At 38.1% G+C, this 72,089-nt stretch overlaps 1 protein-coding gene across 1 annotated transcript; it reads left to right on the top strand.

Annotated features, from left to right (window-relative positions):
- Positions 1-11,488: 11,488 nt before the first annotated feature.
- RAB11FIP2 (RAB11 family interacting protein 2) lies at positions 11,489-53,637 on the top strand. The gene is made up of 5 exons (XM_058544097.1): positions 11,489-12,237; positions 17,569-18,011; positions 18,745-19,213; positions 43,154-43,199; positions 49,335-53,637. Exons 1-5 carry the CDS (start codon positions 11,885-11,887, stop codon positions 49,560-49,562), a joined length of 1,539 nt encoding a protein of 512 aa, XP_058400080.1. The 5' UTR covers positions 11,489-11,884; the 3' UTR covers positions 49,563-53,637.
- The last annotated feature ends 18,452 nt before the right edge of the window (positions 53,638-72,089 follow it).

Here is a 72,089-nt window from a genome sequence, read left to right as displayed (position 1 = left end):
GATGAGGACTGAAAACTGACCCTGGCAATATGTAGGTGCAGAGTGGCAAAGACAAAAATCTGACTGGAGCATGTTCAAGAGAAAATGGGAGAAAGAGAGAGCAAGTGTGGGCAAATGTTTCAAGAAGTTTTTCTCCAAAAAGATAAAGAAGTAGGGTGGTAGCTGGAGGGGATCTAGGGTCAAAAGAGTTGTTCTTGTTGTTTTAATATGAGAAATATTAGAGAATACTTATATGTTGATGAGATTCAATCCAGTAGAGAAGAAAACAACTGAGGATGCAGGAAGGAGAAGGGATAATGGCAGAAGCAAAATCTTAAGAAGACAAGAAGGGATGAGACCCACTGCCTGTGCAGAGGAACTGTCCTCAGATGGGATCACAGATAGGCAAGCCACTGTAATAGGAGAGGCGAGGGAAGCAGAGTATTGGAGCACCTTCATTAACTATATTTCTATTAATGCATCCCAAATTTGCATTAACTTTGCAAGAAGCCACACCACAATATCAATTTCCACTGCAGTCAGAATTAACCAAGACCCTATGTCTTTTCCCTGTAAACTGTTGGTAGGTCATCCAATCCACACACAGGTGATTTTTAGGACCAAGTTCACTAGAGACATCACTTCAGGTTAACAGATTTATAATATATGTTACATATGTTAGTACATTTTAAAATTCAGTCCTCACGTACCACCATAAACTGATAAAATAGGGGATCTAACACCATCTCATAACATCGTGGAGGGGCCCCTCAAATCCATGGCCTCTGGAAATCATCCCACTCTGTTTACAATGGATTATCCTTGTACAAAGTATAGTATATCAGGCCACATACTCAGGTGATTTGCAAGAAATGTAACTCTTTTCCTATTATTCAACTTTATTTTGATTCCCCCACTTCTACTCTGTCAAAATTCATCCAGAAAACATCATAACTGAATAAATTCAGTCATTTCAGGCATTAAACTCAATTAGGTAAGAGTTTCTGCCCCCCTCTCCTTCTCCTGGGGCAGAACTGAAGTTCTAAGGGCTGAACTGAAGTTGAGGCTCCAGGGAAAAGCCAGGGCAAGTCCATGGCTGTCAGCATCTATTCCCACTAGCCTCTCCTTTTGTACAGAAATATGTGTAGGTCCATCATGGTCAGTCCCATGGACTCCAAATCTTCCCTATCCCATCCTGGAGGATCATTTAGGTCTACCTGAGCTTTCTTAGTCATTTTCACACCTATCCAGGGAAGATGAAATTCTCAGAGTTTTTCTGGTGCCTCTGATGACAGGAGGCTCAGGAGGGTGCCTCAGACCTTCTCTGCTTATAGTCCCCCTGTCCTGCTCTTTTACAGCTACTGTTGCTGCTCCAAGTCAGCATGGTGCAAGGGATGGGGCAGCTCTAGGACCTTGCTCACTTTCCAGGACCCTCCTGGGAGACAAGATACAAGTGATAACCACTTTTGGATGCCCAAATTGGTCTGGAGCTTCTATTAACAATTTGCCCAATTCCCATGCTCAACAAGGGGGGAAGGGAGTAGAAAGGTCTTAGAGACATTCAAAAATATCCAGCAAGCTTGGTCTTCTCTACCAGTCTCCTTTTTTTTTTTGTCTTCTCCCTGATCAGTGAAATCTTGGTCAAGTCTAGCTCTTTCATCAGTTGCCGTCTTCCAAAATTCTTTGTTTACTGCATAAACTTTGGCTTTTGTCACTTCTTCCCCTACTGTCCACTTCAAAGTGGCAAAGCTGAGAATGGACCCTGGAGCAGTAAGTCTGGCTCTCCTAGCTGCTGCCTGAAACTAAGAGGAAAGTCACAAGGGGACCAGAGATTACTAGGAATGAGAAACGAAAGTTATTATCAACCTTACAACCACACGAGCTTGTTAAGGCGTGTTTTTCCAAGAAGGCACTGCGTTTTTCATTCCGCAATAAATTTAAATTTAGTCTGTCTTAATAGAGTATACCCTGTCTGTTCTGCAATAGTCAATCAGTTTTGACCTATCGTGTATATTTATGTACTTAGCTACCAAGTTCTTGTTTATCCTTTACATATTCATTATCTTATAAAGTTGAATTGGATTTAACATAGTTTGAATGATAGTAAACTAGAATTTTCTTGCTTTTAAATCTGTTCAACTCATCATTTTAAGCAAACATTGATGCTAGAAGAAAAAGCATGAATGCTAATAGGTATGCGTTTAATAGACACAAGCCTAAAAACTATGATAAAATTTCATACTGTAAAATCCTCTACAGTTTACAAAATGCTTTTACATACATTATTGTGTTTTCCTCTTCAGCAAATGTCTAATGTAAGTTGAGGTGGTATGTGAGCCTTGCTCTCCTGAATGGAAACCTAACATTTTTCCACAGGAGACAGACGATAAGCATTTTGTCCTTTGCTTATGAAAGCAGAAGAATTCGGTGCTGTCAAAGGTGACTTTTTGCACTAGATAGGGTTCACTAATACATGTCAATCCCTCTACAGTTTATGGATGCCAAATGCCACAGTACAGGCTGCTACTTCACTGAATACGCCCTGAGTTGCAAAATAGATCAATTGTCTTTTTTTTTTTTTGTGAGATCAGCCCTGAGCTAACATCCGCCAATCCTCCTCTTTTTTTTTTTTTTTTTTTTTTTTGCTGAGGAAGACGGCCCTGGGCTAACATTGGTGCCCATCTTCCTCCACTCTATATGGGACGCCGCCACAGCATGGCTTACCAAGCAGTGCGTCGGTGCGCGCCTGGGATCCGAACCAGCGAACCCCGGGCCGCCGCAGCGGAGCGCGTGCACTTAACCGCTTGCGCCACCGGGCCGGCCCCTAGATCAATTGTCTTTTGCTTGTCTCTGCACTTTCACTAAAGCAGTGTTAGGCTCTGGGCTTGTGTCAAGGATGTGATGATAATGCTTAAAGCCAATTGAAGTACAAGAGTTGTTCAAAGGATATGAAGGATTTGGTTTCCAAGTTTCCTGCCTCATCCTGATGTGAGCAATGCTTGAAGAGGAGAGTCCACCACATAGCCTTTCTTCATTCTTTCTGATGGGATAGGAAAAAAACAACAGTAATGTTTGTGCTGTTGGCTGTAGCTTTAATTCTTTTAAATCAAATGAAATTATGATGTTAAAGAATTTAGCGTAAGGTAAGCAATCAGCAAGTGTTAGCTATTATTATTATTAAAATAGAGATAACATGCTTAAAATTAGAGTGATATATGGGAGTTAGAAAACATTGATTAGTCACCGAATGTTGATGTTACTAGATATACCAAAGGATGTCATACCTTTGTTTTTAAATTCATCACAGTTCTCTCCTAAGTGAACATCTAGTATATTAAAATATTATCTGGTATATGATCTATTACTTAAGTTGCTCCTTCAGTTACTTGTAGAGATAGAAGGTATATAATTTAGGGAGTATTCATAATTTTTCTGCAACTCAGGATCTGATTAATTCTTATGGAGTTGTTAAAATAATATTTTAAAAAGTCATTATTAAATTTTAAAGGAAGATTTGAAATATTATTAAGGGGTTATTTTAATTTTAATTTTTGTTCAGAAAAACTGTCTAATAAGGGGCTGGCCCTGTGGCGTAGCGGGTTAAGTGCACGCGTTCTGCTGCTGGCGGCCCAGGTTCGGATCCCGGGCGCAAAACAACACACCTCTTGTCAGGCCATGCTGTGGTGGCATCCCACATAAAGTGGAGGAAGATCGGCACAGATGTTAGCTCAGAGCCAGTCTTCCTCAGCAAAAAGAGGAGGATTGGCATGGATGTTATCTCAGGGCTGATCTTTCTGGCAAAAAAAAAAAAAGTATCTAATAATCTTGGGTTTGGCTTGAAACAAAAATAACTCAGGGTCTCAATTTGCTGGCTCTCAGCCACTGGGCTAGAGAGGCATCTACTGCAGCCCCAGATCCTTAATTACTTGGCAAAGAACAGCCCAGAACAACTGAGCTGTTCAGCCTTTGCCTTCAGATATGAAGAAAGCAGTTGCAAAGAGAAGTGGAATTGCACCATCAACCCAAGAGCAACAAACATCTTTCGAGCATTTCCTACATGCTGGCCCTCCCTGAGCTTTACCTGACCCTTCATTTAATCCTTTCAACAACCCATTTTGCAGATGAGCAAACCTAAATTTAGAGAGTTTACATAATTTGCCCAAGGTCACACTGCTAGTTAGTGCGCAAGGGACAAAACCTATCCTGGGATGGGCACTCAACGACAGTCCAGTGAGTGTCTCTATCCAAGGAACTGTGGCGAAAATCTTGTTTTGGAAAATGTTGCAAGCCCTTGATTCCTGAGGCGCCTAATGCACCAGATTTCACTTTTACAAAGCTGGTTTGCTCGATTCCTTTCCAAAGTCCAGGTGTATGTAGAAAAGGAAAAGAAAAACTCTGGAAATTACAAAGGTGATTTAGGCAAAACTCTAACTCAGAAGTTCATACAATGCACTTCACACTTTGGACAGGAGTTTTCAAAAAACTTCCTTAATTTTTTTTAAGACCTCAGGTTACAAGAGCACAGTTACAGGCACAAGTTACACAATTTACACCTTATCCTCCTGCATGAGCCTGATAAACAACCACAGTACAACACAGCTGCTCATTGATGTGAGTCTACTGAGAAGTCATCCTGGGTAATCTGAGATCCACGTTTGGAGACAGAAGAATTTAAAAGTCGCTGTTTTGCCAAGGAAGAACTTAAGTTGCTCAAGGTCATACACGACATCAGTTGGTTGAGTCAGATGACTTTTCTCAGTTCAATGCTCCGTCCACTACACTACTTAACTTCCCAGAAGCAGGTATTTCTTTTAGGTCTACATTACCAAGCTAAATCCTATGCTTAGGGCCGGCCCTGTGGCTTAGCGGTTAAGTGCGTGCGCTCCGCTGCTGGCGGCCTGGGTTCGGATCCCGGGCGCGCACCGACGCACCGCTTCTCCGGCCATGCTGAGGCCGCGTCCCACATACATCAACTAGAAGGATGTGCAGCTATGACATACAACTATCTACTGGGGCTTTGGGGGGAAAAATAAATAAATAAACAAATAAAATCTTTAAATCCTATGCTTAATAGTGGCTATGTAGATCATCAGCAATTACTCCAATAACTAGAAAATGATTATAATACAGATTTGCAACATTTTCCCTATATCGTAACCTGTAAGTGCTCTGAAGGTGACCTAGTCCAGACTGCGTAAAAGATAAGCACCCAGCTCTAAGCTAAAAATATTTTTATTATCAGATGTTCAGATGGACTAAAACATTGTTCAGGCTAGTTGATAACTGCTTAGCAGAAATGGTTTAAAATCTGACAAAATCTGGAACAAGAAGAGTTGGATCTATCCCTCAACACGCCATTTTTCCCCACTGGGCTTTGTATCAAATACATAAAATATAACCAATACTGTTAAAGTCTTTTACTTTGTTTAGCATAGATTAAGTAAGTAAAAAGAGAGAGAGCACTAGATCTCATGCAGGGGGAAGAAATACCACTACCAAATGTTTTTGCCAGCTGCTCACTAGTTTAATGCTCTCCAAATGAACATATATATTACTTCCAGAAATATAATTCTAATCCCTTATTATTTGTTAAAAAAATCTTCCATCTTGGATTTTAACTGAATATGAAAAAATACTAACAGATACTTATAAAGTACAAGGATGATAAGTTTATGTAACCCTTATAAACATTTCTTTCAGCAGAAATCAAAAATTTCCAGTCCTTGTTATTCTCCAATGTTCTGGAAGGTTTCAGAAAGACTCATGATGATGAGACAATTAAAACTTGAAGACAAATACCTAAGTATTCGCAAAACTTTTCTCTAAGAACAATAATCTGTGTTTTTCAGTAATTGTCTAAGTTTATTTTATTGTATATATATCTATATAAATTAATATATTATTATATATTATAATATACATATATGTATTATTTATATGTATGATTATATTGTATATTATGTTTATTACATATGTAATATATACTATATATTATACACAATATTATATGTATATATATCTGAAGGACTTTGAGAATTCTGGAGGTGGAAGGGGCCTCAGAGGCACAGAAATATTATGACTTGTCAGGTCTACAACTCCTTAGTTGCAGAGCCAGGATTATCACTTAGGTCTTCTGATGCTTAGGCCCATGGGTTTTCACACTATCATCACAAACTCCCAATAATTTCACTGTCAGTTGTCAAAAAGAGACATGATTACCAAAAAAAAAAAAAAAAATTCCCTGCAAACATGCATAGGACACATATATAGATATCTCTGCAGCATTGCTTATTATAGTGAAAAACTGGAAACAATTTAAATGTCCTTTGGAAGGACAAAAGATCAAATGGGGCTTATTCATCTGACCCAATACCATAGAACAGTTAAAGTAAATCAGTTCACATTCTATGCATCAACATGCATTGATTTTGTAGGGAACAAAAATTGCACAACATAATACCATGAAACCATGAAGAGGAAATCAAAAGACAGCTACACAAAACATTCTTACGTGCAAATGTGTATTCTGCTCCATAAATTCTTATGCTCCTCAACATGTCTTCATGGTCTGAAAGAGCTACAAATAATATGAATAGAAGTCATATGTATTAATTACTACAAGTGAAAAGTTTAAGGCTTTTCAAAACCACTTGCACTTCTATGTAATTTCTTCCTAATATTGAGCTGTTAGTGTCATTATCCTCATGCAGGGCCTATTAATCAAAGTTATATTTACTTCCTTTCTGTGATAATCATTTTCATTTGGGAGAGAGAGCTCTCAGGATGTCTTGAAGATTTTTTTTCCTCCTGAATTAGAGGATCCTGCATTAATAAATTACAAAAAAAGGGAATCTGCTTTAGTATCTTGACCAAATTCAATGAGATAATTGTACTGCAATTTGCTTCTTTGTACAGTGGATGTACTACTTAGAATTATTAAATGTTAGAGAATGCTTTAGTCGTTCCTATTATAGACTCTTATTTTACAGATGAGGAGACAGAGGACCAGAGAAGGAAAACTACTTCCCTAAAGATGCGTAGCTGTGATGGGCAGACCTGGGATGAAGACCTAGGCTGCTGACTAGAGCTCCTTACACTACACACCACACTGCTTCGCGCATCGCAACCGTGTCCACACGCTGCCCCATCCCAGAAGACAAACGAACCAGCTCAGTGATGAAAACAAAACAATTGTCAAAAACCCCCAATCACTAGTTTATTGCTATTATAATTTCAAATCAACTTGCCAAATACTTTCTTACTTTTTGACTGATTATGTGGAGATTAACCTATGTAAGTATCTCCAACATAACTCTGGAGTTTTGCCACATGTATACACGTATAAATTTTATATACATTTCAGCTGTCTATATATTTCAAGTATATGTATATGTGTGTGTGTGGGTGTGGGTGTGGGGGTGTGTATGTGTGTGTATCTGAAGTCCAAAGATTGTAATGATATTTTGGGAAGGCTTCTTGTTGCCCTCAGGTCTCTGAACCTCCATCAGATAACTAATTAATACCTGTTACACATTTATATGAGAGCGTTAACACTCTTGACCCAGCAGGCCATTTAAACACTAAGAGCATTATAATCATCCTACAATAGATTTGCAAGTTGTGATCTTAGAGATACTGATGCCTAAAGGGAAAAAATCTTTCACAATGCTTGAATAAGTCTGCTTATGGGACTTTACTTAAAGATGCAGCACTTAGTAAATATTTTCATCTGCGAAATCTTCCACTATTGCATAATAAATATTGACTATGTTTGCTTTTTGGCCAAATGGTTCATTCTGGTCAAATCGTTAAATTATTCATTGCGGCAGGCTTGTAACAGTTTAAAATTAGAGATTTCAGTGTTTTCCTCCCTAGGATGTATTATTTTTCCAAGCCCTTGATTTTGGAATTATATCAAACATTTCTGAAAAAATCATTAGTCATGCGATAATAAAAAAAATGACTCTCTGATTCTGGTATGTTGTCCTTATGCATGCAATTCTTCTTCCCTTTTTAAATTACTGTCCATGTATATCTTAAAATAAGTAAAGAGAATTTTTAAAACTTTAAGACAATAAACATTTTTGCAGAACCACTTTGATCCCAGATCTTATGTAAATGCCATTATTTTTCACCATGAGCCAACCACTTATTTGACCCAACTGACATGTTTTTACTCTCTTGATACAAAGATAAAAAAAGAGAAAAACACTTTCTTATAGGTAATCACTTCACTTTTACAATGCAAATCCAGATTCTATTTAGCTCATTTTTAAAATTTGTTTGTTTATTTTCTTCCTTAGGGCAAAAATATGCTATTTTCTTACTCTGGCTTACAAACACTAAGTCATAACTTCTGATCTTGCCAGATAGTAAAACTAAACAATTTTGGCTCTAGCCAGGTTCTGGGAAAACTCAAAAGAAATTTAGGTGCTACAGGAAGAGATGTTAGTAATTTCAGTCTTTCAGCTCTTGCCTTTAGAGTACTCCCTGAATTGTGTTGGAGTATGTTATTGCGTTGCTGTGAACTATTGCTGCCAATTTCCACCCTAGAGATGGCTATATTTCAGAGATGAGTGAAATGACATTTGTAAACAAGTTTATAATCATTAATAAAGCTTACCAAACTATTTAAGCTCTTTAGAAACACACATCCACTACTATAATTAACTGCCTATTGTTTATTTAATTACAATCTTTAATAGAGACTTTAAAAAATGTAATTTATAAAAATTCTAAACTTAATTAAATTTGTTCTCATGATGCTTATTTTCTTTTTGTAAGTTTCAGGTGTTAAATTATTTCTCCCCGTAGATCCTGGTGAAATTCCACCACTGACTATGTCAAGGTACTCTTTAAAAATCCCTAAGAATATTTTTCTTTACAGTTGACAACTGCCCACTCTGGGGTCCAGGTGCTATATTCACAGTATGATGATTTTGTTCTGTTTTACACACATGGCTTTTCATACACTGTCTCTCAGAGATGAAAATTCTGCCTCTTTCTTTTACATTTTACAGCAAACTTTCATCAGAATGACCTAAGACCAGGTCTTCTCATTTTAGATGGTATCTAGCTCAAGACTATTCAAGATTCGTCTGTAGTTTGGTTCCCTGAAGATCTTGGTGGTAAATTAATCCGATGTCTCTTTTTGGAATGCCTACTTCATGCAGAATTCACACCAGCCATTGTGTGTAAGCAGCACTAAAAAACTAGAGTGTCTAACAAACGAAAGGAAATCTATGGACACTACCAAGTGTCAGTGGGTCCCTGAAAAAATGTGCTGGAATCTGGGTGGTCTTCAAGGTTTGTGGTGTTGTCCTTTAGGGTCAGGGAAGCATCTTCCTTCCACAAGATTAAAATAATGTATAATGTTCTCTTCCTCCTACTAAGGTTTTTCAACTCTATGGTTGTTCTTCTGACTCAAATATATTGGGCTCTCAATGTAATGGGAAAAGATCCTTGTTTTTTAGAGTTCTCAGTGCTGCAGCTTGTATCCTGTGAACATGGGCACACTGAGAAAACACGGAGAACATAATGTCTTCCTCAAATGAAAGAGTTTTAAATTTTGCTTGAAAATAATAAACACAATACCTTACCCTTTTATGGCCATTTTATGTTGGAAAAGTGTATGCACATCTATCATATTGTTTTATTCTCAAAATTAGTCTTGTAAAGGGAGAGAAGGTATTAAGTCATTCAGTAAATTGAGTGCCTACTGCATGCTAGGCACTGTGAAGGGATGATTCATGACACACAGGCAGTCCAAAGAGTTTAGAATTTCCTTGGGAAGATAAGACATGAACAGAAATAAACACAATAGAGGAGTATATAAATAGAGGAGAATGAGAAATAGAGGGGCAGAGAGAGACTTAGAATTTTGTGCAATACTACGTTAGGAAGTGTACGTGTATTACCTCACAATACTCCTCCCAACTCCATAACAGATATTTTATCTATAATTTATGGACAAGGAAATCAAGGCTCCCAGAATGGAAGTTTCTTGCCTCATGAAGCTAAGTGCCCATCAGGAGCTTTGTACTGATTCTCTGGCAGAGCTAGGACATCAAGCAAGGTTCCTGACTCACCAGCCATTACCCATATTTTTCCCACAAAATCAAGCTATCTTCAGAAAAAGCAGAGTATTAACATATCCCCATTTTCTTCTGTTAACAAAGCCTCTCCCATTCCAACAGCTCTGGCGTCCATCAGACCTTGACCTCAGGCGCAGGTAGGACAAACGTCTGTTGCCCTTGGTGAAGGAGGCTGTTTGTTTTTCTTAGCTGACAGAATATGACCAGAGTCATCTCTGGGGCTGGCTTCCGAAGCTGGATAGTCTACTAGACTGTGAGTGCCCAGGGGGGTCCTTTTGACGCTGAGCCCATCAATCTACGATGGGGTCTTAGACACAACCGAGACCTGTTTTACCCGTGAAGAATCTGAGGCTCAGGGAGGGGAAATGACTTGACCAAGGTCACACAAACATGGTGGCAGACCTGGGGTCGGAACCAGGTCTTCAGACTCCAGTCCAGTGCCACCTGCGATCTTTATTAATCCCCGTGTTCGTTTTGGAATCTTTTATCAGCTTCCCTCTCTCCCTTGGCTTGAGTGGAGGATGTCCTTCCAGCCTATTAACAGCCTTCTCTCTTTTCAAAAAGAGAAGAGTGGATAAGGGGTTGGGGAAAGTGTGTTTTCAGTTAACGAAGGGGACTGATTCATTCCACCGCCATTCGTCCAACGCCCGCTCCGTGCCAGGCACTGGGCATCCAGAGTACAGCAGACAGCTTCCGAAGATTGAAACTGGGTCTCTCCCTAGACGGGGCAGGCCCCGGGCCTTCACTGCCTCCTCTCGGGAGCGGTCCCCCGATCTCCCCAGAGCTCCCTGCCGGCCCGTGCAGACCTCCACGTCCCCAGAGCCCAGCGCTGCGCCAGGCCGGAGCAGCGGGCGCGAAGCCACCCGAGGAGCACCAAGCACTGGGCGGGGAGCTCCCGCCGCGCGCCCTCGGTCGCCAGGGCAACCAGGGAGGTGCTGACCCCTGACCCCGCGGGCCCCGCCCCGTCGCGTTCCCGAGAGCAAGATGGAGAAAGCCAACCCGGAAGTGCCGCTGCCGCCGCCCGCCCGGTGCTAGGAACCGCCGGCCCGGCGAGGCCGGGCCCGTGCCCGCCGCCCTGCAGTCCGCGGCCCGGCCCGCGGCCCGCCGGCGCCGGGGCGGCCGCGTCCCCCGCCCCCCGTCCCACTCCACGCCCAGGCGACCCGCCCCGCCAGAGAGGAGGAGCCGAGGCGAAGGGGAGGAGGAGGAGGGAGAGGTTTGCGAGAGGGAGCGAGGCCGCGCGAGCCGCCGGCGGTTCGTATTACCGGGGTCGGGAGGAGGAGCCGGGCCGGGCCCGCGGACCCGCGCGGGGCGGGCGGGAGGCGCGGCGGGGGCGGCCCGGCCGCGAGGAGGCGGGCGCGAGGCCGGGGGCTGCGGATCTGGGCGGGCGGGCCCTAGTCTGCAGGGCGGGGGCACCCTCCCTCCTCCGCCGCCCTCCGCCCGGCCCTGGAGGCCAGGCCTCACCTGCCCGCAGGCCCGGGAGCCGCCCGCCGCCGCCGAGGGCCCGTCCCCGGGGCCGCGGAGCCTGAAGGTGCAGACGCGAGGCGCGGGCGTCCGCGCGGAGGCCGGGACGGCGCGGCCAGGTGATGCTGGGCCCCTGTGCTTCTCCAGAGGAAAGGGGACCCCCAGAGCAGCCGTGCCCCCGGGCTGCCCCGGTGAGGCCATTTGACATCGGCCCTCGGGAAGTTGGGCAGCTGTGAGTTTGCCGGTCTCTGTTAAGTGCCCTTAGGATGCAGGGTTTAAGGAATTAGGCTCCCCCCACCGGGAGGGGCACTGCCTGCGCTTGTGAACTCGCTGCGGAGAAGCAGCACAGCATGATGCTGTCCGAGCAAGCCCAGAAGTGGTTTCCAACCCACGTGCAGGTCACAGTGCTCCAAGCCAAAGATCTTAAGCCAAAAGGCAAAAGTGGCACCAATGACACATACACTATAATTCAGCTGGGCAAGGAAAAGTACTCCACCTCAGTAGCTGAGAAAACCCTTGAGCCGGTCTGGAAGGAGGAGGCCTCTTTTGAGCTACCTGGCTTGCTAATGCAGGGGAATCCAGAGAAATACATTCTTTTCCTCATAGTTATGCACAGGTCCCTGGTGGGTCTGGATAAGTTTTTAGGGCAGGTGGCAATCAATCTCAATGACATCTTTGAGGACAAACAAAGAAGGAAAACAGAGTAAGTTATGTAATTTATTTTGAATTTTGGGGGAGCTTAACTCTGTCTTATTTATGGATTTTCTGTTCTTGGAAATTATTTGTATACCTGGGGCGTTGGTTTTTGGACTGAAATATGACCCAGTTTTAAGCACCATATTTGCATGAATCTGAAGTAAAAATAGCCCTTGTGAAGAAACATTTTATAAATGGAGTCATTAATGCTCCATTACTCTATTTGTTTGAGTAAACATATTAAATAATTGAATTTTTTGCACTGGATTTTAAGTAAATTAACATCGTTTCACTACTTATAAGGGGACTGGATCACAGTGTTGACCAACGAAAACAACATACATGTAAATTATCATCTTTAAACATACAGTTTTCCGGGAAATGGAACATCAGAAAATTAAATCTGCCAATATAACATCATATATATATGTGGAACTCTGAAGCTGTCGAAAGATAAATTACCAAATTTGGAACTCTGTGTTCCATTTCATCCTTATAAACATACTTGGGTTTTATTTTAGCTCAGCCATTTTTCAGGGGCAGTACATCTTGATGGAGTCCAAAGCTGTTAAAAGAAAGTAAGTTTTAAAAGTATGTACAAACATCCTTAGCCTTGAACACACTAACATTTTCCTTTGAATTTACAATATATTGGAGCTACTATGTGACTTCAGAATTAGGTCTAGTGTGTTTAGACCATATTAAATGCTGTCAGATTGGAGACAATGGTTAATTTGTGATGAAATGATTTAATAACATCTTCAATGAAAACATGGCTTTTTAAATATGACTTTAAGCTTAGGATAGATAGATATATGCTAATTTTAAAAAACTATAATATAAATGAACACTAGAATATTATATCTTAAATTGAAAAATAGTGTGTTTTCAGAGATGGGTATACTTGCAACTTCCTTAAACTTATAATTTTTCTAGTCTGAGAGATCATTAAGATTGATGGAATTAATGAGAGAGAAAAATAGGGTTGAATTTATAAGAGGACTTGAAATTTCCAAAATAGCTTTGGTATTTCAGTCATAACTAAAATTTATGTAACCTTTTAAAAACTTGTTCATAATGATAATTTTCTTGAAGTTCATCTTAATGTCTTTTATTTTAAAACAACCATCTCTTGTTCTTTTCTCCACATAGCTTCCAGCAAGCTTCTCTTGATTGGAGTTTTTATTAAAAAATTTTTTTAAATCAGATCTTTACCTAAGGCTTAATATATATATGATAGTTGGGTAGAAAAATAAGAAATAGCAGGAATGCAAGAGGAAAAATGATAAATATTTAAGGTAATTGAGGAGATGAAAATATTTTTTAAAAAAGGAGAGGAAAAGTTTTTAAAAACGTAAAGTCGACTATGTATCGATGATTTTAATAAAACTGGTACCTACAAAGTGGCATCCAGTTTCCTCTGAGGAGTTCTTCATCAACTTTAAAATGAAAAATGGATAATTACCAAATAATTTGTTTCAAATTGCCAATGTTAGATGACACTTCCTATATAATAAAGTGTTTTGAATGTAAACTTTATATTGTAACTTCAGATTTCACACTGCATTCACAGTACTTTTCATGTTAATGAATGATATATTACAAGACTTCTCTGAAATATAAATTTTCCAAGTGAAAGTAGGCCCAACTGCGAACCCAAAGATTCTGATGAAATAAATAAGTTTTTAATGTTTCTTCTTGTTTTACTCCTTATCTTTGGTAGCATCACAGTTACAATAAATTTGGCTGTAAGCAATGCTCTAATATCGTAGTCTCCCTACAGAAATTCTCTATGGGCTCCTATATAAAATTGGTTAGAACTTTTGGGGGGAAAATGCTTTTAAATGTTATCAACAGAGCTTTTATTGCATTCAAAGTGGTTTTCATATGTTATTAAATCCCTAACATTTTCTTTCTTTGTGGATAAATGGGGACCACGTATTTGATGAGATATCTTTATTGGTAATATTCCTAGTTTTTTAATATATTTAATAGCTTCCTTTTCCAGCACAGCTGTACATGTGGCACAGTAAGAGACAGACTTGAGCCGGCAGTGTATTGCAAGAAAGATATTTAATATTCTCCACATAGCTGAACCTTGTCAGCATATTCCCAAGTGCTTTTTAGAAACTGGTATGAGTGATGAAGGCTACCAGCTGATTGAGAAGTCCCATGAAACTGCTGGGAGTGACACTTTTTACTCTTGACACTGAAGACAAGTATTTACGGCTTGTCTTCCAGCTGTGTCATGATAGGCAAAGACGTGTGACGGCTAAAGCTATTATTTTACTTATTTTTATACCTTGAAATTAATTCCCTTTTTTTTTTTTCCTTTTAAGGAGAGAGGAAAAAGGGCCTGAGCCAGAACGCTTTGAGTGGGGCCAGAAAGAGAACTTCTGTATCTCTCTTGAATGGGTGTCTGGGTTGGTTCTGGCAGGAGATTTAAGGAAATAATACAGTGTTTAATAAGAGAATGGTAAAATCGTTCATGCTGTTAGGTAATATCTATTGATTTTTTTTACAACAGAAGTGGGTGATGTTGATTTTTTTTTTAATGCTCATGAAAAGTAATAACAGAGTCCCTAGAGTTAGGTATGACTCACACACATGCAGGTTTTAGGACTTTTGTGTGCGTCTCTGCAGTACACCTGCGTCCTGGCCTCTGGCACCCTCGCTGCCAATCTTGTCCCATTTCTGACCACACAGCACCAATTGCTTGGGAATAGTTCCCACATGTGTGGTGGTTTTGAACATGGACCTGTGCCCACGAAAAGTTGAACAGAGGCCATATACAGTTTAAATCCAGCACTCAAGAAGTGAAAAAAATCAGCATTAATCCACTAAGCCCTAAATGCTATGTCTTCATTTTATCTTTTCGAAGCCTGGGAAAACAAGTACTATCTCTGGAATGATTCTTGAAGGTCTCGTTAAGACTTCCCTATTATATCGCTTTCTGTTAAAGCAGCTATAAGTTATTTGTCATGTCCAAATTTTAAATTAGTATATTTGTTAAAGTTCTTTGCAGTTTTTTTTTTTTTGGAGGGGGTAGGATGGAAAATATACTGTATTTACAGTTTGCATTTAAACACTGACTTGCTTTATTCTTTAAAGCTTACCTAAGTCCTTAGCATTCCCTACCAAAAACCAAAACAACGCAGCACACCCAGAGTTGTAGCTTGGTGGTTTTAAGAATATAGTTTTAGAAATAAAAATTCAATAAACGTTTATTTAGTGCAAGGCAAACCTTCAAGGAGCTTACACTCCAGCAGGGGAAAGCCTACATTGCCTTCCTCTTTTGCTGTCATGTCTCAATGAAATACAGTGTCCTGTAATGTAGGACCAGCTGTACGGTTAACCTTATTAACATGTGGTTCATCAAATACGAAAGAACTTCTGTTTTCTTGCAGATATTATTCATTAACTTTGGATATTTTCCTTATTGACTTTAATCTGACATTGAGAAGTTACTTATTCTCTGTGCCTCGGTTTCCTCATCTATGAAATAAGGATGTTAAAGTAGATGATTTATTTGGTCTTATTTGTAAAATTCTGTGAGTTTTGATTACCCTTACCCCTGTCCATTTATTGGGTTATTGGTTTATTTTTTTTATCAGATTTGCTTTGATTTATTGTATACGTGGAAATCCTACATGCTTGGGTTTTTTGTTTCGTTTTTGGCACATTTCTTGGAAAGTGTATTCACCTGTGTTCTGTAAGCCTGAGATGTTGCCGAGTTTCTCACGTACCGTCCATCAGAAGTATTTCTCCCCCATTGAAAGTGATTCTCTTTTCCAAAACTGTTAATAACTGGGTATATAACCTTGTTTTATTTCCAGGCTGTTTGAATGCTTAATTTTTTGTTCAAGGTTCTCTCTTGCACAGAGTTTATTGCTGTCATCATCTTATTGCTAGTCCCTGTGTCTTCAGCTTTCACCATTTGCCTCAGATAAGAACTTTTCTCATTTAGGGTCTCAGGTTAATGCTTTCTATTATAAAATATTTTATTTTTTAAAAATTGCTTATTTTGATGCAATTAGATCTTAATTGATTGAATTGCTCCAAATTAGTCAAGAAAATATTTCTCTTATGTATTACTTGCTAAGATGTAGCTGGTAGATACATTATGTGCTAGTTTTCTCTCCTGCCTGGAAAGACCTGTGAACCAGTTTTCTGCTTGATGTATATAGTGAATGTAAGCTCTTCCAGCGTTACTCTGCTGGTAACAATGAGAGAAAGAACTAATGTAAAATTAGATCAGAGTTCTTTTGTAGCTAAGAATATTTGTTACACTTGATTAGAGCTGTATTTAAGTAATAACCTGTCCACAGGAATGGATATTATGCTTCATTGTTAAGTAATGTGAAAACATTGTAGAAACTCTCTTCTAGGTTAGTTTTTTGGCTGTTTGCCCTGTAGAATGACCACTTTTGTGACTCCTACAACTGGAGAATTTCTCATGGATAAAAATACTATAAACAAAACCAAAATAAACTTTGCTTCTTATATATCATTTAAAAACGGGCATTGTAATTCATTGTACTGACTAAAAGCATAAGATTTGGCTACAGTTAAAATAATTTTTATTCGGTATGATCACAGTAGAAATAGTAAATGAAGCAAATAGATTCTAACAGGAAGCATTTAAGCTTTCTGTTTTCTTCAAAAACTCTTTACAAGATTTATTACTGTTTGTCACTTCCTGTATTTTACTCATTTTGCATATTTTACTCATGAAAAGGCTTTGACCCATTTTATATGAATCTAAATTACATCATATGCAATTTTCATGATTAGCCCACTATGTGTAATAGTCTCCAATATTAACAAAATTCGTTTAGTAGTTTTTACAGAAGAAATATTTTGGTATAGGAACTAAATATTTTATTAAAAATGTGGTCATTATTTATCATTTTATAGTGCTCAAAAATAGTTTGTATTGATGAATTCTTTCAGTCTCTACCTCAGTGTCTTTTAAAGTTAAGAAATGTTCTTAGGCCGTTAGCAACACTTAGCCCAGATGGAAACATAATAGCTAATGTTGGTAAGAATTTTTGATGATGAATGCTTTCGAATCATGAAAGAAAATGTTATCTAAAAACCTTTTCAAACTTACTGAAGACCTGTTCCTTCAGTACATGTCACATCACAGAGCCAGGGATCGGTTTTTTTAAAATTGAACGATGAGTAAAACCAGAAGCACTCTGGCTGACAGATTCTTGTCCAGTGCTTGGAGTGCCTTGATGGGTAGCAACTTTACCTGAAAAACTATTTGTATGTAACAAAGCTCCGTTTCCTCTCTTCATTACGTGTTACAACCCAGTTTTTCCTTCTCTTTAAGGTGGTTTAGATTAGAATCCAAACAAGGAAAAAGAGCCAAAAAGAGGGGTGAGATAAAGGTCAATATTCAATTCATGAGGAACAATATGACAGCAAGTATGTTTGACTTATCAATGAAGGACAAAACAAGATCTCCTTTTGCAAAATTAAAAGATAAGATGAAAGGTAGAAAAAGTGATGGGACATTTTCTGATACATCTTCTGCAATCATTCCAAGTTCTCACATGCCTGATGCCAATACTGAATTTTCAAGTGGTGAAACACAGATGAAATCCAAACCAAAAAAGCCTTTCCTTTTGGGTCCTCAGCGACTCTCTTCAGCACACTCAATGTCTGATTTAACTGGGGCCCACATGTCTTCTGAGAAACTGAAGTCTGGCACTGTTGGTCAAACACATCTTCTCGGACGCCAGATAGAGTCCTTTGGAGCAGTTCCGGAAAGTGGTAAGTGACACATTCTTTCTGATTGTATGCTCAGTGGTCTGAACTACCCTTTTAAGTTTTAAAGTTTAACTTCTAAAATTAGAAAATAAAAATTGCAGTTTCTTAGTAGTATTTTCTAAATTTAGTCATCAAATATTTATTGATGATACTATATTCAAAATTGATACTATACTCAAAATTGATAGTTTTATTAAAGAGAGAACTTATCTGTATTCCGTATTGTATTTATATTATTAGATGATAATAAAAACGAGTCCCAGTTGCTTTTCCTGGCCTGATTTCTGTTTTTACTGCTGTATCTTCCTGTCTTGAAAGCCTAAAGCATAAATGAATATTCCATTTAATCAGAAAGTTCCTAGAAAAAACCTTTTATGTTCAGAAGTAAGAAAGTAAATTTAATGCTAGTGATGCATAAAAGTCTTTGAGAATTTATAGCACTATCATGCCAAGTAGAACCTCTGGTTTTGACATTATAGTTTGTGTATGTGGTTGTTCCTTTCTGAGCTTAGTAAATTCCTGATCATCTAGCCATATACTAATTGTTATTACCCCACATACTTTAAACTGCCATACCTTAGTGTTTTAAGATTGTTTTCCTTGATTATTTTAAAGGTTAATATCTTGAAATAGCTAATTGCTCTCATTCTAAAAGCAGCAGTGTGCACAGAGAATGTGTCAAATAGTGTGATGTAATGTGTCACTGATTATGTTCTAACTACGAAATTGTTTGCAGGAAGTCTCAAATCTCCACACAGAAGAACATTAAGCTTTGATACTTCTAAAATGAACCAACCTGACAGCAGTGTGGATGAAGGTGAATCGTCTTTCGGAAGACAAAATGACCCATTTACAAATGTGACTGCTTCATTACCCCAAAAATTTGCAACACTGCCAAGGAAGAAAAATCCATTTGAAGAAAGCAATGAGTCATGGGACAGCAGCATGAATTTATTTTCAAAATCAGTTGAAGTAAGAAAAGAAAATAAAAGAGAGAAAAGGGAGAAAGTTAGCCTATTTGAAAGAGTGACTGGAAAAAAGGATAGCAGAAGATCTGATAAACTTAACAATGGGGGATCCGATAGCCCTTGTGACTTGAAATCACCTAATGCATTTAGTGAAAATCGTCAGGACTATTTTGATTATGAGTCAACTAATCCGTTTACAACAAAATTCAGGGCTTCAAATATAATGCCATCTACAAGGTAAGCTTAACATGGGGGAAGTTGTGCTATTTTGAAAAATATTGTACTTGAAAGTATGAAATATCCCTTTTAAATACTTGAATATTTTAAATTCCTTTTCTTTTACTTGAAAAAATTCTTATTTTTATAATTAATTATGGAACCAGGCAACATCACATATATCTTTGGGATTAAACTTTTTATCTTAGAAGGATAAAAGATTCTTAATCCATACCCTAGTGGATTTCTACTTGTGTAAGCCAGAAACTCACCGAAATTTATGGAGAGAGTGGCATAGCTTTTGATGAGACATGGTGAGCGTGACTCACCAGTGAGTGTTAATTCAAGCCAGAAATTTAGGTGATGTGTCATGTTTCTACATATTGTTTTCGAGGGATTAGTTCATGGGTTATCTGGAGAGGATTAGTGGACCAATAGCAGCCCATGGGCTATTCTTTAAGTAATACTGGCTTAAGTTAAGTATTATTGGTTTTCATAGGTGTTAACTATCCTCGTTAAATGGCTAATTAGAGGTAGTTTTTATTTGTGAATGTTTATTGGAATTCAGTGACCCTTGTGGGTACTATAGATACATCAAAGAGTATCTATATGATGATTCATAGTCGTAGAAATAATCACTATCATGATAAAGATTAGATTTTTCAAAGTCTGAGATCTCAATTGTGTATTAGTGGTACTTTTCTTATTCCTTAATACAAGTTGGAAATATATGCATTTAAATAAGATTATGGATTTTGCAGAAGTGAATGGTGGAATAGCTGATTAAGGAAACCTCAAACAAAGAATAAGATGAATTTATTGGAATATTAAACAATTATCACAGCAGAGCATGGTAGAATGTTTGCCATGTGACATAGAAGTTTTTCCTCAGGGCAATGGTGTATAATATAGAGACCTGAGTGGGGATCCTGGCTTAGAATCTCTGTGACCTCTATAAACCTCAGCATCTCCATCTTTGAAACAAGGAAAATTATACCTACTTGGTAGGATTGGGTGACAATAATGATAAAGTACATGGTACAATGCCAGGCCCCAAATAAGGAATTCGTAAATGGTAGCTGCTATTATATTTTATATATTGTCATGTTATATTTTATTCAAAAACAATGCTTTGTTTTGTCCCACTATGCACAGAAAATCTGGTATTAACAGTCAGCCTTTTAGGCTGTGCTCTCCCACCTCTCTAATCTTCTAATGACTGTTAAAACACGCATCTAAAATTCTCAAAGGGAAGTGTGTATTTCTTTTGTTTTGTTTTAGCAATAGATGGGTATTTGCTGTGGCCTTAGAAAGTATTGTTCAGTTTTCTTTATAGACTATACGCCAAAGAAATGCATTTTTATCATATGGTATTAATATTTTATTGAAGAGTCTACAGTTTTGATATGCTATTCTCACATATTTTATTTTGTTATTTTACCTAATGTACTCCACATATTACATTAAGTCCTAAATTACAGGGGTAAATATAAATATATTTGCTTTTTTCCCCTGGTGCTGAACTTTTTTTGAAGAAGATTGTTGAAAACGACTGTCTGAGGTAACTTAGAGGTTGGATAATTTATGTAATTTTAGAGTAAAAGAAAAGCAAGCAACGTGGGAAATGGTAAGAAATAATGTTTTAAATTTTGGGAGCATATGGAAAAATAAATGCCATCAAATCTTTGATTGCCTGTGCTTGGGCTATTTACGTGGACGGCCAGGAGTTTCCGAAGTGAGTGTGGCATTTTGCCAGGTTTAGTCTTTGTTTTGGGTTACTTCAGTATTAATGCTGCTTCTATCAAAATTAGTGCTGTTTCATGATATACGTGTAAAATGAGTGCAAACGTTAAAAACAATAGATTTTTACATGTTAAGACTTTCTCTTCTTCATGTTCTTTCATCTTGATATTCTCTGAGGTGCCAGATGTGAGGACAGAAACGCCGCAGTTACTCTTCCTTTTGGTGTCACAAACCATCTTTGTGGTAAATGTAAAATATTTGTAATAACGGAGTAGCTCTTTAATTAATAACATAAAAAAGGATTGACTATAAATAGATCTAGGAAAAGAGTGCAGTTTAAATTTTTGGAAAGCAGCTTTGTCTTGAGTGGGATTTGGGAGGATGTAGTCGAGGTGGTTTTGTCTTGACGTAACCATATATTCCTATTTATCCTCCCAATATCATCCCTCCGTTGTATGGGACATTTTAGATTTCTCACGTTAACATCTAAACCAAGTGCACTTTTGAAGCTGTAGACTCACATCCACTAAGACACATGCTATGAATTACTTTTTTTCAAGTCGTGCTAAATCTATTTGCAGAGTCTCCTGGACTCTTTTTTGTTTTTTTTTTTAATTTTTTTTAATTTTTTTTAATTTTTTTTATTTATTTTTTCCCCCAAAGCCCCAGTAGGTAGTTGTGTGTCATAGCTGCACATCCTTCTAGCTGCTGTATGTGGGACGCGGCCTCAGCATGGCCGGAGAAGCGGTGCGTCAGTGCGCGCCCGGGATCCGAACCCGGGCCACCAGCAGCGGAGCGCGCACACTTAACCGCTAAGCCACGGGCCCGGCCCTGAGTCTCCTGGACTCTTGACCGATGTTTGTGAGAATGCTGAACGAAGTTAAGGGTAAAATATGTAACTGTGGGACTGGATTTTGTTCTTTGTGAGTGAACTGGCTCACTGTGGTTGCAGGTGCGTGGGAACCGTATTATTACCCTCCAGGTGAATAATGTGGATGATTAAAACTGGAGAATTTTCTTTATGCCAAAAATTTTAAAGTACTAAGGAACGCTTTCTTAGAAGTTCGAGTTTTTATTTCTTAGTGTAAGTCAGCCCACCTGAAGAAATCACCTTGTAACTCACAAAAAATAGTGCATTTTGCTTCTGTTCTTGGCATAGATCCCACAGTCTTACATAAAACTGATAGAGGAAATGAGTTAGGCTTTTTGTTGGGTTATTTCAACAAAGAGCAGAGCTCTTTGAAACACTTTTCCCTGCAGTTACTAAATCTCCGTCTCTTTCCTCTTCCATGCTCCTTCTTCTCTGAAGCCTTTCCTACTCCTGTAGGGAGAGGTAGTTGTTCCTGTGCTGCAGCATTTTCTTACCTAAGTCTTATTTATATGGGTATCACACTGTTCACTAATAGACCAGTAACTTTTTTCCCTCCCACCACCATGAACAACTTGAGGGCAGAGCCTGCATTTCATTCATTTTTCAGCCCTTAATCTGCTTGGTAGGTAGTAGGTGTTAGAAAAGCATTTTTTGAATAAATCGACACAGTATAGCAGATCGGTTTCCTAAAATGCTATGTTCATTCCCTTAGTCGCATGCTTCCAGCCCAGTGTAGGCTGTGAAAGTCTTTCTCATAGACTGAAAACAGATCCATGAAGGCAAATATATGCATTTTTACGTACAACTAAACATTAGAAATCTAAGTGAGTTTTAAAGGACTAGTAAAATTTGATATTCATACCCTAAATAGCACATTTCTGGAGTTTATTAAAGAATCTGTATTCGTTTGGATAGGTTATCAACTGTGGTAAACAACCCCAGATCTCAGTGGCTTGTCGCAGTAAAAGGTGATTGCTCCTTCTTGTCACAACGTAGTTCACTGAGATGGGGATGGGAGAAGGGGGTGTTTTGCTCCAAGCTGTCATTCAGCTCCACACAGTCACTCAGGAACCAGGCTCCTTCCTTTTTGTGATCCACCATTTAACATGGCCTCCAGGGTCATGCAGCAGGGAAAGAGAGTGGAGGGATCACATGTGCTGGACCTGGCAGTGGTGTGTGTTACATCCACGTATGTGCGGTAGGCCGGAGTTCAGTCATGTCCCAACCTCAGTGCAGCCAGTTGAGAAATATGGTTTAGCTGTGGACCCAGAGGAAACTGAATTGGGTGTGGTGAATACACAGTGCTGTGTGTGCTGTCCATGCCAGTTCTGAGACATTTGGATGCTGTCTAACACTTGGCATGCTGCAAAACTCCTACACATGTACATGAAAGTGTAGTTGGAATTCTTATAATTTTCAGGAAAATATTTGATCACTTTATTATTGGTTTTGAGTTGTTTGTGTTTTAAAGTTGCTGTTACTCTTGCTTTTTAATTATAAATCACAGGTAGGTTAGCATCATCAGTATCAAGTAATTTGTTGTGTGCTTAACCCCACAATTTGTGAAGTAATTCTTTTTTGCATCAGCAGTATATAATTTTCCAAAAACAAATATACCTAGATGTTTGTTATATCATTTTCAATAATGTGTTCACAACCAGTTCATCTTTAACACTGGGCCCTTTTTCCACTAGAAAGTGGAAATAGGTGGGGTATATTCCTCATACCAGATTTCCTTTTTTTACAGAGACTGCAGCTAGACCATTCACTTAGGTGGGTCATGTGACCAAGTTCTGGCTTACTGAAGAGTTAGTGGAAGAGATGTATACCACTTTCAGGTCTGGTCCATGAAAACCACCTAGGCATCCCCCGTATTACCTCTGTTTGTCCATACCGTACACCAAGGGTTGGCAAACTGGGCTTGTGGGCCATATCTGGCTATTGCCTGTTTTTGTAAATAACGTGTTATTGGAACACAGCCTGCCCATTTGTTTATGGCTGCTTTTGTGCTACAATGGTAGAGTTGAGTAGTTATGACAGAGACTATATGGCCTACAAAGCCAAAAATATTTATTATTTGGCTTTTTTTTTTCATATAAAATGTTTTTATTATGCAGTAATTATGCACCTATATATACATGCGTAAGCTATGAAGCATAATAATAAAATGAACACCTATGAACCCACCACCTAACTTAATAACAGGAATATTGTATTTGGCCTTTTACAGAAGTAGTTTGCTAAGCCTTGCACTAGCTGAATGGAGATCTTTGAGAAGGGCAGAGCCATAAGATAGAAGCTCATGCATTTTGAGTTCCTGAATGCATGTGGAAGGCCACCTAACCAAGAATAACCGATTGAAAAAACCAAATGATATCATTTTAGCCTTTTTTTTTTTTTTTAACTTTGCAATTTTTCTCTTGCTATTCCTCACCTCTCTCTTCCGGGTAAGTTAATTTCCTTTCTGCACTTCTCCACCCTGCGGTCCTCGTAAGCCTTGCCATCTCCATTCCTTGGCTCCATCGTGGAATGCGCAGTTAATTCATCTCTGAGGGTCCTAAGCCTAGTTATCCTTGATGCTAAAAACTCTTTAATTCTTTTTTGGTTGATAACGTTGTGTTCCCTTCTTTGGATTTCTGCTGATCTAGAAGAACATAAGGTTCTTCTAGGTTTTAGTCTTCCAACTAAGCTGTTTAGGCTTCTTCACAGTTGTGCTGAATCTTCTTTCGTGGTGCCCCACAGCACCTAGATCAGTGCGTGTCCTCAGTGCTGATCATCAAGGGCTCCTGGGGATTTTTTTTTTAACTGCAGTTTGTTAGGTCCTATCTCAGACTGAATTAGAATCTTTAGTGAGTGGGCCCTGAAATAAAAATCAACATTCTTAAAGCTTCCCGCTGATTCTCAGTCAGGTTTAAAAATCGTTGATCTAAATTATATCATCTATTTCATAAGAGTTCGGTAAGTACTTGTTTATGAATAGGAATCAGGAGTTATGTGTGTTTAATTCTTTTAAAAAAAAGAATTAAAGAGTTTTTAGCATCAAGGATAGCTAGGCTTAGGACCCTCAGAGATGAATTAACTGCGCATTCCATGATGGAGCCAAGGAATGGAGATGGCAAGGCTTACTAGGTAAACCCATAGTTGAATAGACAACTTAGTCACATTAGCTTTGCTTGCAGGGCCCCGACTAAGGTGGAGGGCACAGTAAGGAGATCTGCTTGACTAACCCAGGGATGTGGAGAGGAGAGTGAGATTTGGCAGAACAGGTGAGGAACACGTGAAGCATAGTGAGTGTTGAAGAGCAGGCAGAATTGTCTGCCTAGTACATATTTATGGCCTCTGTGGATGAATTGTTTCTCAGGATTCAGGTGAAATCTAGGCATCGGTACTGATGAATGACACTTTTAAAATATACTTATATTTGTATACTACCTATAGTAAATTGAAGAGAAACTGTGTTCGTAATGTATGTTCTTCTAAGGCTCCATGAAAAAATTCAGGACTGAAGAACTCCACCTGCTTAAGGGAATTCATTAATATAAGGAGGAAACTGGTTGTGTATGTCTTATTCTGAAATTTAAAAAAATGTAGTCAATAATATAAGCATACTCTGTATGATGAGCTCAAGGTGTTTGATGTTAGCGGGGCAGGCAACTCATGGGAGAGCAAGAACTCATGGGAGATGTCTTTACCGGAGAAGTTTGCTTTGGGAACATCTTCTGTTTGTGAGTTGTACAAAGAAATTGCTTTTCCTTTTTTTACTTTCTGCTTTCCTGTAGTTGTGAATACCCTGTAGCAAACTCTTAGTTGCTGTGATAAGTTAATGGTATGTTTTATAATGTTATGCCTAGCATTACTGATTTTATTGGCGCATATATGCATATATTGCCCTTTGCAGTATTTACTGTGGAAGAACCTGTCTAGTTCTTAGCTGATGAACTTAGGCCAAATAGTTATTTTTTAGGGCAGTATGGAAATAGTGTCTAAGGTCAAGACCTCGTATTTATGACTAATATTTTATAATTTTGCATGACTGTACGCCTTTTACTTTTGGAATCAGGTTGACCTACTTTCCTCTTTCCTTCCCTCCGTCTCTCCCTCTTTTTTTTTTCTTCCTTAACTAGTCAATTCCTGTCTATGTTTGTATCACCTTTCTTAGAAGCTACAAAAAATTGGTTACCTAGAATATCTATTAAACATGTTTCTAATTTTCACAAATCAAAAATCACCACAGGCTATTAAACATGTAACCATTATTATGAAGTTATATAACATATCATAAAAAAATGATAGACTGCTTACAGTAGGCTTACGTTTTGATTTTATAAAGTTATAGTAAACAAATGATCCTGAAGAAAAGATCATATTCGTAGTTTTAAAACCATTATTTTATAATACTCCTTATGGACATTTTTCCTGTTTAAGTTTAAAGCTCACTCTTTGGCTTAATAAATCTTAACATGCATAAGGTTTATTTTAAAAGCAACATTTATTTTTTGTTCATATTTGTCTAATATTAAAGATAATTTGCCTCTTATTTTGGCAGACTCTAAATCTTTTACACAGCTGAAAATATGTAGCCTCATTTATGACACAGAAAACAAAAAACTTTGGAGATGATTTTTAGAGCCATAATCCATTAGTGCCCAGGGAATTACAGAATGTATCCAATGAAACAATGACTGGGAACATGAAATATGTGATGTGATTAGTTCCCTTAACACTAACTAGAACTTTTATGCTTAACTCCCCAGATACTAGTTGAAACTTTGTTACCCTTTGTCATCCTAATACTCATTATAATAGCTTTCATTAATTGGTACGTCTCCCAGTGGGTTAATTTGCAGATACCAACCATGCCATCCTTTTGCTAACTCACTAATGTGAATTGATATTTATAGACTTCAATATTGAAAATAAAAAAGGCTCTGTAACAAAAAAAGACAAACTTTGCTAAGTTATTATTATTATTAATTTTAAGGTGAGAGATTGAGGTAGAGAGAGATTCTGTGAGAGAGAAGAAAACAAGTCAAAAAAATCCACAAAAACTACTGTAGGCTAATAAACTGATGTGAAAATTTCTCAATTTACAGCGCTTGACAGGTGCTAAAAGAAAAGCATCTTTAATTTTAATGTGTTGTTAGGACCTCTTTAGAGAGACTGTACAAGTTATTAACAAGGTCCTCAGAGACAGGAGACGGGTAATTAACAGACCTATGGAGATATAGTTTAGGTAATTAACGAGCTCTTAGGCACTGGACATGGGATAACACATAACGAGTCCAGTAGTTAAAGAGAACAGGTTGTTATGATCAAATACAAGATATAGTAGGTAAGTCCTCTTGAGGTTTCTGATAGAAAAGTATTAAGATTATATTCCATTGACTCCAGTGCACTCATTTTTGTAAATCAATATGTAAATTTTTTGGTTTAACTTTTAAGATAGAATTTGAGAGGATTATTTCTCTGTAAAACCAAGAAGCAGCGAAGCTTGTTACATGTACATTAATAATCTTTGTTAATTGCCATTAACGAACATGTATATTTTGAGAAAAATACATTGGAAACACATAATTTATTTGTTTCTAAATTGTTTTAGAGATTTATTGTTCTGTTTATTTTTCACCTGTGGACTGTTGGCTAAAATTGTCTATTCCTGGTTGACCTTACTCTCCTGATCCACTTTAAAATGGTCAGGATCTAGGCCGGAGAGGAGACTCCTTCACCAGTTTGAACTTTACATAATATCCACGGGTCCCTCCGGTCATGCTCCTATGCTACCTTCAAGTCTGAGACTTGACGTTCCCACCTTCAAATATTTGGTCCAGCTGTTTCTTATGTACATTTGAAATTGTTGAGGTATGAATCAAGTTTTGGTTCTGAAAACTCTCACAGTTAGCAAATCTTTGTCATAAACATGTTATACTCTAAAGATTAAGAGTATAAGGAAGGCCCTTCCCAGTCTGCTGATTCATTCCATTGTCTCCTGGCTACTCCAGTCCATCAATTGATTTTTTCCGAGTTTCAGATCTGATAATCAAATGGTATTTTCATTATTTTTGGAATATTTACTATGTACAATGAAATCCGAGATTATTAAGATATAAATCCTGCTCTTAGAGCTCATAGAAACAGACATATAAATATTAGGTCTGAATTCCATGCTGAAGACGACATTGTGTAGGCATTGGGGAAACAAGAAAGATTTTTAAGTTGGTCTGTGATATGATCAAAGTAATGTCTTAGACAGCCGTGTGGCATTGGGGATCTGCTGGGGACAAGAGTGGCATTCTGCTTGTGTGTATGTGGAGGGGGGATGTTGGGCGATTGGTAACAGAGAAGAAACAATGAGGATTATTCCAATGCTGTGTCTTTAATGGGTATCTTAAATTTGATGAAACACAGCATTGTAAAAACTACGTATTACAACAGTGTCATCTGTAGTTTTTGAATCTTGGCATTTTAGTCTTGATGGAGAGTTTTTGAGTTTTTTGTTTCTGTTTGTAATGAGGTGGTATCTTGTTTATTTTAGATTTTTGTTTTAGAAAATAGGAATTAGGTGTTAAGTTGTTGGAGACCAGCAAGTTAGTATCAAAACAGTAACAGTTCTTGAGAGTTTGTTTTTGAACACTGAAACTTCTTTGAACACAAGAAGCCAAATTTCTGTAACTGCTTATGGGTTTATGCATTTAAAGTGTGTTCGCTTTAGCATTGTAATTACTACATGTATTTCTCTCCAGTGGTTTTGGCTTTACTAAATCTTGTCCCTGTTAGACCGCTTTTGTTAGTTTTTCACTGAGAGAATAACTTCTGTGTCTTGTATACTTGGCCTTCACTTCTGTGTACACATTTCTTCCAGGCCTCCTGATTCTGTGTTGAGAACATTTCCAGTTGGGCCACTATGACCACATCACCTGTGGTTACTTTTTTCATAACGATAAAGCTTTAACTTTTGAAATATGGGTGCTATTTCTATGTATTTAATATATGGTGATAGCATTACCCGTGGCCAGGGTGTTTTATAGCTGCTGACAATAGAAAATAAAGCAGTTAATTTGATTATGAAATGATTTTCCTTATATGCATTTAGTTTCTAAGAATGTTAGGATCTAGACATGTAAAATATCTACTTGAACTTATATTTTTAAGGATAAACTATTGCTCTTTGATTTAATGCATTAAATAGAATATAGTGTTATATTTTATAACATATAATTATAATATAAATATAGAAATAAATATTAAAATAAATATTTATTAAATGTAATATATTATTATACATCAAATAAAATTTTTTTATGTATTTTATATATTTATTTTAAGCTTAGAAATCTTTCTGACAAAAGTGCTGTTACCACTTAAAACAGCAAATACATGAATCAGCTTGGACTTCTTAGAGTAAAACTTAATTCAAATTGCCAATTTTTAAAATTGTTTTAACAAACATGTATGTAAAGCTCTATTAGAGCTAGGGGTGGGGGTTGATTCACAGAGGACTCAAGTCCTAGCTGCCACAAGAGCTGGGGAGAGGGATGTGTAATCGATGACCTGTCATCCAAGCAGAGTGAGCTGTGTTGAACACGGAGTTTGCTGTGGAAAGGTAGAAGAATAGTCAGCTGGAAGTTGGGAAATGCTTCTTCATGGAAGAGGCCGTTGAGCTAGTTCTTGACTATTGAACATGATTTCATAAGGTGGGGAATGAGCAGATAGACAGTTGTTTTAGTAAATAGCAAGAAAGCTCATTAAAAAATTTGTGAAGTGCTTTTTGAAGGAATATTTTATAAATAGTGACTGTATACTATTATGTCATTAGCTCTTTACTAACTACCTAGTAATTTTACTGTTTCTTTTCTAGTTGGAGTCATGGAGCTATACTCTATGTCTGTCATTCCCTGCCGGGTAGTTTCCTGAGGAAGTGCATTTGCTACGTTAGGCTACCAGGGAGCCAATTAGTGAGCGCCTGCAGCAGCTCTGTGTTAATGTGACCTCTTTGTTATGGAGCCTGATGTGGGAATGGGTTGTTCAGGTTAATCACATATTTTGCTTACTTGAGGTGTACGATGTATTTGTTTCATATAGATTTTTTTGTTTTCAAAGAAATTAAATGCCCCAAATTAGTTAAAAATGGAAATCATACTGGACATAATTTAATATTTGATTCAGAAGGTATATTTGATTAGCTTCTTCCAACCAAAGCTTTTACAATGTAACATGAAAATATAAATATAGTAATAGAATATTCTGAAGGGAGTATAGGATACATATTAAGAGTTCAGGTTTAGGACTCAGATCTGGATTTGAGTCTGTTGAATAGCCGTGTGACCTTATTTAACCTTTCTAAGCCTCGTTTTTTCTAGCTGTGAAATGGGGATAACAACTTTGGTGTTGTGGAAGACGTTAAATAATGTAATGCACATAAAGTGCTGAGGGGAGCATTTGCCACGTAGTGGACCTGGAAATGAGAGCTCTTGCTGTGCTCTTATTACACAGCATCTACAGAATATATAACAATTGCTTTAAGTAAGTTAAATGAAATTGTTCCAAGTTATAATATATTCTCAACTTAAAAAATCTTAAATAAAAGTACAATTTAGGAGCTCACTGACCAAAAAAGGACATACATGTGGCAGAAGACAATAAACTTGATAGTTTTTCAAGTTTCTTTTAAGTCGTATGTTCAATAATAATCTTTGATGAAATAAACTAAACCACATTGAAATTAAGTAAAACTATATTCCAAGTATTAGGTAGAAAATTTATTTTATTACAAGGCAAAAGTATTAATATTGCTATAAAATCCAATGTTCAGAAATTCTTGCATAGCACTAATAATGACAGTGCAGGGTAGACATGTAAGCTTTGGCTTAGTAAGTGCTGATAAAATTACAGGAGACTATATGGGTAAGGGTAGGCAGTCCAGGCATCATGGAAAGGGTAGAGTTAAGAGTCTTAAAGGATGGATCTATGAAAAGAAAGAGGAAGGGGCTTTTATAAATGGAGATTAAAATGAGAAAAGGCAATGAGGTAAAAATGAGTGTTTTAAGTGGCTCTCATGGACCCAGCCTACCTAGAACTGTTAAGGTTGGAGGTAGTAGTGGAGATGGGACCTTATTACTAGGAACTTAGCATACCAAAATGAAGAATATGCACCTAATTCTATAGTAAGTATAAAGGTTTTTCAGCATATGAGTGATGTGATGGAAATACAACTTTAGGAAAACTCAGAGCACAGTGACTTGCTCTTGCATATATGATATGGACCTGAAGGGGAATACACACACATGAAATCAAAGAAAGATGCCAGTGAGACCACATTTCTAAGTGTGATTTTAGATTCAGAAGAAAAACATTTTACAGTGAAAAGTCATTTTAATTATATATATAGCTTATAAGAACAGGACAATGGGGAAATTATTGTGGTGTCAGAAATTTGCAAATATTATAAGGTACACTTTTTAAATCAATGGATACCCGTGTTTTAAATGTTCTTGAATAATTTTTTTTTTTAACGCAGAACTGTTTAGAAAAGGCTGGCTGAGAGATAGTATAATACACAATTTCCAATAAGATCATTATATTCGTCTATTTTTGGGGGAGCGCTGGAGAGTGTATTTTTATACAAAAGAGTATATTCTTTTCCAGCAAAATTTTGTAATTTCGTAGCCCTGTGAAACAAGTTCTTGATAGCCAAGGAAGTTTTAAGGCTTCCCACCCTGGGGTGTGGAGTGGCCAGAAATCCCCCAGTCGCCCCAACACCTCTGCTTCCAAAGAGCATGTGCGGAAGTCTGGGGCTTGTGTCACCCAATGGAAGGGCCCCGGGAAATCTGGCTGCCTTATGTGCCCCTCCTTGAAGGCTCTTCAGTGATGACTTAGGTTGGAGAATCAGGTGCTTTCTGGCCAGAGGCCTTATTACATGGTGTTCTTAAATACCTGAGGCCTTCCTGGTGACCAGAGGGCACCATGGCCTCCTCTCCAGAACGTGGCTTTGTCCTAGGCACAGACAGAGCCAGCTGGGGTACTCTTGGCCAAGGGTGTTGTTGGCCCTCTGGCCTTTTTGCCTAGTCCAGGGGGACCCAGGGCCAGCTTGTCTCGTCCTCACCCTTGTGGAAGAGTTACTTCTGCCCAGGTGGTCCTTAGCCTCTCCTCACAGGAAAAAGGTGATCCAGGGTGCTGGGTCGGCCTTGATCACACAGGCAGACAGAGCCTGTGCTGGATCTGGCCCTGTAGAGGGGCCTGGTGCCCTGTTCTCGTCACTCCTTCCCACTTGCACTGTTTTGCTTCTAAAATAAACAGAACTTGATCCTCCCCCCATTCCCTAAGTAGACTCCAGTGGCTGTATGGCAGGCAGTGGACCAGGGCCTACTCAGAGCAACAGGATAAACACAGCACAACTGCCAGAGTGACAGTTTTCCTAAAGATCGAGAGAGAAGAGGTTCTTTTTGTATCAAGAGAAACATGATTATAGTATGAGTAAAGTAGAAAAATCCACCTGAATTTTTATTAAATTTGAGATGTCAAAGAAATTTTATGCTTGTTACTGGATTTATTCTCATGTATTGGGGGAAATAGAAAAATTTTGAGAAGCATAGCTTTGAAGGAATGGAGAACTTTTGGAGTCCATAGGGCTGATGTTTGGAAATTTGTTAATTGTCTGATTATGTTTAAAATAATTGTTTCTTCAACAGAAGAAAATAGTAGGTTAAACTTGATGGAATATTATATTCTTGATGAAACATGCCTTAATTTCATAGATATCTTTAAATCCTGAAGTTTAAGACCTCTTCAACATTTTCATTACTAGTCATGACAGGAAAGCAACTAGGTCTGAATTTGCTGTCCCTGATCTTTGTCACTGACCACAGTTTTTAATTGTCTCGCCTGTGAGATCTCATAGCAGATGTCCTGTGAGACTATTAATAAGTAAATTACCGTTAATCCCCATAGACGTTTATGTATTCGGTTCTGTTTTGCCATCCGGGTATTTAGTGTTCATGCCCAGTCCCAGGAGAGATAATATAGTATTTTAATCTATAATATCATTAATTTGATTTGGTACTGAGTTCTTTTTTTTTTTCTAAAAAGAAAGAAAACAATATTGAGTTGCACCTTGCCTCTTAAGTTCTATTTGCGTGTGTAATAAACATAATTGAAATGTACTAAAGGTTGTGTTTACTAGTGGAATCTCTCTTTGGACACTTCATTTTTTTGGGTTTTTGTAAAGAGGATCATTAAAGAACGTTTGCTTAAACTTGTTTAACATTGAACCTTTATGGAATAAATAACTGTTTTCAGGATTTACCAGAAAAATCTCAAATTAATCTGTACTGTGGTCAGATACCTAAACTGGTAGACCTGGTTGGTAAGCTGGATAAACTGGCTGGTTGAATTGATTTTGTTGAAAGTCACCAATTTGAAACTTATTTCAATTCATGTTGGCAGTTGGTCGGAATAATTCTTCATATCTTAAAAAGAACTGAAAAACATTCCATTGATACACTGTCAGGTCTAGATGTAAGTAATGTTTGTTATTTAGGAAAACACTTTCCTCTGCTCTTTGGGGACCTGATATCTTGTTGTTGAAACTTCTATTGACCTACCATTGATTTACTCAGTCAACTGTTAACCCAGTTTTTACAAATTTTTATTCAGCACTTTTATTAAGTACATTCATTTATTCAACATACATTTGTTAAGCATCTGCCATGCCCTAGGCACTGTGTCAGATGCTAGGGCTGAAAAAATTGAGATACCATTCCTCCCTTCAAGTAGTTTATAGTTGAAAGGAGTGGGGAATTTGATAGATAAACAAAAGGCAAACTTTAAAAAAAATAATTTATTTTTTAGAGCAGTTTTCAGTCACAGCAGAATGGAGCAGAAGGTACAGAGATTTCCCATATCGTCCCTACCTCCACACAAGCATAGCCTCTCCCATTATCAACATCCCCGACCAGGGTGATACATTGTTACACTTGATGGACCTACATTGATTGACACATGACAATTATACAAAGTCCATAATTTACATTAGAGTTCACTGTTGGTGTTGTATATTCGGTGGGTTTAGATGTATCATGACGTGTGTCCACCTTTATAGTATCATACAGAGTATTCTCCCTCTCCTAGAATCATACAGTCTATAGCCTTTTCAGATTGGCTTCTTTACTTAGTAATATGCATTTAAGTTTCCTCCATGTGTTTTCGTGGTTTGACAGCTCATTTCTTTTTTAGTGCTGAATAATGTCTGGATGTATCACAGTTCTTTTATCAGTTTACCTACTGCAGAACATCTGGGTTACTTCCAAGTTTTGGCAGTTATGAATAAAGCTTCTATAAACATTTGCTTGCAGGTTTTTGTGTGGACATAATTTTCAACTCCTTTGGGTAAATACCGTGGAGTGCAATTGCTGGATCATATGGTAAGAATATGTAGTTTTGTAAGAAACTGCCAAAGTGGCTGTACCAATTTGCATTCCCACCAGCAATGAAGGAGAGTTCCTGATGCTCCACGTCGTTGTCAGCATTTGGTGTTGTCAGTGTTCTGGATTTTGGCCATTCTAATAGGTGCATAGTGGTATCTTGTTGTTGTTTTAATTTGTATTTCCCTGGCGATGTGATGTGGAGCATCTTTTTGTATACTTATTGCCATCTGTATATCTTCCTTGGCGAGGTGTCTGTTGAGATCTTTGGCCCATTTTTAAATTGTATTTTTTGTTTTCTTCTTGTTGTGTTTTGAGAGTTCTTTGTATATTTGGGATAACAGTTCTTTATCAGATATATCTTTGGCATGTATTTTCTCCCAGTCTGTGGCTTATCTTTTCATTCTCTTAATGGTGTCTTTTACTGAGCAGAAATGTTTAATTTTAATGAAGTCCAGCTTATCAATTCTTTCTTTCATGGATCATGCCTTTGGTATTGGATCTAAAAAGTTATTCCCATGCCCAAGGTCATCTAGATTTTCTTCTATGTTATCATCTAGGAGTTTTATGGTTTTGTGTTTTACATTTAGGTCTGTGGTCAGTTTAGAGTTAATTTTTATAAAGGATGTGAGGTCTGTGTCTAGGTTCATATTTGGATAGCACTTTGTCATACAAAAAATTTTATATTCATTTCTTTTAACCTTTTAATCTTAATTCTTTGGAATAGGTGGTGGTATTTCTATTTCTTAACTAAAAATAAAATATGAAATTTAGAGCAGTTCAATAGGTTGTACCTGTATACTAGGTGGTAGGCAATAAGTTTGGAAGGACAAATGGAGTCAAATCCAATAGGCTTTGAAAGCCAGGCTAAGGGATTTTGTTATTATTCAGGAGGAAGTTGGAGGCCAGAAGTTTTTTGACAGATGAGTAATGAGGTTAGACTTGAGCTTTGAAACTCCCTACCCAGCCATGTTGCGTAGGCTGGGTTGGACAAGGGAGGACTGGCAGACTGTTAAGAGGCTGTTGAATAGTCTAGGCTGGAGGTAATGTGGTCTTGTGATCGAAAGGTAGCAGTGAAAATGAGTAGTGAGGAAACAATGAGAGATCCATGTCTGGAAGCTGAATGGGGAGAATCTGGCAGCTTTTATGAGGTGTGCAAGCTGAAGGCTAGAGTTTAGGGTGTCTCTGAGGCTTTACCTTTGGTGACCAGGAGACTGGTTGTACCAGAAGGAGGAAAATCAGACAGAGCTAATATAAAAGACAAGATGATGATTGGTTTGGGACACGTTAAATTTGAGGTACAGGTAGGATGTCCAGTCATTGACTTTAAGTAGACATTTGTGAAGGTGGTATTACAAAGGATAAAGTGATTGTGGTTGAAGATAAAGGATTTAGCAGTCATCAATCTTGTGGTGGTAGTGGGAGAATATGAAATCACCAAGGTAGAGAAGAAAAAGAGGTCTGAAAACAGAACCTTAAGAAACATCCAGTTTCCCATCCAGGAGTGAAAAGAGGAAGATGACAAGAAACAAGAACAGACATTGGTGCCAAATGGAGCTGAGAGGTTAAAGAGAATGAGACTGTTGCCTTAGGTAAAAATAGTTTGTTGGTGATCTTTGTAAAAGAAGCAATCACAGGGCTGGCCCCGTGGCATAGTGGTTAAGTGCGCGCGCTCCGCTGCTGGCGGCCCGGGTTCGGATCCGGGGCACGCACCCACGCACCGCTTGTCAGGCCATGCTGTGGTGGTGTCCCATATAAAGTGGAGGAAGATGGGCACAGATGTTAGCCCAGGGCCAGTCTTCCTCAGCAAAAAGAGGAGGATTGGCATGGATGTCAGCTCAGGGCCAATCTTCCTCATGAAAAAAAACAGAAGCGATGAGTATTGGTGGTGGGGGCTGTGTTTCAGATTGCAGAAGGTGAGTGAGTAAAGGAACCAAGTCAGCAGGGGTCACTTGGGAGGGATGAGAGACTGGCCAAATAAACATGGTGGGATGTCTGGGGGGCAGTGGGCTGCAGCTGTGCTCTGGGGAGAGAGATGAGTCGATACAAATGGATGAGGGGACGATCAGGGAGATAGAGGAGGTCCACAAAGCAGGTCCCATAGGTGGAGGGCGTGAGACCGTCGGAAGGTGAGAGGATCAGATGGGATTTTGATTGTGTAAGATCTTTCTTACCCTGAGCAACCGTATCCCACCTTAGGGATTACTGTTCCTTTGGAAACATGTTTAGAGAAATTCTGTTTGTGAAAATGTGTTATAAATTATAAGGCAGTATATAAATATGAGGTGATATTATTCAAATCCAACTCACTTAAAGCAGTTATACCATTGCAAAACTGCAGGAGCAATCAGTCTTTAATAATGTAATCCTAAATTGAAACTAATTTTGAACATAAAGTACTCTAGCTCTCTCACACTCTGGTAATGTGAAAAGTGTTATTAAGTAAAGGCCAGGAATTTTTTTTATGGCTAGCAGTGAATTATTTACAAAGTAGGAGACTATGTATATTTTGAGAAGAAAAAAATAGCATTAAATTTATGGAGCATAAATTATGGAGCATAAGCCAGAAATTGAAGGGAAAAGGGAAGTGTCGATAATGCATATGAATAATCATGATATATTGTTTTTCTTTGGTTCTTCTCTCTTTCTTTCTAGTAGATCAATAGAACAAACCTTTGTCCCTAACCATTTTAAGTTACTAAGTGAATACCATAGGCATTTATGGGATATTCTTCTATCAGTTAGAGTCCTAGCAGGAAACAAAGGACACACTCACATGGATAACTGAAGCAAGTTTAGTGAAGAGAATGGTAACAGAGGGCTGTAGGGTTAAGGACACCGAGGAGGGACAGCACAGCCCCAGGGACCGGCAGTGTCTAGGAGGGACTGCCATGCTCGGGTGTGAGGGAGCAGCTGTGGTTGTTTGTAGAGGAGCTGCTGCTGCCGCAACTGCCCTGCAGCGGGAGGGACTGAGGAGGTGCTGTAAGGGGGCTGGGGCGGGGATCTGTCCCCTGCCTCCCCTTCTTTCTGCCCTGCAGTCTCACGCAGGTGCCTCCCAGTGGCAGAGTGTAACTGGAAGCCGGTGGGCCGGGGGCCCAGGTGGTGTGCTCTCCAGAGGTCAGCCTCCTGGGGTGCAGGAAGGGGCAGAATGGAGCAGGGGAGGCAAACAGAAAATAATGGGCACAGTTGGTTCAAAACCTACAGCTTTTCAGCCTTTGTTCTGTCTCTTTAAGACTGTCTAAGTCTTAGACTTTTCTCGGTCGTTTCTGGTTGGAAGACTCCTCAGGAGTGTTTTGGACTCCCTGACACCGACCGTCTCTGAGCTCCCAGTGGGACTGAACAGTTCGGAGCACTGTGTGGAAGGAGTACAGTGTATGGCTAAAGATCTTACACTGTGGAGTTCGGCTGCCTTTCTTTGTATCCTGACTCTGCCTCTCAATAACTGTGTTACCTTGGGAAAGCTTCTTAACTTCTCTGTGCCTGTTTCCCCTTCTGTAAGTGGAAATAAAAATAGCGCTCACCTCATAGGATTGTTAGGAAGGTTGAGTGAACATGTGAAGTGCTCAGAAAGGTGCCTGTAGCACGGTTCAAGTCGAACAAGCATCAGCGGCTTGTTGGGCCGGGGGTGGTTCTTCTTTGCCCCCACTTCACTGTAAATGGGGCGTTTTTCTTTTCCTCTTTTCGGACTCGTTAAAGATTTTTTTTTTAATTTTATTGAGGTCATATGATTTATAACATTGTGTAATTTCAGGTGTACATTATTGTATATCAGTTTCTGTATAGACTGCATCATGCTCACCACCAGTATTCTGATTTTTATCTGTCGCCGTACATATGTCCCCCTTTACCCCTTTCGCCCACTCCCCACCCCCTTTCCCTCTGGTAACCACTAATCTGTTCTCTTTATCCATGTGTTTGTTTATCTTCCACATATGAATGAAATCATGCGGTGTTTTTCTTTCTCTGTCTGGCTTATTTCGCTTAACATCATACCCTCAAGGTCCATCCATGTTGTTGCAAATAGGACGACTTTGTTTTTATGGCTGAGTAGTGTTCCATTATATATATACACCACATCTTCTTTATCCCTTCCTCAGTTGGTGGACACTGGGGTTGCTTCTACGTCTTGGCTGTAGTGAATAATGCTGCGGTGAACATAGGGGAGCATAAATCTCTTTGAATTGTTGATTTCAAGTTCTTTGGGTAAATACCCGGTAGTGGGATAGCTGGATCGTATGGTATTTCTATTTTTAATTTTTTGAGATATCTCCATACTCGTCTATAGTGGCTGCACCAGTTTGTGTTCCCACCAGCACTGTATGAGGGTTTCCTTTTCTCCACATCCTCTCCAACGTTTTGTTATTTTTCATTAAAGATTTTATGTTATGTTACAGTTCTCTGTTTATACCCCTCCTCCTTAACTATATCTGTCACCAAAGTGAAGCCTCAGGTCTCTGGAGCCCACTCTCTCAGTTAAACAAGATCAATAGGGTACTGTCCTTTGAAAATAATGTCAGAAGTTCTTCTGTGATAGTTTAAAGTTATACTTATTTCCCAGACTCAAGAAGGAACCAAACGGTGTTTGAGTTGCTCCTCTTCTACCCCCCTTCCCCTGTTTGCCCCCTCCCAGCCAGGTGAGACACCTCCTAGGTTTTGCAGCTAACTTGAATTCACTTATTAAATACAAAATGGGTCAAGTTATAGGCCAAAATAGACTTAGCTTTATAATTTCAGCAGTAATGGGGCTTGGAAAGAGATACTATGAAAGATGTAATAATACTTGTTTTTAAATGCCTTCAGAAGAGTTTCAAGTGGTGTTATATGCCTTCTCATTGAAAGATTTAAAATCCTAGAGCCAGGAGTTTACACAGTGTGCGTTATCATATAGTAACAAGACAGCTAGTTAATCAGTTTTAATATATCTTTGTTCTTCTGTGGAGATTGTCTTGACAAGCACTTTATACTTTTCACTCTAAATAATCTCATCCCTTTCTTATATATTCTTGCTCCAAAAGAGTGTATTTATGTTTTAAAAAGAGAAAAGGAAAGGGAAAAACTCTGATCACTGCTAAATGCCTTAGTGATTTCTGCAGTGGTCAGTTTTATCACTCTATAAAGATTGGTTTGCTTTTCTGGCCTATCTATGGAAGACTAGTCCATAGCAGAAATTGAAGGACGGTTTCAAGTTCTCACCAATTTACTTATTTCTTTACTCAGTATTTATTCTAACTTCAAAATAAATTAATAAGTGATGTTATAGAAGAGATGCTAATGATTCTTTAAATATATTTGAGTACTATTAATTTCAAAATTTAAAATTAGCGTTTATTTGGAAAAATTCTAAAATTTGGAAATATCACGGAGTAAAAAATAAGCTTTTACCTAAAAACTTTAGAATGTTAAGGTAAAACATTTTATTAGTTTAAAATATTTTTAAAAATATGACTTTACAATATTTTTATCAGTTTAAAAGTTAATTTAAAATCCTCTGCCACCCCCCAAACTCCTTCAGTTCTGATTTCTAAAGTGAATTTTTTTAAATTCTGAAGTTTAAATTTGTATAGACTTTTTCAGTGTGAGCATGTCTAAGTTTATTCGATACCTGATTAAAAACACCCTTTTCCTTAACCTGTCAACAGCTCAGTTGAGCAGTCAGACTGTATTATTCAGTATCTTGTCTGACGTGAGGACAGCAGTCCGAAGAGAAAGATAGCACAAATTGGCGCCACACTTCCATAAATAGAGACATTTTATTTTTCAGCAAGCTAATTCAATCCAGTTCAGTTAACTCATTTTCCCTGTTAAGGACAGATCGAAAAAGGCAGCCATGAATGACTGGGCTTGTCATGTGTTTGACACGTCAGTGTGTGAATATAAAGCCGACCACAAGGGACGGGTCTGCCTTTAGATTTCAGACAATGCCCCATACAAGAGCCCTCTCCCTTGATCTGCCCTGCGGACTGCTGGAGAGGGTGTCAGGGCTCTCAGATCGCATTCAGGTATCATGGGAAATGGCTGGGGCTTGCTGCGCTCCACACCCTTTCTCTTACGGTTGTGACCTTTTCCGTTTAATTATTTTTAAGAATTCTCAGACATTTTTCAGGTTGTCACTGAGTTTCACTTTAGTTCTGTAAGCTAAAGCCTTTGGATATTACATATTGTTAGTTTTGTGATTTTGATAAAATCTTTGTCCTAAATGTCTCTTCCTTAAAAACCCTTATTACAATAAATAAAATATGATTGTTTCTATTTCTTAGTTCAGTAATTTCTTCCTGAGACATATAGTGAAATTTATACAGTCACAATATTGTTTATTCTTCAAGGATGTAATGGAATGGATTATGCTACCGAACATGAAACGTTTAAATAACAGGTATGAAAGAAGATGAAAATTGTCAAAAAATTGCCTGTTGCTCTGTGGATCAGGTCTACGAGCCTCATCTTTTGCATCAAAACCCTTCAAGGGCTCCTTCCCACGCTGCTGCCTTGTGTTCCAGTCTCTTCCGTGTTCATAATGGTGCTGCTGTCTTCAGGGTCCTCTTTCTCTGGCCAGCAGATCTATCCTTCCTGTGATTTTAAATCCTACTTTCTCCTTGACTTAGGCCTTCCTTGACTGATTGCTGTGATAGAGCATTTCTTTCTTCTGTGTGGTCTGAAAATTTAACTCTCAAAATGCTCTTCTCCCTGACACGAGTGCTGCTCTAGCCTGTGCCTCCTCAAAAGGAGGTGGTGTTTGCTGTCTAATTAAATTATGGGTCCTGTATCTTCAGGGCTTCAGTAGTGTAACCAGTGCTCACTAAGTGGATCTGTGTGCAGAGAGTGGGGCTCGGGCTGTGTGTCACAGAAGGACATTCTAGGACCAGACACCTCCACCACTTAGCAACGTATGACCACATGCAAGTTACCTAACCTCTCTGTGACTCGTTTCCTTATTTTCACAATGAAAATTATACCCTACCTTAAGGGTTATGAAGACTAAAGGAGTTAATGTTGGTAAAGTGCTTAGAACAGTGTCTGGCACAGACTATGTAAATGTTTATTAAATAAAATAATTTATTGAACATGTTCTTTCTGCTTGTCACTTTGCTAAGCGTTTTGCATGTTGTTAGCTCATTTAACCTTCACAGTAGTCTTATGTGGTGGATACTGTTGCCATCCCCATTTTACAGATGAGGGAACCCAGACAATCAAAGTTAAATAGCTTGCTCAAGGTCAGACGGCAAGTAGAGGGCAGAAGCAGGATTTGAATTCACACCACCTGGCTCCAGGGCCCTCAACCCCTTCTCTTCCTGTAACCACTGTGGACTACTGTCAACCTGAACGTAAATCGTTTTGTCCTTGAGAAGATCGAAGTCAGATGGAGAGGGATGCACAAAATTCGTTTCTTGACCTTTTAGAAAACAGCATGCTGTGAGATCATGGGGCGGGGAGAGAGTGGTCCCGCCGGACCCCGTGTTGACCACCTCGCATTGAAAGTCAGAGAGGGTGGGAACCACACGTGTTGGCATCTGCTACCACGGCACTCTAGGCCTGGGTGTACTATAGGATGATGTCTTTGCAGATTTTGTTTTTGTTGTTTTCTTTTAAGCCACTCTTTTGTCAGTCTCTTGAGGCTTTGCTGGTGCAGTGACTGGTCTGGGACCATACAGAACACCATAAAGACAGTGAGATACAGGGAAGGAGAAAATGCGTCCACCGCGTGGGCCTGGAAGGGGTGCATGGTGGGTATTTAAAATGTGTTTCAGTCTTCTCTACCACATCACCCAGCTCTACTGAAATACTAAATTTATCCACGGTAGTTCTAGCTTGAAAAGGTCAGCAACCAGTTCTGGAAGCTAGTACTACAGATCTTAGTCATAACAAATGAAACCTTGCATGTGTGAGAAATTCTCTTGAGGTGGTTGTACATGCATGTGGATTTACAGCTTGGGATAGGTACGTGTAATAATAGATATTTTCCAGACATTACATCCAGTGTCCAGACTTTCTGTGCACACCATAAAAAGTTTTAAAAGTGAATTTCTTCAAAGGATTCCAATTATTTAGCTGATAAAGCACAGATAATGAAAAAAATATATTTTGTCTTTACGGGGGGCTTGGGGGGATAAAAAGGTTCCTAGGACAGTAATGCTTTGTAGAGGTTCTAATGGCTAATACTCTTAAGGCCTGGGTAGAAATTAAACTTGAATAGCAACGATGAAATATTTACTCATCAGATGGCTTTGAAGTTGAGCTTCTTTTTGGTTGCAGTCCCCGTCCTAATGGATGTGTTTCAAAGAAGAAAATGATTATAGCATTCAGCTGGGATGTGTTCTTACTCTGCGTGGAAGAAATCCATTTTGTTTTGGTCCATTTGGGTATTTAAATTGTGAAGAACGGCTACTTAGAAATCACATTAATGACAGAAATGGTTCATACAACTGTGAATTTGTTCTCATTGACAGGATGGTGTTTAAAAGTTAATTTTTCTAATACCTGTAGAATTTTTTTAAAAGATTGCTTTAACTCTTTTATTCTACTTTCTAAAGTAAATTTATTTAATTATCCATAGTTTTATATCAGAAGGCATAAGGTGAGTGAATGTGTACATATAAAATGAATAATACATTATAAAATTTAGTTTTATAAATATCTCGCTGGGTAAAATAGCTTAAGTTTAAAGATGTTTGGTAACTACATATTTAAAGGTACAGTTCTTCAGTTCTGATAATAACAGGGATTTTCCTTCGAAGTTTAAAATTGTAGATGCTTTAGAATGTTGAGCAAATATTGTTTTTCTTCTACATCGTGGATTAAATTTCACTTGTCTGTGTAATTTAGAACTTTAGAAATTGTTGTGGAAATGTTGGTTAAAAATGTTCTGTTTTTATGTTTCCTCCCACGTGGACTATGATACACTTTTAACATTTATGTTTGTCTTTTATTACTCAGTTTTCATATGAATCTGACAAGCAATGAAGACCTCAGGAAAATCCCGGTAAGTTGCTGTGGGGTTAGAGAATTACCAAATAACCAGCCACATGCCGGCCTTCTGTCTGGCACACATTTCTAGAAAAGCCTCCGGTCTCCTTGAATCCCTCAGTTACCTACGAATTATATTATAGCTTAGTGTGGTGATTTGGGGAGAAAGAAGAAAAACAAAATTCATACTTTGTCTTTAATAGACAATATGATGTGACTTCTGTACCATCTGTGGAAGTTCAAACGAACATTATAGTTATAACTGAGGCCAATTTAGAATATACATATTTTGTTTGCAGACTGTTTTAAAATTACTATAAAAGCTGTATGTCAAGGTCAACATTATAGTTATGAAAGAAGAGCATGCGGAGAAAACTAACATTTCTTGTTGTTCTGACAAAGAATGAAGAAAGAATAAAACTGCTTGTTAACATTCAACAATAGGAAAAGCATCCTGGCAAGAGATCGGTTAGCCAGGAAAGTATTTGAAGGAACCTTTAGGACACTTACCTTCCTTGTCAGAACAAAACCAAATTTAGTAACAGGCTTGGTAGCGACCAGCTAAATTAACTCACATATTTTGTAAGGATTATTTAGATATCTTAACTTCATTTTATTGTTATTTGAAGTCTAGTTTTGGATCTCTGTTCGAGTTCCATTGCATCTTCAGTCAATTCTAAATATATTAAATCTGGAGAATAAGTTACTTTACAAAAATATGGGCACATGTTCTTGGTAGAAAACTAAATTCTCACTGAATTACAGAAATAGAGCCATTATTCCAAGGGGCTGGTGGTTAGTGTTTGAACCATCTGTCCTTAATGTATGTGATCCAGATGTATAATAAGAATTTTTTAAAGCAATAACATATCACAATTTTCTATGATGTGATATGCCTCGAAAAAACCATGGTGGTGTATAACACGTTCTAAATGCAGTTATTTGTCTTTAAAATTGTAGAAAACATAGAAGCAGAGGCCTTTGTACTGTGTTTTTTCTGTTTTATGTAAATGATGTATAAGTTTTGATGTTTCATAAATACTCAAGTCTTTATAATATGGCTGTCTGGCGAGAAATGTCAGAATATATGAAGTCAGCCTTTGATCAGATAGTAAAATGAATTCTATCAGGCAGTGACTTAATCTCAAACAAAATGCAACATCAAAAAATTGATTTAATGTGTAGCTATTGTTTATTAAGTAACATTAATTACAATTTCTATGTGCTTGTAAATGTACTTTTCCAAATCTTGTAATTTATTGCTGTAAAAGCATCCTTAGAATTCTTTAAAGAAATAAAATGTGAAAATTGTTTTAGTTAAAGGATTTAAAGGTGATAAAAGAATCCTTGATGTGTGATTGTTTTTCTCTGGAATACTAACTATTCTAAATGACAGTTAAAGGATTACTAGGTGTTGTTAATTTACTGCAAGATACAATTAAGAGGAGAAAGCTCATCCTCATACTGATCATTATTGAGGAAAAGTATTTGAACAATTTTTATGTTGAAGATGATAAGATGTTTGAAGTAATTTACATTAAGTTCTCCAATAATAGCCATCCACCAAGTTATTTTTTCCCCTTCTGGACATAGTATTTTGTAATTAAGTTTGTATGTCTTATACGCTAGTGCCAACACCTGTCTGTGAAAGCACAGTGTTTAAACAGGAGCAGTAGCCAGTTGAAAGGGCAGTGTGAGCTCTTTAAGGCCTAATTAAGAACTGAAAGGGAGATGAAGGGAGTAGGACAAAAGATGTGAAAGTAGCTGAGATGATATTCCCAGAGCAAAGTTCCTCATTAGAACAATAATGAGATGATCAGAGAGTGCCAAGCCGTCATCTTCTCTCCCCTCCAGTCGCCTTGGACGTCGGGTAGTACCCCACCAATATTTGGTTACCAGGACAACCTTTCTTTAATCTTCAGTTATTTTGAGTCCTCTTAATTTGCTTTTGTTTAAATTTAAATATTGTAAAAAAAATATACATTTCCTAGTTTAAAAGGCTAGACTATGTGTAAAGTAAAAATAGATCACTAGTAATTCTCAAAGTCTTTTGCAGAGCCATATTATTTAAAATTCCCGTTAGAAAACTCTATGTAATAATTCTGTTATTCTCTCACCCAATGCCTATTTTCTTATATCTGCATATGGAAATTTTTAAGAGAGGTTGGGTAGGGATGCAAAAGGATTAGTTGTGAAAAGAAAAGAGACAAGAAAAATTTACATTAAATTTCAATATAAGAAGACATCTTAAAAACATATGTGCTATCTATATGGAGTGCTGGAGGAAAAAATATTGAGTACTTAGGTTATTTGAGTAGGTTATTTGAGTCTTTACCAGTTTGGAGATTTCTCAATTTTAGAAGTTTTTCCAAAAATAGTGTTAAAAGTATTTTTTGAAAAACTAATTTTTATATTTGCCTGAGAGTTTTCCTCTTTAAGCAAAATAATTTTTACAACCAGAAAGTATTTTAATTTCCTATTGTATATATTACTTAATATTAACCTTTATTATTTTATTTGGAAGTATATCAACAAACAGGATATATATAGAGGGAGAGATTATGTCAATTTAAGAATCTTATGCCTAAAATTAGAAAGTTTACATGATTTTTAAATATGAGATAAAATCTGGAACTAGGCATAAAACTGTTTTTAATTATTTTATATTCTTTTCCAGAATACAGTTTATAGTACATGTGTTTCTAAGATGTTTTCCTGCCTAGAAACGTGATGCAGAAATTTGGGGTAAAATTTTCACATGAAAGGACAAATGGAAAATTTATTGAAAAGGTCAGAAATGTATTTCCAGGAAATCTGTCTCTGCATAAGTATTAGATGGTTGTGAGAGAAAAATAAGCCAAATAATAGATCTGTATATTCTAGATTATGGCTGTAAAATGTTGAACAATATTCCAGGATAATAATCAATTATTTTGAGACTAAACTTTTAGATTGGTTGATATCATGGCATTAATTTATACTACTTAGGTCAAAATAAGACTTTTTTGACATGTCTTTCATCTTCATTGTCTTCAGAGAAATGTTTAAAAAAAATTTTTTAACTGCATTATATGGTAGTACTGGTGTAGTGTAAAATATAACAATATGAGTGATTTTTCTAACTGTATGTCATCACTTAATTAGTTTGGAGAAGTCAGTTTATATATGTATAATTTTATTAAGGTTAGAGAGACTCAACTGATGCTATTCTTATGTTAAATTAAGAAGAAAACATAAAAGCTCATCAGTAATGAATCCCACTTAGTTTTAATTTCATTAATCCCTGCACTTCTCACAAGAACTCCTATTTTTCAGTAAATATTTTATTAGGAAAGTGAAATCACCTTAGTAGGATGTTATTACTTTTTAAAAATTCAGTTCAGAAAAATCACTTTGTGGACCAGGACGTTTTAGAGTTGAAAGGGGCCTTGGAGAGCATCTCATTTATCAGATAAGGAAAGTGAGACCTAGGTTGGTTTCTGTCTCAAATCTGTACAGAATTACTTAGGTTAAAGTAAGGAACTTCAGCTTATTTTTAATAAATTTTAAAAATATACTTACCTCTGTAGTATATCTTATCTTTTCTATAGAAACCTGCTTAATATAATAATTGTTTAATAAGAATATGGTTAGGAAATTATGTTTTCTCTCTCTAAAGTACTCATGACCAGTTAAATAAACTAGTAAATACATGAGAGAGTGTGTGTGTAGATTTAATCTTAGAAAGATGAATTAGTCTGAGAGAGAAGAGAATAAAAAGTAAGTCAACGCTTGTCTCCAGAATTGTCCTTTAACATTTGCAGAGCAATACTCTGAAATGTTTTTAGGGACAAAGGTAATACAACTCATGAACGTGCATTTGTTCCAGTTTCTAATGCTAAAGTAAATTGTTTTAAATATATCTCACAGAATTAAAACTCACTTCCCTTTAGCATCCTCTCGATTCATTCTCTTAATCCAGTAGAGGCTCTTATTAACTCTTGTCTTTAATATTTCAATAACTTTGTAACTAATCTCAGCCCCTCCAAATGATCTGACCCACTGTGGCCATTTTCATTTTCCTAGAATTGAGCTTTAATCCTATCTTTCCTCTGTGTAGAAACCTTCAGTGGCTCCCTATTTCCCTTATTTAGCAATAAGTCTAAAATAATAATATTCAACTTAATAATAGTATTCAACATCCCTGAGGGTCTATTTGGAACTGCCGTTTCAGCCTCGCTGCTCCCCATCCTGAGCCTTATTTTCCAGCTGAACCCCCCTGGTTACCTATCAGTGACACTGTGCCTTGAACCCTGTTTCCTCCTCTGAACAAGCAGAGCCCACTGCTTGAGATGCCCGTTACACACTTCTGCCTCGTAAAATCTTTGAAGACCTAGTGCAAGCTATATCTTCTTCACGAAACCTGAGAGATTCTATGAGATTGGAGAAGTTTCTAGTCCTGAGTTTTTTCCTTTATCTTGGTGAAGGGAGTGTGCCTCGGTTAACACAAGCATCAAATTGCTGTCTGAACTGGAGCTTGTTTCTCTGCTGTGACAGAGTCCTGGTGCCTGGGGGAGGACGGGATACAAAGTTACACTCTGGTTTTACTGATGAAAACTCCTAGACACAGAGCAAATTAAAGTAGATCCTGAAAATGGTCAAGACAAATTTAATTTCTAAGAAAAAAAGGCCTCTCTCCATTCACCAGTCCCCATTCTCCATTCTCCACTGAATAGATTAAATACTATTAGTCTGTAAGAGCAAGACCAATTTCCTCAATATTTTAGTTTATTTTCCTTAAAGCCAAATGGAAATGTTTCGAAAGAAAGTGATGAAAACCATTTTAAGTTGTTGAGTTTTGTGATAGAAGTATATATAAAAAGGCATAAAGATTGCACTTTATATTTGGGCATTATATTTTACTTAATGAAAAATCTAAATACTATACACTATAAATAGAAGATGATGTTACAGTGCCTTTTGATTAAATTCCTGAGAAATATTTTTCTTTTAATATTACAATGCTTTGTAATAAAAATGAATTAAATCAATGCCTTTTTTTCCTTCTTTGTTTATATTTATACTTCTGTGTAAAAAGAATTTTCATCAATAGAATAAAGTTAACAAAATAAGTACATAGTGAAATGGGAGAGAATGCAGATATACTAATCCCAAGTATTAACATGACTGTAGTTGAACTTTGAGTTTCCTGATAACCAGGGCAAAAAGGGAAATAAGATAAAATATATAAGTATTAGTACTAGGAGGAAGAAATAGACTAGTTACTAGGGGGAGAAAAAACTCTGTTTGCCTCTAAATTAAAACAGAAGTTACTGCCATGGGGCTTCTTATAAGGATGCTCATTGATTTAATTCTGAATGCCTTCAACATTTCATAGCAAATTGGAGAAGCAGATCTGATTTTGCTGCTTCTTGTAACCGTCTTCAATAAAAAGCCAAAGGCATGACATTAAACCACAGTTCAATGGAAGCAATTTCATGAGGCCTAAACTAATGTCCAAATGCATAGTTTTTTTTTTTTTTTTTTTTTTTCTTGTGAGGAGATCAGCCCTGTGCTAACATCCGCCAATCCTCCTCTCTTTTTGCTGAGGAAGACGGCCCTGGGCTAACATCTGTGCCCATCTTCCTCTACTTTATATGGGACGCCGCCACAGCATGGCTTGCCAAGCAGTGCGTCGGTGCGCGCCAGGGATCCGAACCAGCGAACCCCGGGCCGCCGCAGCGGAGCGCGCGCACTTAACCGCTTGCGCCACCGGGCCGGCCCCCCAAATGCATAGTTTTAAGTGGCGTCTTACAGTTCCTCCAAGTTAATTCTTAGAGACCTTTAGTTTTGATCTATTTTAGTTATGTTTATTATAGAACATTTTATCTCTTAATTTAATCTTAAATTATGTGGTCAGTTTCTTATCGTAGGACATTGTCCACAATATAAAAAAGGATTTTAGAAGAATTGAGCATCATAATCAAGGCTTTGGGGCATCTGCCCTAGAACTGGCTAGCCATTCGGTGAGCTGTCTCATTGGTTCTAGCCAAGGATAGAGAAAAACTTGATCAGGGTTTGAAAAACCAAAATCTGAAGTTGAAAATAATTCTTAATTTGTCCCTGGTATTATATCTCCTGAAGTGAGTCACATGTCTTTATCCTGCCCTAGGACAGCAACCCTTTTGATGCCACTGCAGGGTACCGTGGTCTGACCTACGAGGAGGTTCTCCAGGAGCTGGTGAAACACAAGGAGCTCCTTAGGAGGAAAGACACCCACATCCGGGAACTGGAGGACTACATCGACAACCTCCTCGTGAGGGTCATGGAGGAAACGCCCAGTATTCTCAGAGTGCCCTACGAACCATCCAGGAAAGCTGGCAAATTCTCCAATAGTTAATAAGCCGACTGTGCTGCATTTATAATTGGGGAAAAAAAGAAAGGAAGAGAGAGAAAAAAGGAAAACTGTTACTGAAGGAGACTACACTAACAGGTTTCATTGCATATTCTTCTTCATTGTGAAAAATTGTTTTACCTGTAAATATTAGCAAGGACTATCAAGAGTGACCTTTGAAGTGAGCTAAATAATTTAAACTTTTAAAGTGAAAATGGGCCAGATTCTCAATGAATAAGCAGTTCCTTAGGATTCACTTAGGTGCTGGTGCTGGCCTGCTAATCTGCCAGAAGCCTAGAAATATCTTCGGAAGTATATGACTTATTCCTCAGGAATAGATTTCTCATAAAGCAGAATCGATACTGTGGTTGGTTTCTCAGAAGTCAATTTGTGGACATATTTAGCTGCAGGAATACTGCTCGTTATAAGCACTACTAAACAAAGTTCATATTTTATATGCATATATACATGAATATATGTTCATGTATCTTTGTATATAAAATACATGCGTATACCTCATATATATATGTGTTTTTAGAACATTTAAAAGCAACTGGTTGCCTCTAAAATTAGGGTACCAATTTCTTAATTGGAAAATGTATGTGTGCTCTATGGGTGCAAAACAGATCATCGTTGCTACTGTTATGGTTTGTATAACAGAGAAGCTGCTTCAAATCACTCTTGACTATGTGAACCTTGGTTTCAAAACAAGCTGCTGCTACATATTATTCCAGCATCAAGGTTTTGCTCTTTTTCCAAAAGTAATGATCCAAAGAATGACATATTTTAGGAAACTTCATTAACTTCACAACAGCATGAATTTCTTGAATTAATTTTTTATCTTAACATTTGAGTTCTGTTTAAGCTATAAGCAGAAGATAAGCTAATGTAATTTGTTTTGTTGAGATTCTGAATGCCTTTAAATCACTAGCAACGAAAATATTAAGAAGTTGTGTCTGAAGATAATTTGGGGGGAAAAATGTAGGTGAGGATCTGATGCCTGACAACCCAAAGCAGTGGGCAAATCCTAGGAGTGGAGAATTAGGCTTGGTTTCACGTTACATCAATAATAGAACAGATGGTTGCATTTGGGTCTTGAACCAAAATAAGAATTACTAAAGGAGTGAGTTTTTAGAACAGATCTTTCCTAGCATGACATTATACACTATTTACATCAGCTCTTTAAGAATTGATTTATCACAAGATTGTATGTTGGCTTTTTTTTGTCTGCTCCTCCAAAATGTTGATTACTTCCATGAATTATCTCTATATGTACAAAATTAGTCTGAAATTTAAAGTGAAAATAATGGTATGAAAATATTACTAACCGTCTACTGCTTATGTTTTACCTTATAAATCTAAAATACATACTGTAACACATTGAATCTGTGTCTTCTGAATTTAAAATGAAAAATTCACCTGTATATGGAGACATACATTCCCCAATCTTTTAATGAACTGCATTTTAGTCTATTTATCTCTACTAAGACTTCATTGAAAGTTAAATGCAAAGCAGGTATAGTAATAGTTTTGTTCATTTTAATATTTTCAATCAGATAATCATTGGCCAAGCTTATATTCATAAGCTAAAATTCCTTGTTATTTGTATTTTCTGAGTTTCTTTAGTTTTCCTCTGAGAGCATACATTTTGAAATTCTGGAAATTTTTCCCAAATATAAAAAATAATTTTTTAAAATGAAGAAATGGAGAAGCAAAAGTAGCTTTTACCAACTTTTTCCTCCATCTATAAATTTCTGTAATAAACCTCAAAATCTGGTGTGGAATTTTATTCTCCCATCTGAGGTCTTGGTAATTATTGTGTTTTAATATGGTGCCCTTTTTAGTTAACATTTATTAAATAGTACAAAATTCTTAGCATTTGTTTTTTCTGTTAGTATAATTAAGCTCTTCTTACACTTTTTAAAATACTAAAATCCATGTGTTTTCAGTATTATGACAGATTAGCTGCAGATATTTTAATATGCTTAGGCCAAATTTGCTGTTTATAGAATGAACCAAGATGTAAGTTTTGTATTAGGGTACATGTTTTATGTAAATAGAGCTCATTAAAAAGTGTAGTTCAGGTACTGCTATTCTTTTTATGACAAAATTCATTTTTAAGGAGAGATTCTTTGCCTGTAAAAAAACTTAAAGATTAGACTTATGCATACTTAAGTCATTTGGTTATAACGGAATCAATATTTTTATCTTTAAATCTGAGACAAGAGTTGTGTTGAAAACTGGATCTGCATTTATCACTGCCTGAGAATATCCTGTTTCAGTGTTGATGAACTTCCACTCATGACCTAGAGTAAAACTTATTCTATATTTTCGTTTTGGTCAATGTAATAAACTAAAACCAAAAAAGTAAAAATGAGCCCCAAGTAAATATATCAGTGTTGCCTGTGTTTTGGCAAAGTGAAAACAGAGTAGTTTTAATTTCTAGCATTGTAGAAAAAGGCCGAAAGATCACCTTAGTTTATTTTTCGAAAATGTAACTTTTAAGTGTTTTTAATGGTATATTTTGTTAGTAGCTTAGAAATGGAAATAAAATATATGTACTCATTAAACAATGCACAGCACAGTAGACTTATGAACAGATTTTACTTTTGCTTTCATGCTTAAAAAATGCATGCTCAAAAATATTTCCACTAATAAGAGGTTTTTTTAAATCACAGGATCGACATTTATGTCAAACCTATCTTAAGCTAACATACTTCTGTTACATGATTAAAATGTTTCTGCTATGATATTTAAAACAGTGTTGTTTTACAGCCAGTTCCTCTCCCAGTTCTGAAATTCAGCTTTGAAAGTATCGAACATACTGTCCTGCCACTTAGGCTTCAAGTTTCATTTGTTGAATACTAGGGTCGTATCTTAGAATTGTATATAAAATGACGTGTCACTCATTCATGAAAAATGTTCAAGTATTGCTTTTTGCTGCTATATTCTGCCTTGAGCCCAGTTTTGCCATCCTCCCGTGAATGTAGTATTATCCATAGGTTATTCATAACTACATCTATTGCTTTTGGCAGTAAATAAAGATTTAGTTGTAATTTTCCAGCTGTGAAAATGTTTCCTTGTATTTAAAAGGGTTTCATGAATGGAAACCTAAGTAAAACACAGCTCATTAGTGACAGACTTGCTTTCCTCACATCCTTCCTTCACCAGCTCCTGCGGCCTCACGACCCCCTGCTCATCATCCCCGTAAGGGTGCTTATTCTTTAGCAAGGAGAATTTTAAAAAAACGAAAAAAAACCCTGTTTTTAGTATATCTAGTAATTGTTACACTAGAGCTTTTATTTTCCTCTGTAGCTTTTTAGGAAAAGCAGCCTACCTTGTATTTGTAAATCAAGCTGAAAGTTTTTGGTGTCCGTGTACTCATGTGTCCTGTAGATATGGAAGGTCCCTGTGTGTGTGTAAGTGAAGTGTGATGCATGCTCATTCACTTGATCTCCCTGAAGTAAGAGTAAAGGATCGCAGTGCTGCAGGTTCACGATGGTGGATGTAAGGGTCTGTCAGCACACAGTGAAAGCCCCCGTTTCCACAGATTTATAACTTCAATAATCCAGATGCAATCATTGGGAGTATTTAATATGCAGTAAGTAGCACCTTAACTAATTAATCTGCATATGAAGGGTTTTCTGATGTATTTAATAAGAAGTGTAGAAGCTCTTCAAGCATTAAACTAGAGTTGATGTTTTATTTCATTTATTTTCTATGTCGAAAAATCCACTCTTACAAGGGAATTGAAGTCTGTAACAAATGATACATTGGGCCTATTAATCTTCAGAGCTTCCAGGTGGTTTGTCTGTTGAGGTACAAAAAAATGCTGCAGATCTAGAAATGTATGTATTTAGCAGGTATTTGAAAGATATAGGCGTTATTGATAACTGAAGAGTGTTACACTCATTAAGTAAAATGTTCTAGTAACTTGTATACTTTTTTGCAGGTACAAACTCAAAAGTGTGTAAGCATTGCATAATGTGACAGTTGTATAATTTATGTAATCTGATGCATGAATCAGAATTTTTATATATGATATTGATTTATTATAGTCGATTAAAGTGTTTAATCTTAATTCAGTTGTCACAGTTTCTTATTGCAGATGAAACAGCATGACGCGCATTTGTCCAAGTCCTCCTTGTCTTTTAGAAATGCTGAGGATGCCTCTTATTTGATATATTGCAGCAAGTCTTCTTTAAGAGCTACAAAATCACTTCACTATGAAAATAGTTTTGAAAAGTTGTTTGGAGAGTGGTTTCTAAGTGCCTTAGGGTGGACATTCTTCAACAATTGCGTGAATGCCCGCTATGTATAAGACATCCCCTCGTAGGGGGAGCGTTTATGGTTTGGTAGAAAGTGACATTCGAGTATTTTTATAGAGGCTAAGGCCTATGCCAGGTGCTTTCTATTTATGCGCTATTTCACTTATTCCTCACAACAGCGCTGTAAGGTCAGGGCTGTACAAGCCTCAGAGATTTAAGACAACTAGTGAAAATCTATTTGTGGAACTTAAACCCATAGCATTTCTCACCACTTCTTATCCAGCTTATAGCAGAAATCACTAACTGATCACCACTTGCAGCCTTCTCATCCTACAAGTCCAGGTATACACCTGTCCATCCGAGACGCCTCTGAGGGAAGCTGGAATCTAAGGGCCCGGGCTGATGGGGTGGGTGAGATGTGTATATGGCGGGGCGTTAGGCAGTGGTGTGATTCTAGATTAGGGGACATGATGCATATGTAGTAGTCTTGGACATAAATCATACGCATTTGGAACAAGGGCTTTCTCTGCCAGCCAGAAGCCCTTCCTAGCCTCTAATTGCTCTCCGTTTTGGAAGGCCCATTTAATGTGTCCCTTCACTTCCCCCAGAATATGTCTAGATTGTTTCCCTTTCTGCCTCTCTCCAGCACACACGTTTAGTTTTCCTTAGTCTACTGAGACAAAGGTTTTTGGGGTAATTTGGAAGTAGAGAGTTATTAAAGTGGCCATAGGTTTTGTTTTAATGCAGTGCCTGTCTCAGAAACGTTTCTGTTCAGTTTTTCAAAGTAATGGGCTTGTGACCTGAATGCCCAGCAGTCTACATTTTTCCCCGAATAAGTTTACATGATAACACAAATGTCATACTTTCACATTTTTATGATTGTCCAGAGTTAATACTTATAAGTAACATTTTTATATGCCTGTAATTACATGAACTAGAAGAGCTTGATTCCATTCTTAAATTCCTTGCACCCTAAAATTTGATTCTTAAATTTTCAATGGTTTCATCATTTATTAGGCAAACTCAAATGCCAGAATTTATGCTGGGAAGCACAAAATCAAATTTCTCTGTCAGAGGTTTTCAATTATTGTGTGTTGTGGTCAAATGTAAGATATGGTCCAGTTTGTTACTAATATTAGTACCAAAGTTTGCAAATGATTTATTTTTTTAATAAATTAGAACAGAGTAAAGATTATCACTGTTATAACGTTACTTACATTCTTTTATGCTCTGGTGTATGACAGAAAAGTGTATGAAGCTGAGACTGCAGGTTATGCCTGCAACCTAGGTGTGGGGATTGTGAACTCAAATGTTTACGGAGCCAGGTAGGTGCAGTGGATAGTAAGGCAGGCCAGGTGTAGAAGAGTAGGGATTGCTGGGGACAGTGGCAATCTGGAGAGCCTGTTTCCCCGACTAACAGCTGTTCAGCTCCAGCTCATTGTGGCCATATGGAAATGAATGCATGCGAGGCAGGGGTTGCTAAACCGGATCTTTCTAGAGAAACTGAAAATACAGATTTTTATGTGAAATATGATTTCCAAGTGTTAACAACTAATTCATGTTTTTTAAACAAAAAAACTGAGGGCCACCAGTGTGCAGTCTCTTCCTTAGTGAGATGCTTTCTGATGTACCATCAGTCATTGTCATTGTCATGAGAACAGTTCAGAGTGTGGTTGTGGTTTACTTCCCCCACAGATGATTTTGTGTTGAATCAGAAAATGGGTTGGCCAAGGGGCATGTGGATTGTGTATGATATGTAAGACAGAACCACAGCTCAAGATTTTTGGGGAGGCAGAAAGGATAGGGAGTAACTATTCAATGGGTATCAAGTTTCACTTGTTCAAGATGAATAAGTTCTGGAGATCTGCTGTACTACATTTTGCCTCTAGATAACAATACTGTTTTGTACACTTAAAAATTTGTTAACAGGGTAGATCTCATGTTAAATGTTCTTACTACAATAAAGAAAAGACTTTTCCAAACTGATGCAGCCACTATGGAAAACAGTATGGAAATTTCTCAAAAAATTAAAAATAGAAATTCCATATGATCCAGCTATCCCACTATTGGGTATTTATCCAAAGAACACGAAATCAACAATTCAAAGAGATTTGTGCATCCCTATGTTCATGGCAGCATTAGTCACAGTAGCCTAGATATGGAGGCAACCCAAGTGCCCATCAACAGATGAATGAATAAAGATGTGGTGTATACACACACACACACACACACAATGGAATACTACTAAGCCATAAAAAAGACAAAATAGTGCCATTTGCAACAACACGGATGGACCTTGAGGGTATTATGTTAAGCGAAATAAGTCAGACAGAGAAAGACAAACACTGTATGATTTCACTCATATGTAGAAGGTAAACACATAGCTAAGAAGAACAGATTAGTGGTTACCAGAGGAGAAGGGGTGGGCGGAAGGCAAAAGGGATAAAGGGGCACGTATGTATGGTGATGGATAAAAACTAAACTCTCGGTGGTAAACACCATGCAGTCTCTACAGAAAGTGAAATATAATGTACCCCTGAAATTTACACAGTGTCATAAGCCAATATGACCTCAATAAAATAAAAAGCTTTCTCCTGCCTGCCTCTCCCTGAGCCTCACTATGCAGGTGTTCTAAGAGGGGACACGGTGCAGGTAACCTGAGTTACAGTCTGAGGGCCGTTGCTCTAGTGCTTAGAGTATTTGAGAATGTTATCCTGGGATCTGTTACATACCCTTTTTTTGATAATTATGATTTTTCAATCTTATCTGTGATGGTCTTGCTTTTTGGTAAAAATTGTATAAAAGCTATTAGTGTCCCAAAGATCACTTTAGCACATAATACTGTGCTGTGTTCAAGTCAAATCACATATGGTGTATGACAATTTCCAGGAACGTAAAGTCAGTGTGTTTTCATGTGATTTTTTTAGGGTGTAAAATACATATTTCAATTAAAATATAATGGCCATTGATTTCATAGTTTGTTTGATTTTGCATATCAGCCATTTAAAACTCTACCCTACGTTTTTACTCCAGCAGATCAGGAAAGGTGGTTGGTTTAGATCACTGGTTCTCAAAGTGTTGTCCCCAGAGCAGCGATGTCAGCATCACCGGGGAACTTGATAGAATGCCAATTCTCAGGCCCTGTTCCAGACCTACTGAATCAGAAACTCAGGGCGTGGACCCAAAGAGCTCTGTTAACAAGACTTCCAGGTGCTTCAAATGCACATTCAAATTTGAAAAACATTGGGATACAGGCCGCCTGCTTTTTTTCTTTGCTGAATGTGGTTTAGAGAATCCTTTTTTTGACTTAATGTAACTTTCCTTGCCATCTTGAATTTATTTATGAACCTATTTATTTTTAGTTTTTTGGTAAAATGAATATTTTGTATTTTAAAGAAACTCCAAGTATGATGAAACTTCGTGTAGGCAGAATGTTCATAAAATACACACAATTCGTTGAGCAGGGTGGATACATAATAAATACTGTTGGTTCATTGACAACGATATGCTTTGTGCAGTAAGATTTGGTATTGTGACTGAGAAGGCAAAAATGCACATGGGCTTTACTGTAAAATGCACATGGGCTTTACTGTTCTGATGTGGCTCTGCCAAGTTTTATTAAGGAGGGCATCTTAGCCTCACAGAGGCCTTTACCTGAGGTAAAAGGTATTAGTGTAGAAAAGGAGAGACAGAATGCAGCCGCATATGGAATGTGGTAGAATGAAGTTTTGAATATATGTGTGAAATTGGGTAATGAACCTCAGTATAACAAATGAAGCCAACTTGTGACTTTAGGTGAGAGGTTTTATTTAACAAGCACTTTGTTAACTTTCGTTTTGTCCTTTAGTTAACAATCGTTTTGTCAAATAGTTCATAAAAAGCTTACATTCTTTTCACAATCAAAACCAGAGCAAGTTCTCATTTCTAGGGAAATCTAGAATGAAATTTAACAGTCTTGTTAGATCTTGCATCGAATATTGGAAACACTAAATGATTAGGAAAAGGCCAGTATGCGTTAGGTCAGAGAACATAACTTAAAGTAAGGGTGGTATGAGGGAGAACATAGAATAGGTATTTTCTTGGGTTTTGTTCCTCTGGAAAAATGCCTGCATCGTTCACAGTGCCAGGTGGGTTCAAAGACCTCTCAACACTGGCAAAAGCTGTTGGGCTTGGGGTTTTTTGCTTTTGGTTTTGGTTGTTGTAATCATCATTCAAACCCTCAAGGGAAAAGCCCATGTCAAACATGAGATTAGAATGTTCCCTGTCGCAGAAAGGGAGCCAGAGAGCACAGGTCACTAAAACCATACCTGCTTCAGAATCTTCACCTTGAACCTGTAGTTTCAACCTCTTTCAGCAAAATTTTGCTAAAGATGGTAACAAAATTGGCTTATGAATTTCATTTCCTTTCCTTGTTACGAAGGAGGCGTTAATAAACGGGAAAATGGCAGAGAAAGCCACGGGAGTTGGGTGGAGAAGGCAACAGTAGGCCAGGCTCCCAGGTCAACTAGTTGTCAACCTTAGAGTAATGTAGGTTATAATCAGACCATACAGGACGAGCACCTCTTTTAAGAAATAATTCATTCGTCATAAACAGTTGACTGATCCAATAGTGGCGCTTAATGTTTTCATGTTTACACTTAGAGATTTTTTTATTAATGTACTGTTATTGAACATCTTTCATGATTTATAAGCTGTAAAATATTTTAATCCTTGATTCACTTGTTTACCAAGCTATTCACTTAATGCTATATAATGTGTAGCACTTGAGACCATCTGTTAGGAATATTTGAATAATAAGCACACTGTGAAGATATGTACAGCAAATAAAGCACAAAACACATGAAATATTCAGGAAGAGTTTATGGAGACAATCTATGTATTTTAATTAAAAAAAAGTCTGAAATCTAGCAGTAAATCTTTCCAAAAATGAAACTCTCCTTATTCTGTTCAAATTGATGTGCTGAGTGGCATTAAGATGTCATTTTGACTTTAAGTGAATAGATTTTAAATAAAAATATTGGAATTATTACTAATTAGAATTGTGCTTATAAGAGCTCTTCATTAAGTGTGAGAAGTTACTGCAGAGTAACCGCAGCAGTAGCATGCAAACCATGATAAGCGTACTGTTTTGTGAAGCAGCCAAAAGGCAGGCTTGACTAGGGCAAGCTGGGTGTCTTGGGGTCATCCCTGGAGGAGGGTTTGGCTGGAGTATCAGGTTTAATGTGGTAGTCTTGGAAACACTGAGCTGGGTGCAGTGACTCGACTGGAATCCTAGTCCTTGAAGGATACTTCAATCCTGTAAGAGGTTGACGCCCTTTGTTTCTTTCTTTCCTCTGAACTGGTGGAGGATGGGGACAGCTTGGCACCATGTGTGGGTCCCCCAGAGAAAGGGACTTTGTTGTGAAAGACTGAAAACTGAGGTTCCCTAAGTCACTCAGCTGCGTGTAGACACCTGGATTCTCAGGCCACCCACCTTATAGCCAGGAGTGACTCTAAGGAGGCTCGTCACTCCAGGGAAGTGCGTTGTGACTTCAGGGTCACACCACTTGATGAGCTGTAGCCTGGACACCTACCATGATGCCTCCTCTAAGAACGTGCCAGATGGCATATTCATGCGACAAAATTTTGTACCCACCAGACCCAGGGAATGTCTGGCCGATTGTAAGTCTTAATCCTGGTGTTCGCTCTGTAGCGGTGCCTTCTCTAACTGCTTTCAACTTTTGTGTTGATGCCTAAACCAAACTTCCTTGGAGTTAAACCTACTTCTTTAGTGCCTATTACTTATTGGTCTCACAGTAGCAGGAGGGACCCCACTCCTGGGTGTCCCTCAAACTCCCAAAGCACATCTCCTGTCAAAAGTCACACTAAGACCACAGTAAGGTACTACATCTTGACTTCTGATTGGCTATTGCATCTCTCTCACTATTGGAGAATATTAGTGTATTACTTCAACCTTTTGTCTGATCCTTCTTTCAACATTATTACAGACTCCCTAGGTATTTATTATTATCCACCTGCAATAATTTGGGACTGTGCCTTCTGTTGATTTCCACAGATGGGCCAATCATTTTATAAATGCCTTTCAGTTGTCTCTGCACTGAGTTCTTCCTATTTGCATTGTGACTCGATGTGTTGAACAGGCTTTGCCGAAGTTACTCTTCCGTTTGGCCATCACAGGTGTTTGCATCCCTAGTAATGAAGTGCATTTCAGTATGCATTTCTAAATGGTAAATTTACTCCTACCTTTATTATTTTTATATCCATATTTCTCTCTGTCCTGACTCATTTATTTCATCTCTTTGAATTGTATGTATCTTTGTAAATCACCTCCAATCTTTATTGGGATGGGCAATCATATGAATCAATTTTTTTATCTGGCATTTCTTCTAATCCTGCTCATTCCACTCCATGCAACGTGCCCCAACTGATCTTTGCTGACCTCCAGGAAACCCCCACCTTGTACATTTATTTGTCCTTGTTTTGGGGTCTAATAGTTATTTTATAAAAATATACAGAGAATTCCTGGCAAAGAGTTTGAGCCTCTAATCATCGTAACCCTGATATTGACACCTAGCACAGTGCTTGGTGTATGGTTGGTACTCAATACATATTTGTTGAATGAGTGATCAAATTATTTTTGTTAAGATCCATATGCTTGTTATGAATATCAACTATATTAAGATCCCTATGGTTGTTATGAATATCTATTATAAACAGTGATGTTATCTTATAAGGGAGCCCCCTTTGAAATGAATAAAAAGAAGGGTTTTTAACAGGCAGTGGGAGTTGGATCTAGAGGAGAAATGATTGCTATCAAAACATTGCCAGGCAAAAGTGAGAACAGGCAGAAATAAACATTTATCTTAAATTGTAGTTAGTCTACTAGAATTTAATAAGCTTGCTTACTCAATGTCTTCATTCATTCCTTTATTTTAGTGAGGAGTTGTCACACCCCACTGTGGATATTGGGTAACTTGTCTACCTGCCCTGTTCATCTGTAGCATACTGAACAGAACAAACTAGCAGCTCCCTTTTGCTTCCCTACCACTTACAGGTCACATGTCACATTCCAGCTCCTCAGTAAACGCATGTTAGAGCAAGGAGGGGGAGGGAGGAGTTTAGTGGCTGGTTCTTTGAAATACGGTGTAAGAAGGTTTTACTTTTTTGTTGTACGTGATTTGGATGGCAGCATGCTGAGATTTTAATTATCTGCTCTTTAAAATATTGCAACCATGGTTATTATAAAAACACTTTCCATTGTCCTTGATGAAGGGAGGAGCTCCCATTCTAATTTGACTTATATTTGTAATTAATGAGAAAGAAGGAAACCTTGAGTGGTCCCTAATTGAAGCAGGGAGTACATCGATCCACTTTGGTTTAGGAGTTGTGGAAACTGTAGACATAGAACAAGTTTTCTTAATTATATCATGATGTAAAAATAAATCATTTTGATGAGAACACTAAGCAAGATAGGCTTTTCTGACTGAAGTGCTTTATTTAATGTCTTTCATTGAATAATCAGCAAGAATGAGTCCAGAATAAAACCTCAGTGCAGCGTGGTAAATAGATTTCATCTTGAGTGTTAATTGATCAATCAACAGTTGCTGCTGTGACGAGGAAGTTGGTGAAGCCTCATTTGGACTCGCTCATCCATCCATTGATCCAATCAACATCCATCCATCCTTCCTTCCTTCCACTCAACAAATTGAATACTTGATGTGTGCAAAGCACTGCTCTAAACACTAACATTACAGAGTTGAACAAGATGGACAAACGGAAATAGTGCCACGATCAATCAGTGATGTCTTCCAAGGGCTCGTGAAGTCCCTCCTCCCCCCGACATTTTTAAAGGAGCATTTTTGAATCTTTAAGGCCTACTCAAGTTGAAGTAACTAGTTAAGTCCTCTTGAGTCAATCATAGCAGCATCAGCTGATGGCACTTGAGTGGTATCTTCTTGTGAGGGTAGAACTTCATATCCTCTGACCAGTACTGACCCTAGACAATGAGTTAATGATAGATGTATCAGGTAGCATAAAGAACTAATGATAAGCTCATATGCAATTTTTCCATGACTCTCTTGATTAACCCATGAGTTTAATTTTGAAAACAAGTAATTGAAACTTGGGAGATGTTTGCAAGCAAGGTTGAAAAATCCACTGTGTTATCTCTAGTATAGGGACAATTCTTGAATAATTAAAGGTAACAATGCAAATGGACTGTTTTTATCCTTTTCTGCATTGCAGAGAACTCATTGTCATTCTCCACTTGGAATTCTAAACTTATCATTTAGAAATGAAAGAAGAATGAAAGTAAATTTTATTTAAGAAAGCTTCATCAACATTTATGACACGAGTTCTTTGGTTTGGAGAAAAATAAGTACCAAACTGCTGAATGGATTAAAAGTTGTATATAAAACAATTTTTTTCAGTAGCTTCTAAATTGAATAAACTAACTTGAAAATTTTCATATCCAGGATCTAATGATGTCTGATTTAGCCTTTTTATTGAGAAGAATTACCTTCAAAAGATGAAAAACAGGGGCCGGCCTCATGGCTTAGCGGTTAAGTGCGCGCACTCCGCTACTGGCGGCCCGGGTGCAGAACCCCGGGCGCGCACCCACGCACTGCTTGTCCGGCCATGCTGAGGTGGCGTCCCACATACAGCATCTAGAAGGATGTGCAACTATGACATACAACTATCTACTGGGGCTTTGGGGAGAAAAAAGGGGAAAAACAAAAGGAGGAGGATTGGCAATAGATGTTAGCTCAGGGCCAGTCTTCTTCAACAAAAAGAGGAGGATTGGCATGGATGTTAGCTCAGGGCTGATCTTCCTCACAATAAAAAAAAAAAAGATGAAAAACAAACATCAAAGCCATGGGAAAATGATGGGTCGATCAATAAGTACACTTAAGGCAACTGAATGCCACCTGGAAAAAAATACAAAGTCAAATCCATACCTTACGCTTTATACCAAAATAAATTCTACATGGATTGACTATTTAAACATAAAATATGAGAAGTACCAAGAAAATTTGGGACTTTTTGTTCTGTTTTGTTTCTTAATAATCTCAGAGCAGAAAAGGCCTCTTTATTCAAGTCATAAAACCTAACTGCTATAAAGGAAAAGGTAGATACATTTGACTACATAAAACTTTTAAAACATTTGAACAACAAAAAAATAATATAAAGTCAAAAGGCAAATAAGGAAATGAGGGAAAGATTGCAACACATACGACAAACAAGGGCTAATTTTTCTATTATATAAAGAGCCCTCCTATACCCATAGAAAAAGATGAAACAGGGAAATATTCAGAAGACAAACAGGCAGAAGAAGAAATCCAAATAGCCTTACAAATACCAACAAATTAGAAAAAACAAAGATGCCATATTTCATCTATCACATTGCTCAGTGGTGTTAGTGCTCAGCTTGCCAGAAGAAGGGGACATAGGGACTCTCCTAGGTCATTTGGAGTGTAACTGGAGACAAGCTCTTTGGAGGGCAAGTTCACAATATCTATTAATATCTTAAATACATAAGCATTTTGATCCAGCAATTTTATTCTAGGTTTTTATCTTAGAAATATTCTGGAATGTATGTAAACATGCACTTGCCAGGATATTGACTGCAGCATTGTTGATACTAACAAAAAACTGGAAATTGGCACTAGTAAAACAATTTTTGGTATCTAATAGAATACTATGTAGCAAGTAAAAAGCACAAGATCTATATAGAAGCTGATATGTCAAAGCATCTAAGATACACTGTTAAGGGGGGAGGGAAAGGCAACAGAAAAGTATAGATAGAGTGCTCTAGTAATTTGCAAATTAAAATATAGATGGGTATGTATGCATTTGCAGGAACATTCCTGTAGATGGTGATTATTTCTGAAGAATACAACTGGGTATTTGCTTAGGAGACAGATTAACTTTTCATAAACCCCTTTTGGTCTGTTTTAATTTTTCATCATATGCATGTGCCATTTCAAAACTAAATAAGGTACATCTTTTGATCAATTTTAGCAGTATTTGACTATTATCTGATTTTAGACTTTAGCCACTCTTTAGATAATTTTGGGGTCTGTACTTGGAAAATAATAGAGAGCCTCAAGTAAACCACTGCCCTGCTGAGGTGAGGGGTTCACCATCTGGCCAAGAATAGGAGTCAGGCTCCTCCATTTTCAAAACTGTCAGCTTTCTCACTCTCACATCTGGCATCCAGAACATGGGGGGCCCTTCCCGTTAGAGCACAGAGTCTCTGTGACCCATGCTCTCCGTGAAGACTGATGCTGCCTCTGCTGGAGAACCGCAGTGGAAGGTGCTGCCCATCGTGTTTCTTGTGATAAATTTTCGGTAGAATTCAGTCCAGGAATTTCTTTTTTAATTTTCTATACAAGTTGGACAGTGAAGTTCTAGAATCTTTACCAGATTGCTTTCTTTGCCTGGAATCTTAGCACCAAATTCAGTGTTCAGTACATAAGTAGGTGTTTAATAACTATTTTAATGATCCGGTTGTGACCTAGACACTTACTGAAAATCTTTTGTGGAACAAACTATGACATCAAAGTAAATTGTAAAGAAATGAGTGGGCTTAATGCCACTCTGACAAGAACCTTTTCTGTCAACGTAGGTGAGACGTAAACCTTTAAGGTACGCCTTCCTTTTCAGAAAGACGGTATCTCCGATGTAGTATTCTTGCCCAAGATACCTAATTTGAATCTAATCATGAGAAAGCAATCAGACAAATCCAGAATATGCTACATTCTAGTCAGCTGTCTTCAAAAACGTCAACCATAAAAAAACAAACAGTAGGCAAAAAAGGATTGCTCCAAATTAAAATAATCTCATGAGACATAACCAAATGTATGGCACAAATACTGGATTCTGGACTAGGAGAAAAAAGGCAAAAAAAACAAAAGATTTGGGGAACGATTGAGAAAACTGAATATGAACTATATATTAAATAAAATTAATGTTAATTTTCCGATATGTTGATTGTCATGTAATAGAATGGCCTTATGATTAGGAAGTGCATATTCCAGTATTTAGGAGTGAAGCATTATGGTGTTTGCAACTCATTTTAAAATGGCTCAGGAAAAAGCATCTAGATAGAAAACTAAAGCAAATGTAGCAAAATGATACCAATTTGTAAATCTAGGTGAAGGATATATGGGTGTAGAGTATATTGTTCTTTCAACTTTTCTTTAAGTTTGAAATTTCAAACGAAAAAATAGAAAAAAGAAAAATCTGATTTGACAATAAATCATACTGTTAATAAACAGATACAGCAAAAAATAAAAAAATAAAAAAGAAGAAAAAGGACTTTTTAGCTTAGGCTCCTTTACTTTCTGCCTTCCCTCCTAATTTGACGTTTATCCCTTATTATCCCAGGTGAGGACACGCTCTTGGTAGCGTCCCTGTCATTCCTGGTTCATGTGGCCCATTTTGACTAACAGCAGGCCACCCAATGGGCAGCGCCCGCCCCCCGCACCTGCCCCCTCCGCGGCCTCCGTTTCTGCGCTCTGGTCTCTGCCAGCCTCCTTTACACCTTCTCCCTGCAGGGAGTGTTTCCATCAGGGTCCCAGGTGGCTTGTCTTTCTCAACCTTTGGCCCTGGCCCCCCTTCTCCCTCGCTCCCAGGTGTCTCTGCTTTCAGAGCTCACCCCAGCCCCCAAGCCTTTGTCTAATTAAACTGAAATGGTGCCACCTGGCAAAGTCTTCCTTCCTGGGCCTCTTTGGGTGGTTTTTCCCTCTTTTTCCCCTCTGGGGCTGTCAGGAGTTTCTTGTCAGCATCCTTGGCCTTTCCTGCCCTCCTTCCCCTGAGCTGGGTCTGTGGCTTCGCAGGTGTCCAGTTGTTAGTTGGGATGTAAATTGCTGATGGCCTTTTCAGAAACCAGGAAGGCCCGGTTGAGACTGCTCCACGCCTTTCCAGACGCAGGTTCCAAACATGGGTGCCCCGGGAGGTGTCTTCAATCATCCGCGTAGCGTCTGTTTTCTCTGCTGGGGCGCCTCGGGTCCGGGCTCACCACCTCTCAGGGGCCTGTGTGGCAGGAGGGGTGCCTTCGCTTCCCCATCCCTGGGGGCCCTCCTGCCCCCTCTCACCCTTGTTTTGACCTTTTCACTTTCACCCTTTGAAATTTAATGCCAAACCTTTCCTATCATTCCACCGGAATCCCCAGGACCCCCCAGACAACACCCAAAACAAATAAATCTTAAACAGTTGAGGCCAACTTAATGATTAACGTTCTGAGTCCACTCAAGCAAGGAAACAAACTCACGGATCAGTTCTTACCTGGATTTCCCAGATTTGAGCTGTAATCTGTCCAATGGAGTTGGACTATTAGTTCAGTGACAATAATAGAAAATGTCCTGAGAAGAGAAATGAAAGCTGGAAAATTGTGGAAACCAAGGGGCAGTCATGCTTTGGGCTAGAACCTGCTATCTACGGCTTATTGCTGACCCTGGGTAAATACTTCAACCGATGAGTGCGATACACAGAACACAGGCAACCAGGTAGCACTCACACTGCCTTCTTCTCTTGACGTTGGGGTATTCCTCCTTAAAGTTTCCAACATTTGACAAGCAGAGATTAATCAAGATAGGTGGAGGATCTGAAAAACTGAGTTCTAGCCCCGACCTAGTCCTGATGAGTTTTGTAATTTTGTTCAAGTTACTAAACATGTTTCCTTCTGTTTCCCCATTTTGTGAAATGAGGAAGTGGGTTAGGGGGCTGATAGATTTGATGATCTCTCAAGTCTCCCCCGGGCCTAAAACTCCATGACTATAAAATACAATGGTCTGGGGTTTTACATTCTGACCCTATATTTTTTAGAAAATGCCTTTTAAACACTGAGAGGGGTCCTTTGTGTTTTTCGTAATCCTAGTAGCTCAGGTTTGAGGAATCAAACCTGATCTGAACCCAGGGCTAGGATGATATAAAACGAACTGTGTGGAAATCAAAGACTGGAGCGTGGGGGAGACACCTGTAGGGCATCAACACCAAGGTATCTTCCTCACCGATCTGAAGCTCAGAGGAGGCACTCTGCGAACACCCTTGGATGCTCATGCCTGTGCGTCTGCACTCTACACCACACAGCCAGGCCTGGTTTCATCACCTCTCCCTAAGTGTTTAATGATGGTAACTTTGATCTGAGCCCGAAACTCCAAATCAAAGTGATCGTTTGTTAAATATTTGTCACACATCCGGAAATTCTAAAACCCAAAACAGAATAGAAAGCCCTATAACAAGGGTTTTTCTTTCCAGCCAATTAAGGTCATTAAGGAACAGTGTCCAGATTCAAATAGTTGCTTAAGCTTAGAATTACTGAGTTTCCCCAGTAACCGGTTACAAAAAGAATATACCAAATCATGACAGAGAACAGAAGGAAAATGCAAATTTAAATAAAAGTATGACCAAGTAATTCCTTTGACAATAAAGTAACTTAATCTAAATAGAAGGCAGATTTAAAACATGATCTAAGCAATGACATGAATTTTAAAGTTGGAGGAGTATTTGCCAACAGTTATCCTCGGGTTACCACAATAAGAATAGAGTTGAGAATTCTAGCCCTAGCAAAGCCCATATAGGATAATAATAAAACATATTTTAAAACCACATTTTCCCCTCATTTTACTAGACATTCACTTCCATAGCTGTTTGTCTCCACAGAGAGGCAACAATTCCCACTCTGCTTCCAGAAGGGAAAAGCATTTAGAACACTTCCAGCTTCTCTCTGTCCCCTCCCCAACCAGGAGGAGGCGTGGCTTAGTTGATTGGCAGGTTTGGGATGGGGGCTGAACATCTTAGCTTCAAGGCAGCCTGTCCACAGGATGCACGCATTCTGGGGCATCTCGGTCATGCAGTGAGCTCACAGACAGGTCCCACATCTGAAGGGGGACCTCTAGTTGGCCAGAGCTGCCATTGACTGAGAGACCAACTCCATCTAACTCAGGATGGAGGATTAAGAAGCCTACTTTGGATACATGGTGTAGCCATGCCCTATAATTTAGCTTTATCTTTAATAAAGCTGATATTTTTATTTCCAGTTGCCTGACTCCCCTGTGTGTCTTGGGTTGGGAAGAAAGGGGTGTTATTTATTGTGGCCACTGCAATTCCAGTCAATCAATCAATATCTAGCTATGGGAAGCCAGGCTCAGTCCCAGGAACTGAGTTTATAATAAAGAAGGTTAAGACTTGGTCCCTATCCTGAGAAACCTGCAGTCTAGGATTATGAAATTTAATTTTATTAGTTTTAATTATGGACAGTGTTCTCCCTCACCCTTTGATCTCTTTGGGTGTTATCATTCTGTCCTATAAATAAATAACGTGTTTCTAATATGAATGCTGGCAGAGCTATTTTGGTCCTCTTTGTATTATTGTAGAGCTTTAACAGCTCACATAGAACAAATTTGATTGTGTTTATATTTAAACCTTCTTAACAAGGGAAACAGAAGGATTAGATTCAATAAAAACAGGAGCAGCCTTCTGAATGTGTTTAAACAAGTTTTCCCCACTGATAAATAGAACTATTGAGTATCATTTTCAACTAGACTGACAAGAAAAAAGTCATCAGTTCCCCTAAAGAATTTGTACAATGCTCAAGGCAAGTTACAGCTGGATCCTCTTAAAGAAATCAATCTTCTCTAGTAAATGACTCATAAGACCATTTAGATCTATGAAGCTTTTCAGTAAATTTATTCAATTAAAAGGATTTTCAATATTTTAGCAAATGTTAAATTACCCATAATATTCTGGCGATGTCAGACTGGAAAACAAAACACACCACACACCGAACAGTCCCTCTCTGGGGCCCACAGCCTGGGTGTCAGCAACACCCTTCCAGCCATCAGGCAAGTCTCTATGTAGATTGATGGAAGTTACTTTGGTGCACTAATGCTGACAAATTTACTTATCATTCATGATAATTACTCCTGCCGCTGTAGGGAAAAATTTTTTTAAGTACCTAAGTATTGGGGGATTACATTACGCCATATTAAAAAGGAAGAAAATAACTTCTATAATGACAAGTTGACATCAGTCCAGACTGGACCAAATCATCATATTATTCTCTTATTACAGTAGGTAATTTTATATGCTATGTCCAGAGTGTATTTCATCTCAAATTGGGACTGTGACATTTTCTTTTTTTTAAAAGTCACTTGAAAAGGTTCACTTTATAGACTATGCTTTGGACTTCTATTTATGTAACTTTCTTTTTTTTTTGGAAATTGACAAAACATCATAGTAGAAAGTATGTTATATTATTCCCAACCAAGAAGTACATTCCAGTGATTGGAATAGCAAGCTGAATAGATGGAGGAATACAGTGGCTAGAAAGGCAGTCCTCATCCATCCCTCCTCCCTCCTTGCCAGTAGGTAGAAGTCAGAATTTCAGAGGTAGAAGTCTCAAAGATTTTGGCTTTGCCTTTTGGTGTATAGTGAGTCAACTATAAAATGAGGAGAATCACCTACCTTCCAGGTCTGAGGATGAACACAAACAGTTTTTAAGGCCTGTTAAAGTATCCAAGAAAAATGATGATGTTAATTCTGGAAGTACTCATTGGATTCATAGAGCGATGAAGTATCACTTTCCATTAGGCTGGGAAGAAGAAAGTTGGACGATGCCAAGTGTTGCTGGGAATGTAGGAATACTGGCATCTTCCAGCACTGCCGGTGAGACTGGAAGGCAGTGCTCTGGACACAGTAAGCATGCGTGCCTTACGACTCAGCAATTCTGCCCTTCAAGGTGTATCCCAAGCAGATACGCATGCAGGTTCCTAAAGGACTGGTACAAAGATGTTCATTGCAGTATTGCTTTACATAGTGGGACTTGGAAGCAACTGAAGAGAGTGGGCAGGTAAAACACGGTAGGGGCATACCAGAGATGCTATGCAGCAATTGGAAGTAACAGAATAGATATTTACAGAGCAAGATGGATTGACTGGAAAAAAAATAGTCCTGACCAAAAATCAAGAAACCAAATAAGATCTATATAACAGCACCATTTATGTAAATTAACAATACTTGCAAGACAGTATGCATTTTGCAAGAACACATACAAACAAAAGACACCAGTCAACTGGAGTGATTGCGTAGGGTGGGGGTGGGTGGTGGGAGTAAGGAATGAGGAATAAATAAACAACGTAATTAAAAAATACAAAAAAGAGGGCCATGCATAGAACAATAGTGTATGGAATAATAGTGTATGGAATAACCCAGTTCATCATACTGAGTGTGATTAACTCAATTCTCTGCATTTCAAATACTGTTCCCTCCCCAAATATATAACACATATATATGTACGCTTGCGCACACACATGGGATTGAAAGGTGGTGACGTATGGGACAAATCAGGCCCTCAGATATGTTTTGTTTGGCTCATGCAAGACATAAAAATGGTTTAAATTAGCCGGCAACTTTTAAAATCCAGGTCTTCAGCTACTCTTAGAAATTCTAGCAAGCTTGGGCTGAAGGCATCAATTCTTGGGTGTGCCTGGCAGCTGCCTCGTTTAAAACAAGCAGGCTGACTCCCAGACACCACAGTCCACACTCCATCCCTGACAGAGGATGCGGATCAGCTCCCACTTACCTTGGCTTCATGTGCTAAACCAGACTGCTTTGTTCTATTTCCCACCTGGGCCTCGATCTGGTGCTGCTAGACACGGATGTCAGCTGCCCTGCCCGTCCTCTCCTCTGCCACATCCTCTCAGAGGTTTGGTTAAACACAACCAAGTGAAGGAAAGGGAGGAAGAGGGATAACTCCTAAAATTTTGATTAAAACACCTGAGCAGGTTTGGGCCTTTTGCTGAAATGGAGGAGACCAGGGCAGGGTCAGGCCTGGGGGAAAATTCAAGAGCCTTTCCTTTTTACCATGTGATGTTCCAGGTGCCCTTCAGACATCCAAGTGGTGAAGTTAAATAAACAGTGGTTATGTGAGTGTGGAGTTGAGGAAGAGGTCAAGGTTGAAGGATAGCCAATTGGGCATCATCAACATAAACGTGGTACTTAAAGTTATGGGACTGGATGAGATCATCCAAGGAAAGTGCGGAAGTAGGGAAGAAGAGGAGGATTAAAAAAAGAGGAGGTGTGAAATAATCTCTGTTGAGAAGGGGAATGTGAATGAAACATGAAAATTTAGGAGAATTCCCAGGAAGCATTTTTTCTAGAGCAACAGTCATTGCGTAAATCTCAAAAATACAACTCTGAGTGCGAAAAGCATGCTGCAGAATGGCGTGTGTAGTATGGTAGCATTTATGACTATTGACAAGAATATTTATGATTATTGAAAAGAATATGCAAAACAAAACAATGTATTTTTCATGATTATTGAAGGCATAGCCTCTTGAGAGGGGCAGAGGGGAATGGGGCTCAGGAGGGAACAATAGGACAGCAGCGATTTGTAATGTTCTCTTTTATTTTTATTATTTTTTCAAAAGATTTTCAATAGTTATGATAATGAGCAATTTTAGTGAAAATTCAGATGTAGTTGGGAATATTGGAAATCTCTAGAGTAGTTTGAATAGAGAAATTTGTGCATTAAATATATGTAAACTCTTAATAGCAGGTGGGATGGTTAATTTTATGTGCCAACTTGACTGGGCCATGGAGTGCCCAGGTCTTTGGTCAAATGTTATTCTGGGTGTGTTGGTGAGAGTGTTTCTGGATGAGATTAACACTTGAATCAGTAGACTGAGTAAAGCAGATTGCCTTCCCTAATGTAGGTGGACATCATCCAATCCATTGAAGGCCTAGATAGAACAAAAAAACTGAGTAAGAGGGAACTTCTCTTGCCTGACTGTTGGATCTGGAACACTGGTCCTGCCCTCAGATTGGAACTTAACACTATTAGCTCTCCCGGTTCCCAGGACTTCAGACATGGACTGGAACGACACTGCCAGCTCGGCTGGGTCTCCAGCTTGCAGACAGCAGATCGGGGGTCTTGTCAGCCTCCATAGTCACTTGAGCCAATTCCCGAAAATAAATAAGTAAGTAAGTAGGTTAAGTAAATCCTATTGGTTCTGTTTCTCTGGAGAATCATGACGAATATAACACATAATAAAATTTTCATCTTTGTTTCATTCTCAGCAAACTAAGAGCTGTCATGGATCCCTGATAGTAAGTCCTTGATGAATTTGCTCTTTAGAGTGAATTTGTAATTAAATTTATTATATTTTTAATCTTAAGATTGTCTTAATTAAAAGCTACTTTACTTTTTCAGCCTTATTAATGCTTTATTGAGTCACCCATACATCTGTGAGTAGAGCCATTT

This window comes from Diceros bicornis, chromosome 6 (genome assembly GCF_020826845.1).
Source record: "Diceros bicornis minor isolate mBicDic1 chromosome 6, mDicBic1.mat.cur, whole genome shotgun sequence".
NCBI lineage: Eukaryota > Metazoa > Chordata > Mammalia > Perissodactyla > Rhinocerotidae > Diceros > Diceros bicornis.
Note: the sequence above shows the minus strand (reverse complement) of the source record. Positions and strands in the feature narration are given on the sequence as shown.

Coding starts and splice junctions, on each gene's coding strand:
- RAB11FIP2 (XM_058544097.1), top strand. CDS start 11,885: ATGATGCTGTCCGAGCAAGCCCAGAAGTGGTTTCCAACCCACGTGCAG. Junction 12,238..17,568: donor AAACAAAGAAGGAAAACAGA/GTAAGTTATGTA, acceptor CTTCTCTTTAAG/GTGGTTTAGATTAGAATCCA. Junction 19,214..43,153: donor AATATAATGCCATCTACAAG/GTAAGCTTAACA, acceptor TTTATTACTCAG/TTTTCATATGAATCTGACAA.